Genomic DNA, 72,089 nt, shown 5'->3' with positions numbered 1-72,089 from the left:
AAAATAGGTGATGGAAAGGGCAGCTGGTGATAACCTCACCCCCTCTCCATTTCTCTCTTACACTCATTCCCTGAAGGGCCATCCCCCATGTTCTAACTAATCCTGCCCTTTCTTTTCCCTCTCTCCCACCTATTTCCCCCGCCCCTTCCCTTTTTTTGCTTTTTATATACCCCCAAAAGAAATGCCCTGCATCCAGCATGCTTTCTGAATGGGCATTCAATGCTGCCGTAGGTTTTGTGACAGATAAAAGAGAGCGTCTGTCCATAGATTCCGTGGATCAGATGACATTTATCAAAATGAATCAGTCCTTTATTAGCAGTAGCTATGAAGCCCCTGATGCCGAGGTCACTTATTAAGTGCTTTCTGGAGCTCAAATCTCTGAAAGACTGTCTAGGCTACCTAGCTTTGTGGGTATTGACTTCATGTGGAAGAAATTGTTTGGTGTAGGTTTCATGGGCACAATTAACACCCAAAAAAACTATTTTTTCTGACAGACTCCATGGCAGCAATGTGTGGGTTAAGTCCCACCTCCACTACCCTATAGGACACTACTCCCATAAATCTTTGCTCCCTGCCCCTGGCCGTGTACTTTTTTTGTCCTCCTCCAAAGGACCCAGAGGTGGTCTTTCTACCCGAAGATCTGTCATTGCCCACGATCGAGGTCGGCCGGTCTGCAACTCTGTGTCTGAAAAATCGCATTACTCCGCTAAGCCCTAGCTATTAGCGGGGTATGGAGTGGACAGTGGAAGAGGCGCTGAGAAGAAGCCCATGTCCTGGCCACTGGTAGGCAGGCTGCGGATTGGTCGGATAGCCAGCTATTAGCAGATGACCTGTTTTGCCCCCTGGAAAATCCGGTGTCATCTTACCTTATTTTCGGCCTGGTGATCGATCGTGGTGGGAGTGGTGAAAGGTTCTATTGTTCATCATGGCAGCAGTTTGTGTTATTTTCTTATCTGTCCTGGTTTTTCTGTTTGTTTTTTGTGTGCAGGCATGGCGGCTGGTTCCAGCCGCCGTTTTACTTCTGGGTTTGCATTCTTGGCCGTACTGCGCATGCACAAGTACAGTACAAGATCAAGGCTTGGTTTTGAGCATGCGTAATAGTGGCAAAATGACGCTATTCGCACATGCGCACAGGCACGGCGATGACATCACAGGGGCGAGCTATTTAAACTGGGAATTAGTCTGCAGGCTTTGGGAATGCCTTCGGGCTATTGCGGTGACTTCCCCCTGCCTCTGTGTTGCATCTATTGGTAAGTGGCATTCTGGGACAGGGTAGTTATCCCTTCCTTGTCCCTTGCACTGAACCCTTGTCATCTTTTCAGCGTGTATGGATATCGCTGAGGACATGAATTCTCTGCCGCCTGTCTGTGGCCAGCCCTCTCATTAAAAGGTATTTTGAATGTTGTCTTTCCACCTGAGGGTCCATTGGTTAGGGGGGTTTGTATCTGATGTCTTGTTTCTTGTGGTTTCTTGTCTTGTCCCTATTTCAGCCCTTCCAGGTCAGAACAGCACCGCAGCTCTCACAGAGGGAGCGACTCTTCCAAGTCGCATCACCGGCACTCCTCTTCCAAATCAAAGCATTACGGTTCCTCCTCAAGATCAGGACACCATAGTGAGGAACGATCGCATTCCTCGAAGGCTCACTCCAGTCACTCAGCTAGTGCCTGCTGGGGGTGTAGAGCTCAGGCCCCGGAAGGGAAATCTTTGTGTAATCTCTACTACACCAAGACTTCTAGAGAAAGGGGTGATGCAGATCAACAACTTAAAACCCTGGTGGAAAAGGTTGTTAAGGTGTCTCTCAGAAATATTGATGACCAGTCCTATGTTTCTCCTGCAGAGCCTTCACGTTCTCCAGGGAGGGAGACTCAGTTGCAGGATACTTGGGAATCCTCTGTGCATAGCCACCCTTCAGTTGCCATATCTGACAGGGACTCTGATGAAAGTGACCCCTGTGTGGGTTTTGATTTCGCTCTACTTCCTCCTCTGGTTAGAGCCGTTAGAGACACTGAATTGGGAAGACCCGGTGGTTGCCCCCTCCAAACAGAGAAAGTTCTTTAAACAATTAAAGAAGGAGCGGCTTAATTTTCCTTTTATCTCTGAACTTGGTGAAATCATCACAGATGAATGGGGCAAGGTGGAGAAGAAAAATTCCATGTTGTCTAAAGCCGCGTACACACGTAGCGGTATGTCCGACGCACTTAGTCTGGCGGACTTTCCGCCAGACTGTCCATCGGACTTTCTGAACGGGCTACTTGCCCACACACGGTGCTTTTTGAGTGGACTAATACGGCGTACTAAGACCGCCGTACTATCCGCCCTACTTTTGAAATGAACGGACTCGCCCACACACGCAGAGGAAAGTCCGCTCATTTCGAGCGCGTCTCCAGGTAGGCGGGGCCCGCGAAGGAGACGTTGCTGGCCCCGCCGCCTGGTATGGACTTAAAGGGGAACCCCAACGCCGAAAAAAATCGGCGTGGGTGTCCCCCCAAAGTCCACAAAAGACCCTTGTCCGAGCACGCTACCCGGGCGGCCAGGAAAGGGGGGCGAGCGAGCGCCCCCCCCCCCTCCTAAGCCGTACCAGGCTGCTTGCCCTCAACATGGGGGTGCCTTGGGGAAGGGGGGCCGCGCGGCCCCCCCACCCCAAAGCACCTTATCCCCGTGTTGATGAGGACAAGGGCCTCTTCCCGACAACCCTGGCCGTTGGTTGTCGGAATCCGGGAGCCCCCTTTAATAAGGGGGCCCCCGGATACCGGCCCCCCACCCTATGTGAATGAGTATGGGGTACAATGTACCCCTACCCATTCACCTGTAAAATAAAAGTACAAAAAAAAACACAACACACGAGATAAAATACTTAATTGCACAGCTCCGGGGGTCTTCCGTCTTCGAGGGGGTCTTCTCGCCGGACTCCACCGCTATCTTCTTGTAGCTCTTTTGCTAGCGGAGGAGTCCGGCTTTCTTCCTCGCCGCCGGCCTCTTCTTCTGACTTCGGGGGTCTTGTCCCCCTCTTCGGTTCTTCTGCCGGGCCACCGCGCCTTCTTATAGCTCTTTTACAGGCGGTGGCCCAGTCTTCTGTCGCCGCCGCCGCCGCCTTCCGTTCTTCTTCTTCTTCTTCTCCAGGAGATGTTGACTCGACGATCTCTCCGGCCGCAATGCCAGGGACGCGCTGCGCGGCCACTTATATAGGGACAAGGGGCGGTGTCACATGGCTTTATGTCACATGGGTTGGTCACATGGGTTGATGTCACATGGGGACTGTGACATCGTAAGGGGGCGGGGTCACCATGTGACACCAACCCATGTGACATAAAGCCATGTGACACCGCCCCTTGTCCCTATATAAGTGGCCGCGCAGCGCGTCCCTGGCATTGCGGCCAGAGAGATCGTCGAGTCAACATCTCCTGGAGAAGAAGAAGAAGAAGAAGAAGAACGGAAGGCGGCGGTGACAGAAGACCGGGCCACCGCCTGTAAAAGAGCTATAAGAAGGCGCGGTGGCCCGGCAGAAGAACCGAAGAGGGGGACAAGACCCCCGAAGTCGGAAGAAGAGGCTGGCGGCGAGGAAGAAAGCCGGACTCCTCCGCTAGTAAAAGAGCTACAAGAAGATAGTGTAGGAGTCCGGCGAGAAGACCCCCGAAGACAGAAGACCCCCGGAGCTGTGCAATAAAGTATATTATCTTGTGTGTTGTGTTTTTTTTGTACTTTTATTTTACAGGTGAATGGGTAGGGGTACATTGTACCCCATACTCATTCACATAGGGTGGGGGGCCGGTATCCGGGGGCCCCCTTATTAACGGGGGCTCCCGGATTCCGATAAGCCCCCCGCCCGCAGACCCCGACAACCAACGGCCCAACATGGGGATAAGGTGCTTTGGGGTGGGGGGGCCGCGCGGCCCCCCTTCCCCAAGGCACCCCCATGTTGAGGGCACGCGGCCTCGTACGGCTCAGGAGGGCGGGGGGGGGCGCTCGCTCGCCCCCCTTTCCTGGCCGGCCGGGTAGCGTGCTCGGAAAAGGGTCTGTTGTGGACTTTGGGGGGACCCCCACGGCGTTGGGGTTCCCCTTTAAGTCCATACCAGGCGGCGGGGCCAGCAACGTCTCCTTCGCGGGCCCCGCCTACCTGGAGACCCGCTCGAAATGAGCGGACTTTTCTCCGGGCGGGAAAAGTCCGCTCATTTCAAAAGTACGGCGGACTGGCATACACACGGCCGGATTGCCGAAATGCGAGTCCGGCGGGAAGATTGGTGTGCAACACGGCATTCTAAGTCCGCCATACTTTCGGGTCAAAAAAGTATGCCGGAGGCTACACACGGGGGGATTGTCCGGCGGACTTGAGTTTGCCGGACTTTTCCACCGGATTGTTTGATCGTGTGTACGCGGCATTAGATTTCAAAACTCTATCCTTTCAAGGAGGAAGAGGTGAAGCATTTGGAGTCAGCACCGTTGGTAGACACAGCAGTCATGAGGCTGGTGAAACATGTGACACTTCCCTTAGAGGATACTGTTTCTTTTAAGGATGTTCTGGACAGGCGGATTGATGCTGATTTGAAGAGAGTGTATCTTACAGCAGGAATGGCCTGTAAGCCAGTGTTAGCTCTGGCCGCTTTGTCCAAAGCAATGGAGGTATGGATGGATAATGTAGACGAGACGCTCAGGAATATCTCGGAAGATACGGCTAAGAGCTCACCTATCCAAGAGCTTAGGCTGGCCTCTGCCTTTCTTGGGGAGGCCTCTATCGACATCATACACCTGGTGGCTCAGGGGATGCTTTCTTCTGTTACGGCCAAGCGGGCTCTGTGGCTCCATCCTTGGCTGGCGGACCCAGCTTCAAAACAAGTATGGTGCCGTATCCCCTTTGAGAGGTCCTCCCTTTTCGGCAATAAGTTAGATGAGGCTATTACCCGAGCCACTGGTGGGAAGTCGGGTTCCTTCCCCAAGACCGGCGTTTGCAAGGCCAGAGAAGGTCTTTTCCAAAGAGACAGTACCAGGAACGAGCTAGGGAAGCTCGCAGTTACAGACCGGGCAGTGAATTCTCCAGGTCCTGGAAGTCAAGACAATCATCTTTTAAAAAATCTGCAAAAATTGATTCAAAAGGAGAGAGGGAGCCGACCAAATCCTTTTGAGGTGGGCCCACTCAGACAGGTCAGGTGGGGGCTCGTCTGCTCCAATTTTGCCATGTCTGGGCGGCCTCGATTCAAGACTTCTGGACCGTCAAGACAGTCTCCTCAGGACATGTTTGGACCTTAAAGGAATCTCCCAGGCTCAGATGGGTCCCCACCTCTCTTCCGGCTACAGAAGAAAAAAGGCTAATTCTTCTAGCCTACATGGAATCTTTGTTGGCTCAAGGCGCCGTTATCCATGTTCCAGTCAACCAGCGAGGCATGGAAATCTACTCTCCTCTGTGTATGGCCCAGAAAAAGAGCGGGGCCTGGAGGCCAGTTATAGATCAAACTCATTTGAACGGTTTTATCAAAAAAGAAAAGTTCAAGATGGAGACATTATCCACAATTCAACAATCTGTTCAACCAAGCAGGGGACTGGATGGTCTCAATAGACCTCAAAGACGCCTATTTTCATGTTCCTGTTGCAGAAAATTTCCAGCAGTTTCTCCGCTTCTCTGGGGCTCTATTTTCAATTCACATGCCTTCCCTTTGGGCTATCAACTTCTCCGTGTGTGTTTTCAAAAGTACTGTTGGCAGTGGTGGCTCTTCTGAGGACTAAAGAGATTCATCTACATCACTACCTAGACGACCTTCTGCTGTTGGCTCAAGACAAGGATCAACTTCTAGTACACAGAGAGCAGGTAATCTCAAGCCTACATGAGTTTGGGTGGATCTTGAACTTGGAGAAGAGTCGCCTAAACCTGTCTTAGTCCCTGGTGTTCTTAGGGGCCCTATTCAACACTGTCAGAGGCACCATCTCCTTACCAGAAGAGTAGATGTCAGTGGTCAGGGACAGAATCCGTCCAGCCCTCTCTGCCTCTCATCTCCGGGCTCTCCAGTGTTTGAAAATTATAGGCACTATGGTAGCAAAAATTCCAATGGTGAATTGGGCACAGTGGAGGATGAGGCCCTTTCAGAAGGGTTTCCTTCATCAATGGTCAGGCAGCAAAACCCAGCTGAATCGGATCACCTCATCCATGAGGAATTCCCTTCCGTGGTGGCTCCAACGGGAAAGTCTCTGCAACTGCTATTCCATTCTCCCCATCTCATGGGTAACTATAATGACGGATGCCAGTAACAGAGCCTGGGGCACCCACTGCCTGGCGGAAGTGGGTCAGGGCACTTGGGTTCTTTCCTCCAGAAGAAACAAACATCTTGGAGTTAAGAGCAGCCTTTCAAGCTCTGCTAGCCTTTCGGCATCTGATTTCAGGAGCCTCGGTCTTACTCAGGCTAGACAATACCACAGCAGTAGCGTACATAAGAAGGCAAGGGGGTACCCGAAGTCTATCCCTCCTCCAGGAGGTGGAACCGATCATGACCTGGGCTTAGAGGAACCTGAAGGATCTGACAGCAACATATGTTTCGGGGATTCAGAATGTCCAGGCAGACTTCCTTTCCCGCATACTTCTAGACAACAACGAGTGGTCTCTTCACGAGGAAGTGTTCAATTGGATACTGACGTTGGGGCTCTCCCTGGAAGTCGACCTGTTTGCCTCCCCCTGCAACAAAAAAACGGACAGGTACTATTCGAGGTACAGGGATCCTCAAGTCTACAAGGTGGACGCCTTGACGGAGAAATGGTGGTTCCACAGGGCGTATGCCTTCCCACCAACTCCTATCATTCTTCAGTTCCTGAGGAGACTCAGGTCAGAGACAGCAGAAGTGATAGCCATAATCCCTTATTGGCCCAACAGGCCTTGGTTTCCGCTTCTGATGCTCCTCAGTGTCAGGGATCCAATTCTTTTACCATCCAGACCAAACCTTCTGTCTCAGGGGTCGAGATTACATCCTTGCCCGGATCACCTGCTAAAGGCTTGGTTTTTGAAAGGGGACGGTTGGAGGCGTTAGGCTGTCCTGAAGAGGTAAATCCCACTCTTCTTAGTGCACGAAGAAGTAGTACCAATCGGGTATATGAGAGAATTTGGGCGAAGTTTACAAGTCACTTGTCTTCAAGGTCCAGTTCCTGTAATACCCTGACATTCCGGGATGTTTTAAGCTTCTTACAGTCAGGATTGGATATCTCTCTTGGTTAGTTCTCTCTGTGTCCAGGTATCAGCAATTTCAGCTTTTTCTGGAGTCGCATGGGCCAATCATCCTTTGGTCCAACAATTTTTCAAAGGAGCAGTCAGGCTTAGGCCACAGAGGAAGCCTAGATTTCCCAAATGGGACCTTCCATTGGTTCTGGATTTCTTCTCTCAACTAGGCAAAACTGTCTCAGTCAGGGAAATAACCCTTAAAACCTCTTTCCTGGTAGCCATAACTTCGGCGAAGAGAATCTCAGAAATTCAGTTTCTAGGTGCAAAGGAACCCTTTCTCACCTTCTTTGCAGATAGGGTGGGCCTAATTCCGATGTTGGGAACAAATCCCAAGGTTACCTCTGTTTTCCATGAAAACAAGGAAATCACACTTCCTACCTTCAATTCTGCTGGGAGTCCGGATCCACATCCACTTGATTTGGGAGTTACTCTAAGGCAATATCTGGATGTTACAGCCTCCTTTCGTCAAACTGACTTTCTCTTTGTGTTGTTTAACGGGAAAAATAGTGGCTCTAAGGCCTCCGTCAGATCCATCGCTGCATGGGTGGTCCAGGCAATCCAATGGGCTTATAGAGAGAAGGGCTTGGCTCCTCCTGAGGCAGTTACAGCTCACTCTACCATAAGTCTCTCAACCTCATGGGCAGCCTCTCATCATGTTGCGCCTGAAGTAATCTGCAGAGCGGCCTCCTGGTCTTCAATTCATACTTCATGTCTCACTATTGTGTTGAGCCAGCATCCTTATCCTCTGTTGATTTTGGTTTGAAAGTTCTGTCGGCTGACAGCGTTAAATAAATCTTTTTGTTCAGCATTTTGCCCACCCAGGTGTTTTTGGGGAGTTATTTCCCACACGTTGCTGCCATGGAGTCTGTCAGGAAAATTTACAAATTCCTATCAAAATACTTACCGTAATTTTCCTTTCCTGATGGACTCCATGGCAGCAGGAGTTCCCTCCCAAATGGCTGGAGTAGGCTAGTTACCGAACACGGCCAGGGGCAGGGAGCAAAGATTTATGGGAGTAGTGTCCTATAGGGTAGTGGAGGAGGGACTTAACCCACATGTTGCTGCCATGGAGTCCATCAGGAGAGGAAAATTACGGTAAGTATTTTGATAGGAATTTTCCATTTTATGCACCTGTTTGACAGGTGCACAGCATTGCAATTTCTGACAGCAAGACCAATTCTTGCTTTCATTAAGAGTACCACTATAGGGTTACAGTGTAAAGGCACCACCCACACCCAAAGACCAATTTTTCCGCACCTGTTTGACAGGTGCATATCATTGTAATTTTTAACAGCAAGGCCAATTTTTGCTTTCATAAAGAGTACCTCTAAAGGGCTACAATGAGAAGGTACCATCGACACCCAAAGACCAATTTTTACACAACTGTTTGAGCTGGGCACCAAATTTAAAGTTTTGACAGAAAAGCCAATTTTTGCTTTCATCAAGAGTACCTCTATAGGTTTAAAGTGTGAAGGCACCACCAACACCCAAAGCCCACTTTTTCCGTCCCTTTACTTCTATCCAAAGTCTGCAAAAGAGACACCAGACTTTATCCAAAAAATCTCTTGACTTGTTCCGGGTGCACTAAATTGTGGCCTCATCATCAGTATTGCCAACCGTCAGTATTTTTACTGCCAGCCAGTAAAAAACATGCACTTTTCTACTGCTAGTAAATGCCAGTGACAGGAAAAGGTTGTCAGTAAAATAATATGGCTGTGGCACTCAGCTCTGAACTTTGTATGTCTGGAAGAACCGAGTGTCTACTACAGTGTGTTTGGGACGGGGGGGGGGTGTTCTGGCAAAAGCAGTGCCTGAGCGTGTGTCATGTGATGCCATGGTACAAGGGAGCCGAGCAGGTGGAGCTTCATATGCAGGTCTGCAGGACAGGAGCAAGACTGTCTCATGGGTCTGTCAGTGCTGTTTGGACTGGAGTGTACTTAAAGGATCACCTGGCGTGGAGAGAGACTATCACTGTGACTCAGGAGGGGGCATGTCGTGGAGGTGTCATTATCATCTGTGCTGCTGTACAATGCTGTCAGTGTCACTGTGAGAGTCAATTTCATGTGTGTGTGCCTGTGCATTCTAATTTCTTTCCCTCCTGTGTCCTGTCCCTGAGCTGCTTACTTACTATATCAAAAAATAAAATAACCAATATGTTTTTTGCCTTAATATCTACCTTAAATCACATTACTAATTGCATATTGTTCTTGTTTGTAACCTGAATAAAAAAAATTGTCAGTTATCACCATTAAATTGTATGGTGGGCTCTTTAGCTGTACAAGCTGAACAAGTAGGGGCATATTTATAAAGCAGTAAATGTGAAATTGAGCAATCATTCACTGTAGGTATATTTTTTTGGTGCATGTATTTTAAAATATTGTATAGTAACTGATTCAACAGCAGTAAATGCGATAAATAAAATTAATGTGATACTGCTTTCTAAAATGTGCCCAAATACTGTAATAAGTCTATTGATGGCACTACTTGCTACTTCCATCTGATTTGGGAAAGCTAGGATTCCATTCCCTATTCCCTTAAAAGTGACAGTGCTTCCAACTGCAAGGTACATGGTTTCCTTGTGTCTTTGGTTCTGTGAAGAAGCTTCTTTCATTTGTCATGAAACTTTTAGCACCTGAATTAATGCACCAGCCTTGGGATAGATGGTTATGGCTTTATTGTCACTGCCATACAGGGGACATGCAGTGTGTAGAGCCTGCATAATCACTCTCTCCCCGTACCTGCAGCTGCTACGTACAGCTGCCTATTGAGGTGAATGCACCAGGTATATTTTTTTTGTCACAGGTTTCCTTTAAATATTTAAAAAATAATAAATATTTCATGCCCCTTTTAAGTTTAGGTTTCCTTTGTATTCTAGAATAATTACCCATAAAACAATGTGCAGAAAATAGTGTAAAAATCACAGGCTTAAATAGTTCCGGAGTTGTGAGATCTTCCAGGCTGTATGTATAGATAACCTTATTTAATCTAATAATGGAACTCTGTGATGCAATAAAAAAGGGTAATGTTTCATTGGAAAATGCTTTGGAGGCTATAGCGGGGTATCTCATTTCAACAAATAGGCAGACGTCTGTCCTGGTCTAATTTACTTAAATGTAATGTATATCCTAGGACATATGAAGCAAGCTGTAGCATTAAAGTGGTTCTAAAACTCTGAAATGAAAAGTGACCAAAGCATATCCCTCTATAGTCTGTGTTTGCCTCAATCCAAAGCACTTCATGTGATTTCTGTCTACTGTCTATTTCCTCTGTTATCTGAGTCACTTCTGACAGAAAATGCAGACAACTCCGAATCCCAGGGGATGGCGCTGCTCCCCTAGCACACAGCAGATGATCAGCAGCCTCATCTGTGCATTTTGCCCTATAATACTGTGTAGAGGGGTGTATCCTTTACCTCCACTCAGGTCTCAGATAACACTCAGCTTCCTGCTCTATATTCGGCAGTTTGTGACGTCAGATGCTCTCCCTCTGCCTGGTAGAGCTGAGAGATTCTGGGTAAAATGTGTGCTGTAGGCCCCTTTCACATCGACATTCCATCTGTCTGTTTTTCATCCATCCATTGACTGATGAAAAACAGATAGCAATGTATTTCTATGGGCAGAAGGAAAATCATCAGTTTACAATCATTTACATCCACGTCCATTCGGATCCATTTTTTTCTCTGTTCTCACTATCATTCTGTTTAAATGGACTAATGACATCCATTTTTGCATCCATTTTTGCATCCAATTTTGCATTGGTTGTTAGGACGCTGGGGGTGCCAGCTCCTAACAGCCAGTGACTAATTCCTGCTATCAGCAGGGATGAGTCATTGGTTGTTAAGAAACCAGTACTTATTGGCATCCTGACTGATTGACAACAATGATTGTGCTACTGCTGTCAGCGGGGGGATTCCCCTTTGGTTCCAGTAAAGATTGGGGGGACCTCATTCCAAAAAACAAGCCAGGAAAAGGGAGTACAAGCATGTGGCCCCCCTCCTGAATCATACCAGGCTACATGCCGGAGGAAATTACCTTGTCCCCCTTGTCCCCATGTTGATGAGAACAAGAGCCTCTTCTCCACAACTTGGTAATTGTGGGACTGCAAGGGTGGTTTATCAGCTCATGGAAGCCCTTCCAGATCATGGCCGCCATCATGTAAATGAGTATGGGGTACATAGTAACCTAACACATTCACCAAAAAAAAAACTGTAAATAAAAAAAACTGTTTTTGACAAGTCCTTAATAAAGTAAAAAAATGTCCTCCAGTGTACATCCATCATCAATCACATTGTCCAGCACTGTAGATCCACATCAGTCACGATGAACGATGGCCGCTCATCTACATGAAAAAAAAAAAGCTGTGACCCACTTTCACCCCATCATGCCCAGTACCAAATGACAAACTGGTGCCCTGCCGCTTAAGTAAACAAGGGGGTGGGGTCAATGATGTCATAAGGGCCAGGGTCATCCATTGATTATACATAGACATGTCCTTATATGGTCAATGATGTCATAAAGGCCAGGGAGACCCAGTGACTTAAGATGCGGGGAGGAAGCAGTGTGTCATTAGGTGCTGGGCAAGTGAAAGGTGTGGTTGGAGGATGGCAGGCAGTGGGGTTTTTTTTGTGAGTTGGCTGGCATCCTTGGGCAATGCTATTGATTATGGATGTACATTGTGGGACATTTTTTTTAAAATATAGGACTTGCTAAAACTGTGTGGTGTTTACTCATGGGGGACTAGGAGCTGGGGGTCTCCTTGTTAAAGGGGGCTTCCAGATTATGATGCCCCCCCATACGACCACAACCACCAGGCCAAGGTTGGTACCCCCCCAAACTTTAGCAGACACTTAAAAAAGTTTAATATCTGCTCTTTTGTAAAAATTCTGCTGTCAGCAGGGAATCTCCTCGCTGACATCAGGGATGAGCCATGGTTGTTAAGGATTCCGGCAGGCGGATGAAAAAAAATTGATCAAATTTAAGATTCCCCTGGCCTGTTTATGGGAATGCAGAGTTTGTAAGACCATTGGGGTCTCTGTAGCAAGGGGGTAATCCAACAATGAGAGCATCTTACTGTATGGCAACAGAGAATCTACGAGCATATAGCTGGTGCTCTCCAGACAATCTTCCGTCGGTGGTTCCAGGATCAGTGGAGATGGCAGTTCATCTAAAAAAGAGCTCATTGGAACCCCAATCTTATTCCAGAGGAGGCGTAGATTTTGCAGAAGCAGTGCAGAGCGGCAGCTCAATCCCAGAAACAGCGGGGGAGGCCATCCTGGAGAGCAGGCCACTGCTTGGCTTCAGGATCTTCACTGGAGATTCAGATGGGGTGGCATCTCTGACATCGGTGGTATCCTTAGGCAGGTCATCGAAGGCCAAGCTCATTGGAGGGTTCCACCTTGCAGACACACTGGAACAACGGCATGTTGCACATGTGGCAGTGAGCCAGAGGGGTCAGGGTAGACAGGCACCTCTTACAGGTGGGATAGATGACTCTGAATTCTTCTCGGTGTGTCCAAATGACAGAGGGGCAACCCGTATACCAGTTGGTATCATTCTCCAGTGTCACAGACTTAAGGGATCAGTTTCCACATCAGCGGGTGACTGGCCATTGTGGTTAGTAGCATCACACGTGGAGCATCTGATTATCTTTTCTGGGTCTGGTTGCTATATACTCCCCTTATCTGTTCTTCTGCCAATCCAGTGACATCTCAGATCAGTGTACATATTTGCAAGCACACCACGGGTCTTCAATCATCATCCAAAAGTTTTATTGAAGAATGATAACAGTTGTAGCATCCTTGTCCTAAAATTGGCTACATGTAAATTTAGTTGTGCTGGGTGCTAGCTAGCCTGGCTAATTTGTAGTTTTTAGTGGTCAAATGGCTTTCTTCCTAATCCTGTTTCAGCTTGTGGTTTCTCCCCCTCTTTGTCAGTAGGTTGTGCTGTTGCTTTTGACATTAGTATGATGAGCTACAGTGAATTCAGGCTATGAATAAACATACTTTTCTCAGCCAATCAGACTAGCCTCTTGCATGCTGGGGAAAGGAACTTATTTGGAGAAAGTAAGGTGATCTAGGTCTTCTCCGGCCCAGACTGAGCTCTGGGTGGGTGTGTGTGGAACATCTCCTGGCTACTAGGCCTGAAGCCTGAAGCCTATCCAGGAATCCTACTAGTTGCTAGATATGTTTGAGGCCTAACCAGGTGTTCAAGGTTTCACGGAGAAAAGCCTGCTTAATGTCCGGAAACAATCCTGAGAGGGATGGAGTTCTAGAGAAGTACCAGAGGTGACTCTTCATGGACCAGGGACCCATGAGGTGGTTGGGAGTGCTTCAAGAGAGAACTCATCCAAGAGAATTCTGTATGATGCTGTGAGTAAAGTTCAGTTAATACAGGTGATACTCAAAAAATGTGAATATCGTGCAAAAGTTTAAACTAACTTAACCTTTAACTTAAAAGGTGTAACTAATATATGAGATAGACTCATTACATGCAAAGCAAGATAGTTCAAGCCCTGATTTGTCATAATTGTGATGATTATAGTTTACAGCTCATGAAAACCCCAAATCCACAATCTCAGAATATTAGAATATTACATGCAATCAATAAAACAAGGATTGTACATAGAATAATATCGGACATCTGAAAAGTATAAGCATGCTGCATGCATATGTACTCAGTACTTGGTTTGGGCCCCTTTTGCAGAAAAAACTGCCTCAATGCGGCATGGCATGGAAACTATCAGTCTGTGGCACTGCTGAGGTGTTATGGAAGATCAGGATGCTTCAATAGCCTTTAGCTCTTCTGTATTGTTCGGTCTGATGTCTCTCATCTTTCTCTTGGCAATGCCCCATAGATTCTCTATGGGGTTTGCTAGCCAATCAAGCACAGTAATGCCACAGTCACTGAACCAGGTTTTGGTGCTTTTGGCAGTGTGGGCAGGTGCCAGGTCCTGCTGGAAAATTAAGTCAGCATTTTAGTGCCCTAAAATCTCCTGGTAGACGGCTGCGTTGACCCTGGACTTAATGAAGCACAGTGGATCAACACCAGCAGATGACATGGCTTCCCAAATCAACACAGACTGTGGAAACTTCACACTGGACTTCAAGCATCTTGCAGTGTGTGCTTCTCCATTCTTCCGCCATACTCTGGGTCCTTGGTTTCCAAATGAGATGCAAAATTTGCTCTCATCAGAAAAGAGAACTTTGGACCACTGAGCAACAGACCAGGTCTGTTTTTCTTTAGCCCAGCCCAGCTTCTGACCTTGTTTGTTGTTCAGGAGTGGCTTGACAAGTGGAATACGACATTTGAAGCCAATGTCCAGGATCCGTCTCAGGGTGGTGGCTCTTGATTCACCCCTGCTGCTTGTGTGCCCTTTTCTTTCACACTTTTCCCTTCCACATAACTTTCTATTAATGTGCTTTGATACAGCACTTTGGGAACATCCAACTTCTTTTTCAATTACCTTTTGAGGTTTTTCCTCCTTATGGAGGGTGTCAATCAGTGGCGGCCCGTCCGGCTGTCTGACCGGCCGGGCGAGTGCATAGATTCATTGAGAAGCACTCGTCTGCTCAGGTAAGTGGTAGCTCCTGCTGTTGATGTTCGGCAGACTTTTAGTTTCTTGGTAGTTAGATGGCAGCAGCCCCCCCCCCCCCCACTTTAATTATCTTCATGTTTTATTCCTTAGTTGTAAACTACATGTATTTTTTCCTTTTATTCTTAGTCTGGGCAGCACCTCCCTCCCCCCCGGTTCTAAACTACATATTAGTATTTATTTATTTATTTTTGTGGACGGCAGAACCCCCCGCCTCTCAAGTACATGTTTTATTTTCTTAGTCTGGACGGCAGTACCCCCCCACTTCTGAACTACATAGATTTTTTTTATGATTTTGGACAGTAGCAGCAGCCCCCTCCCCCCTCTTATCAACTTCATAGATTTTTATCCTGTATTTTTACTGCAGCAGACTCCCCTCCCTCCCCCTCCCCCCCCCCGCTTGTCAACTTCATGGATTTTTATTCTGAATTTGGACTGCAGCATACCCCCGCTTGTCAACTTCATGATTCATGATTGATGCCTGGTATATGATGTGCAGAGCCCAGTGTATAATGTGCAGCCTGGCATATGATGTGCAGAGCCCTGTGTATAATGTGCAGCCTGGCATATGATGTGCAGAGCCCAGTGTATAATGTGCAGCCTGGCATATGATGTGCAGAGCCCTGTGTATAATGTGCAGCCTGGTATATGATGTGCAGAGCCCTGTGTATATGATGTGCAGAGCTTGGTGTATAATGTGCAGCCTGGTATATGATGTGCAGAGCCCTGTGTATAATGTGCAGTCTGGTATATGATGTGCAGAGCCCAGTGTATAATATGCAGCCTGGTATATGATGTGCAGAGCTCTGTGTATAATGTGTATAATGTGTAGCCTGGTATATGATGTGCAGAGCTCTGTGTATAATGTGTAGCCTGGTATATGATGTGCAGAGCCTTGTGTATATGATGTGCAGAGCCTGGTGTATAATGTGCAGCCTGGTAGATGATGTGCAGAGCACTGTGTATAATGTGCAGCCTGGTATATGATGTGCAGAGCCTGGTGTATAATGTGCAGCCTGGTATATGATGTGCAGAGCCCTGTGTATAATGTGCAGCCTGGTATATGATGTGCAGAGCCCAGTGTATAATGTGCAGCCTGGTATATGATGTGGATTCTATAAGGGGTGTGGCTTATAAGAAGTGGGAGGGAGGGACCAAATGTGGAGGGGCGTGGTCTTGCGCCCCCCCCATCCTAAAACTTCACCAGCCGCCACTGGTGTCAATGATAATTTTCTGCACAACTGTCAGGTCAGCAGTCTTTCCCATGATTGTGATTCCTACCGAACCAGACTGAGAGACCATTTAAAGCAGGGATATGCAATTTACGAACCTCCAGCTGTTGCAAAACTACAAGTCCCATCATGCCTCTGCCTCCGGGTGTCATGCTTGTGTCTTGTTATGCCTCATGGGACTTGTAGTTCTGCAACAGCTGGAGGTCCACTAATTGCATATCCCTGATTTAAAGGCTCAGGAACCCTATGCAGGTGTTATGGCTTAATTAGCTGAGTGGGACACTTTGAGCCTAGAATATTACACCTTTTCACAATATTAAAATTTTCGGAGATTGTGGATTTGGGGTTTTCATGAGCTGTAAACCATAATCATCACAATTATGACAAATCACGGCTTTAACTATCTTGCTTTGCATGTAATGAGTCTATCTCATTTATTAGTCTTTTAAGTTGCATTAGTGAAATAAATTAACTTTTGCATGATATTCTAATTTTTCGAGTATCACCTGTATAGGGGACAGCCTATTCTACAAAGTATAGATGTGCTGGTTATGCTTAAAGGCTCTTTTCCTGTACTGCTGTCTACCTTATCTCACCTTTTTGTCTAAGGAGTCTGCCTGTCTGCCGATCGTTACTATTTTTGACTTAGGGTGTCCTGTGCCCTATCCCCTATCTCCCACATTTTTCCTGTTGTAAGAAATTAACTTCTCTTTGTTCAAGTATAAAGTGACTGGTGTCCAATCTTTTTATCTTGTCCCTGAGGATTTATTTCGACCCTTCCTGCCTCTGGGGGTCACCACCAGGCCCTTGGAAATGTGGGGTAGTCGCTACACAGCGTAAAAAGGTGCATCGTTATGCCAATAAAGGAGTTTATATATATACAGGGTTATTTGCAGTGTGTATAGTTTCTTCATGTCTTTATTGATATACCATAGTATGTATTTTTTTAGACAGTGGTATAAATTTTGACATCTTTGTAATTTGCCAGTAAATTATTATATTTTGTCAGTCTCATAGTCCTAAAGAAATTTGGACACTTACTACAGCATGCCAAAAAAATATTCATTATATACTGTATATATTTTTTGTATAAAATTGCTGTGCAACCATAGACAAAAACCTCTCAAGAAAGAGTTTATTGTGGGGTATTAAGCAATACAAAATTGGGTGCTGGCAAAAATTTTAGATAAGACTAAAGCCCCATACACATGATCAGATTTTCTGATGGGAAATGTTGGATGTTAGGCTGTTGGTGGAAAACCCAACAGTGTGTATGCTCCATCAGACATTTGTTGTCGGACCTTCCGCCAACAAACGTTGGCTAGCATGTCTTGAAATTTTCCACCAACAAATGTGCGTTGTCTGATTTTCCGAATGTGTGTACACAATTCCAAAGTACAAACACGCATGCTCGGAAGCAGAAGCCATCTGTCTTGTAAACTAGCATTCGTAATGGAGAATTAACATTTGTGACGTGGTAAATTATAAAATTGAAAAATTGAAAAATGCAGTGCACAATTCTCTTCTTCTTTAATGTGATAATAATGAAGCTGCTTTGATGGTGATATTGATGGAGATATTGCAAACAAATTTTAAAAGACTTTTTTTTTGCTAGTGATATCAAGAATAATAATATTATGTTTTTTTTTTTTTTATTTGTGCAAGTTACTGTCATTTGAAGTAAAACACATAGCCAAGTATTATTCTCTACAATTTTTTTAATGTACATTAAAAAAAATAAAAATAAAATTAGACATGCTATCTGCCAATAGAACTTAACCAAAAAGTGCATTCTATGCATCCAAAAATATAGAAAATATACCAAATCAAATCATTATTCAACCAAAAACAAAAAGGCAAAGCAGTAACTCCAAGGCCAATAATAAATAACACACTACGTAAAATGTCTGGTTGACGAACGGCCATTCAGAGACGAACTGAAAAGCATGAAATTAAAAGTGCAAACTGAAAAGCGCTAAATGAAAAACGCGAAAAGAAAAGTGCGAATCAATGCTCACCAAACTTCTACTAACACGAAAAGCAGAAGGAGCCCAAAAGGTGGCACTAAAAAGCTGAAAAAACATGTAGTACCTCAGTATGTCACTACTTTCATAATTGTTGGCCAACATTTGTGTGACCATGTGTATGCAAGACAAGTTTGAGCCAACATCCTTCAAACCGAAATTCCACGGTTTTGTTGTCGGAAAGTCCGAACGTGTGTGATAAGCATAACCAAGAATGGTCTAACAGTTGTGATTCATCTACTATGGACACAATAACAGTTAATTTGTGGGAAATGTTTTTCAATCATAACAATTTAGCCAGTCTTACACTATGCTTAACCCATTCAAACCTGAAGAATTTCTATCTGTAATGCTACCTAAAACCAGTTTGTAGGCAGCTACCTACTAAGGTAAATTTGGGTATTGAAAATAAAGTGTTCATAGCTGGTGCTGTAGGGGTTAAATACTTAGAGCTGTGATGTGTCTTCACCTGCATGAATCACTTGCTACAGGAGGAGAACGGACCTTATGGCATGTGTAGGATACAGTGAGGAAAACCTGTGTCACGATGTGAATGCAGTAGAGGAGGAGTTTCCTTTTAGCGGAATCCCAGAATGGATTCTGTGTATCAGACTCATACCGCCACTTTATGAGAATAGACTTAAGACTTCTTAAGCAGCCCATAAATGAGTCTTTTTTTTTTTTTCATTCAACCAGCTGGTTGGAAAAGTCTCCAGATCTCCAGATCAGGGACTAGTCCCTTAGGCTAATCACCTAGGCCCAGAACAAAGAGTGATGACAGGGCCTGAGAAGAGATTGGAAGATCCATAATCGTCTTTGATCGCCTAAGCCCAAGTCTCCTCCTGTCGAGGAGCAGCAAAGTTCCCTTTCACTCAGATGTGCCCAGTAGCTGTCCCCTATTTTCAAACATCTGACTTATAAACGACTCCTACTTACAAACTGAGGGAGATGACAGAAAGTGAAAGGAAATCTACCCCTAGGAAGGGAAATTCTCTCCTGTAAGACTTAATATGGGAAAAAGATCCTTGTTTCCCTAATAACCCCAAATTTTCTAAATCCAATTGTCATTGGGACAGAAAGGTGAGGTGAAATCTTCTGAACAGGGGCACAGACAGCAAAACAAATGTTATAGGGGCGATAACCCTTCCCTATGTTATCCAAAAAGCTTAAAAATATTTTTTTGTGGCTGGAGCTACACTTAAAAAAATTACCTGTTCCAAATTACAAACAGATTCAACTTAAGAACAAACCTACAGTCCCTATCTTGTTTATGACTCGGGGACTGCCTATATACTGCTGTTCAAAGTATATAGGGCCTTGGGGCCCCACGCCTTTTTTTTTTATTTTTTTATTTGGGTGCAGGGTTCCCCTTAATATCCAAAGGGCCTGGTAATGGACTGGGGACCGACAATACATTACAGCCGCAAGCAGTTTTAAATGACTTTTATTCCTTTAGAAATGTAATTTTGTGTGGTGACTGTTCTAAACACTTTACAGGCATACTATAGACACCCCCCAGGCACAATATTTAAAGGACTATTTCAATCTTATTGTCTCACTTTAAGCATTATTAAAATCACTGGCTGGGCAGGACCTGGGTCCCCAAACACTTTTTATGGCAATAACTTGCATATTAGCCTTCAAAATTAGCACTTTTGATTTTTCATGTTCGGGTCCCATAGACTTTAATGGTGTTCGCATGTTCACACAAACTTTTTGTCAGTTCACATGTTCTGCTGCAAGCCGAACCGGGGGGTGTACAGCTCATCTCTAACGTCGGGTAAGTATAAAATTTTCCATTTTAGAGGCTTTGTAGACTTTTATTACTACCATGAACACCTTCTTCATTATAAGAACATATTTTATTACAAAAATTAATTGTTAAAAAAAGTTTCCATATACAAACACTTGCCAACTAATGGGCGCTATAAAAAAAAAAAAAATTGTGTTTTACCATGTTGTAACATTTCAAAACAAAACCAGCAAAAAGAATGAAATCTGATTATGCATTCCCTGTCTGGATTTGGGAATCAAGAAAAAAGTGAGAAAAGATTAAAGGAAAAGAAAGGGGGAAAGGAAAAGGAGGGTAGGGTTAAAGGAAACGTGGAAGTGTTGTTTGTTTGAAATACATCCAATTATTGCTGTTTTCTTTTGCCTGCTTAGGTTGTATAACTTTCAGCGTGCTTCCCTACATAATTGCTCCTGTCCAATCTTCTTTCACGCTGTTATGAATTTACAAAAGATAGGTCACTGATAAGAAAGTAATAATTTTAATGCAGCACAAAAAAGAGTCATGCAGAGGCGTGCAGTTGATATATAAAGTAGGTCTGCCATTAGGTTTGTACCATTTGACTTTGCACTGCCAGGACAAAACACCAGGTATGAGATATTTTAATTTTGCTTTGTTTTCCCTTCCCTCTTCACGCGTACATAAAACTGCTTTTGCTGCAAGAAACAATATTTTCCAATGCATTTTTCAATGATATGTCAATTCTAAGAAATATTATTCAATACTTGTATTAGGAATTATGTTGTGAAGATTGTTTTGCAGAAAATACCAAGTATGTTTGCATGCAGAGTAAAAGGGTAAAGCTTCACATGTGTATCTCTGTGAACCAGCGCTTGAAATAATCTGAATGGAAAATGTAAATACTGGTGTAGATATCATAGGGCGCATAGATGGTAACTCACAATGCAGTTAGTGTACATCTACATTACACCGTCCATGAGCACCAGCATCTATGGTCTTTTTGAGACAGGTGATAAACCAGGCTTGTTGACAGCATTTGCAAATGCATTGGCACATTTGAATGGACAAATCCCTCATTGGAATGAATTTAAACCACACGAAGATGAAGTGCAATATTTTCACTCAGCTTAACAAAGGGTCAAACTGTCTTCATTTAAACACCCAATCATGCATTAACGAAAACCCTCTTTTTTTTACTTTACTTCGCCTCATTTACTAAATGTGCGCAAGTTCGCCACAATGTAAGTAGATATATTTGTGAGTAAAGTGTTGCAAGCCTGCATAGAGCATAACTAGCAATGAAAACTTATGAAACCTACTACATTCGGCGTACGTGCCAGTGCTTAATCAAGCATATTTGGTTTATGTCGCAGCCAAGCACATTACATCTTAGGCATTTCTGACATTGAAGTAGGTCCTATGGCCTGTCATATAAAAAATCATAGTAGTTGGCACATACCTTTCAAGTGTCCCAAGGTGATCGTTTACACTCACTTTAATGCAGAAAGTTGTAAAAAAAATTTTACCCTAATGCAGGGAATGCATTAAGATAACAAAAAACCTTTTAGCTTTAGAACCATTTTAATTTACAGAGACAGCAAGTGTCTCTTTTTTGGTGTAGGCGAACTTACTCCAAAGGAATTAGAAGCATTGCAAGCATTCTCATGTGCAGATATTTTACTCTGGTAGGTTCTACATAGCTCATAAAAATAGGTCAGGGTGCATCTTTCCGTGTACTGCGTTCGCTTTAGACCCCAAACACACTATACAACTTTTGTTGTTTGATTTCCTTTTGGATTTACCAAAACCATGTAGTGCAAGGGCCTGTCTGATTGCATACAAATTGAAAACTCTTAAGGTTTTGCCCTCCATATTATATGGTTTTCGTAAATCTGAAGGAAAAAAATCTACAGAAAATTGTATAGTGTGTATCCAGCTTTAGTAAGGTAACTACATAGTTGCATTTGCTCTAGCATTGGTGTATAATAGCCATAAGCACTGAACTGTCGAAGCTTGTTTAATAAAGGATGATGGTGTATAAACAGTGATGGTGTGCACAGTGCAATAACCTTTAGTTTCAATTATTTATTTATTTATTTAGCAATTGGAGCAATGACACACAACTAGGTCAAAGCCACATACTAAAAGTGAGATATAAAAGAAACATTGCAGAATACAGCCATGTAAACAGGAAGTTGTTGCTGGCAGAGGCATTTTCAAGGCTGCAGTGAAGACAGCTTGATGAGGGTGCACCAAGTCGCACGGCCAGTTGGGATGGGCAAAGTGATTTCAATGTTAATTATTGAATGAAAAATTTCAGTTTAGCTCATTGAACTGCTTAGATACAATTTGCTTAAAGTATAACTAAATGCAAACCATTTTTTATCTTAGTTTTCTATAGGTTATAGAGGGATTAAAACACCTTCCAGGTTTTTATTGGCGTCTATTCCCCCATTAGAGAGAATCATCCTTTTTAAGTGTGGAAAAAAGAAAGGTGTAACTGCGCTGGCAAAAAAAAAGGGAAAGAAAACAACACAGAAAATACAAAAAAATATCAAAATTAAACCTTTTTAAGTATCCTGTTCACTGTTATCATCTAAATTGAAAGTAAAATAAGATTCCTAAATTTTGGGTTGCCTCCCAAAACAGTAATAGATGGGAAACTTTCCAACAGGGACACTAGAGTCAGTTAACCTGGTGACAACCAAGTATTCCCTCACTTTGGAGGGATTTCCAGTAAACTGCAGTTTTTGCTCTGGGAAAGGCAGTGAAGGGAAATATCCACTAATGGAAACAAAACCTTACAGGGGTTATAACCCTCACTTACTCAACTTTTTGTCTTTAGTACAAACTTTAAGAAAATTACACTTTTTTTGGTCATAGGAGTACTTTTTGATGTATTTAGAGTATATTAGCTTATATATTTAATATACTATATTTGTGGGGGGGTTTTTTTTGTTTTTGTTTAACAATGAGAAAATCTGCTCAGGTTCCATTCGCAGAGGGTTTATCAAATTTTTCTTGAAATCTATAAAACTTAGCCTCAAACCCCATTGAAGTCTATTTGGGGAGAATTTTGATACTAAAGTTGTTCATAGATGGATAGAATTGCGAAGAAAATTTGTATGAAAATTCTCAAAACATTCAAATGCCATTCAAAAGATTGTGTGTTCTTAACACTTAATTTTGAAATGAATGAGGCAAATGAAAACCACATATACTATTAGAAATTTGTTTTCTGTTTAAGACAAATTTTCCATCTTACCCCCCCCCCCCCCCCCCCGCTTTGAATTTTCTTGTCACAGTGGTCAAACAAATGTCGATTTAACCCACTAATGATTAGAAAAACTAACAAACTTTCTTAGAACATTCTTTTCCTAAGAATTTTCATTGAAACGCCTTCCAATTTATAGCCAGGTTAAGTTCTAGCTAGTTTCAAAGCTAATAGGTAAGCTATTTTCGAAAAGAGCTAGGCACTGCCATAGGGGACATTTAACAAGCAAAATAAAAAACAACAAAAAACTGTACAGCAGGGAGAGGGTCCCTTTGATGTAACTTTAATGGCAATATGGGAGCTAAAAAAAAAATCTATATATTTGCTTGGGAGATGCCTATAGGACTCTTGCACACAGTTGTACATTAGGGCAAACAGCCTTTGTTGTGGCACCCAGGATCCACATTGGCAGCATAGTTCAGCCCTTTGACATGTATTGCACCATATGTCATGTGTGGCTATAGTATACTTGCATAATCGCAACACTCACCTTTTTAAAGATAACAATTTATGTGTGAGTGCCTGCTGTTATGCATATATAGCTGAGCACTGTACATTCTGTAATAAATATGACTAAATTATGCCACAGCTGTTGCTCCTTCACTCCACAAAAGCCCTTAAGATGAGTGTGGTGTTATTGCAAAATACAGTAGCATAATTTAGATGTTTAATTGATTTTTATTTTTTTTAACTCTTACATTTAGCTTGCCTTAAATACAGTCGCAGCACCCCAATCTGATTAATTTCACCATGAAAAAAGCTTTTTGTGGTAGTTTTGGCTGTTTTTTTTTCATCATGTGGCAATAAGCCTAATTTAACCATGGACGTAGCAGCCACAACAGATATAAAACATACTGGAAAGTTTCCCATCAATAAAGCTAAGGTCCTCAATTCTGTACAAATTAGCCAGTGGCACAGTAGTTTAGTAGCATGATTCATGTGTTTCTTTTTTTTTTTTGCACTACTACACTGCGTGTCCTAAAAGTTCAATAAATTGTTAAAACAAAGTGTGCAAAAACACATCAAAAGCCATAACTCTACATTCCCTACACCTCTTCCCATCCCAATATCTGCAATTATTCCCAAAATATTAAAAATATAGACTTCTATCGCTGTATGTATGCGGATGATGTGCTATTATGTTTGAGTGATCAGCATTCCTCATTGTCTGCGACTTTCTCACTTATTCATAAATTTGAGGATTACTTGGCATTCAGAATAAATTGAAAAATATATATACTAAATATACAAACTCTCGCTGATAGTGTGACAAAAAAGTAAATCAGTAAAGTGAAAAAATTGCAGCTGCTATACACAAAGTGCTAATCACTTGTAAAACATAAAACATATAAATACAGCGTTCGCAAACATACTAAATAAAAATAAAATATGATGAACCAACACAAAGTCCAAAAACAAGTAACTCAAGGTGCTCCAATTTAAAGTGAACAAAAGAAAGATGCTTGAAAAACTTCAGGTGCACAACACCCCCTTATGTGTCCCTACTCACCAGATCCACATGACCCCAGCTTTTCAGTCTGGTGGGTCAATTTAGGCTTGGTATGGATGTCTTTAGGATGGTATGTGGAAAGTCAGGTCAGCAGATCCAGGATTCCCTGGTGAAGAGTTTGAGCCAAATAGACATGTACTCAGAAGTAAAAAATTTAACTAATAGCGAAGTACCATCAAAAATTGATTTATTTAAACAAAAGATGGGTACTTACAAAAAGAGGGATTATAACAAGCATTAAGCATGGAACAGATCGTATGAAACCACCATTGGTGGCGTGCGTTCCAAACGTATATGGAACTGACATCAGTATTCCCGGAAACAGCGTCTTTTTTCCAGAATAAATTGGGCAAAATCGATATGGTTTCCCCTGGATAGGCAGCCATACCTCCCTCTTCATGCCCTATTTAGATATCAGATAATTTCAAATATCTTGGAGTTCACATACAGCTCCCTTCGGGATCGTTCACGGACAACAACCTCTGGCCAGTTGTTCAAGCATTTAGGGAAAAGTCTCAGAAATGGATAGACCTCCTATTGACGTTGTCAGGCAGAATTAAGATAATTTTGTTGCCAGAGTTTCCCTGTATCCTTTCTAATAACCCAATATACATCCCTAAACAACTTTTTCAGGATTTAACACTTCAATAATGAGGATCTAAGGTACCTAGGGTGTGCTTTGAAATTATATAATTGCCTGTTTGTAGGAGTGGCTTGGTGTTACCCTATATTCACTCATATTATTTTGCTTGTTAATTAATACAGATTACACTTATTCATAATACATATTAATGCATATTTACTGGCCCAACTGAACAATGAGGAAATTACTCTAGAAGCTGCAGTAGAGACATCATTTGGGGCCCTGGTAAACTCTCTTTTATAGAAGAGAGATTCTCACATCTGAGAGTATGCTTATATTGCAACCATAAAAAAGGATTTTCACTATTTGCTCTAAACAAATTTGAAACCCCTCTATATCTCACCAAATATACTTCTTTGGTATAACACTAATTTGGGGGAATTCCTTAAAATAGAAGTGGGTCATAGGTGGGCACAGTATGATATTAAATATGTACACTACCTTTATGAGGATGGAGTGTTCAAATCCATTGAATGATTGCAGGCTGAATGTGGGATAGCTAGTTCATGGTGTTTTAATTATATTCCACTCAATGTGGTCCGGGACAGGTGTCCTTCTACAACACTAAATTGGAAGCTTTATTGCTACAGCCAGATCATAACAAATTGGTTTCAAGTTATTATTCATGTCTCACTAGGATTGATAATACACATTGTCACCGCACTAGTAAGACATGGTTTGCAATTCTACCAGATCTGACAGAGGAGCTGTAGTTTGAAGTCCTTACCACATACTGTACATGACCACAGTCAAAAGATAGCGTAACTGTATCATTCTATCTACTCCAAATATATTACACACCACAGCACCTTTACAAAATGGGGAAGTATGACAGTACCATTTGTCACAAGGGTCAGACTACTAAGAGGTCCTTTTTGCATATAATGGACTAATGAACTGCACTAATGTTAGGCCATTTATGGTCACAGGTTACTAAGTTTATAGCTGACACTTTTGATCTCCTGGATGTGTGTAATCCTCTATTGGGCCTCTTGGGGGTAATCAATGACATAATAATGGACAACGATACCAAAACTTTTGTGCGCATTCTATTCTTTTACATTAGGAATCTGATAGCATTTAACTGACTTTGCACGGATATTCTTAGCTGGGACTTGGAATAAACTTGTCAATGCAGATATCCCCATATATAGAATGAAATTTGAGGCTCGAGGGTGCTCAAAAAATGTTATAAAAATTTGTTCTTGCTGGGTAGATTCTTCTGAAATGGAGGCAGGGAGAGCCCCTAGAGGTAGAAAATAGAGGTGCCTAGTTTAGTCTTTCTTTTTTTTTTTAGATATAGGTTGAGGTGGGCAGGGTGGAGCATTGGTGAGGCGACTGGATCAGGGAATGGAACAGACATCCATACACTCCAGATTGATATTGAGGTTTGGATTCTCTTGGGAAGAATTTTGATAATGTGCATTGTGTGCTGTATATTGCTGTTTTGTACTACTTATGATGTCACAATCTAGATGTATTAATGCATGCCAAGTATGTTTTTTTTTCCTGAAAATTATCCGCATATGGCAATAAACACTGTGTGTTTGTGCGTGTGTCTAGACAGAGAGATATTATATATTTATATGATATCTATCTCACTTCAGATATGTGTTTTGGTAGAATACGGCTAGCATCAGAACAGTATGCAAGTACTACCATGCTGGTAGTACGGGGTCCTGCCTAAATTGTCCCTAATATATGCATGTATGAATGTGAGTTAGGGACCTTACATTGTAATTGCTCCTTAAGGGCAGGGAATGATGTGAATGTACAATATATATAGATGAGAACTTTAAGTTAGTCTGTTACATCAGCAGCAGGGGTTAGTCATTGGTAATCCTTGACTGATTCATTTTAATGAATGTGAGCCAGCTTACACTGTCAGGGGACAGTCCCTCGCTATTTCTTTTTCAGTAACAAAACCTCCTGCTGAGCTGAAGCTACAGTTCATACAGTACAAGTTCCAGCCTGGACACTCAATAGTCCATGGGATCCTCAGCCCTGGACCCAATATAGTCAGCAATTAAATGGTTCAGGTGCTGCCAGTGAGTGCTGCCAGGTTGCAGGGAATTAAACAATTCTTAAAAGGGGGACTGAGGCAGCAGTGCTATTGCTCTTCCTTTCAAGGACCAGAGAATTGGAGGCACATTGGCCATCACAGGGGATCCTGCCACCATCAGCAAATGTGACAGACAGGTTCTCAAGCAGAACCTCCTCAAAGTGTCACATTTTGAGTTTTTGGGATAGTTATTGCCCATTTTACAATTGTATCAGGGATTTAATAGGGTGGCCACCTACTGTTGGTCCCTCTCTTTAATGATCCAAAACGTAGGGTCCTTTCACAGGCATTTGAGCATAAAGACCACATTTGCCACAAATTGCCTTTAACAGAGAAGCCCAGGTCCTTTAGACTGATCAGGACCACATTGTTCCTAACAATCTAACCCCACCCACGTGCAACTCTCCATGATTTGGGAGGGAGTGAAACACCCCCCTTAAAGCCTTCCCTATTGTCTCCTTCTCACCTTAAAGCCTAGTACACATGGGCTAAATGTTGGCAGCATCGGCTGTTTCAATAGAAACTGGCCAACATTTGGCATGTGTGTACTGCAGCTGATTTGACAAACGGGCCAGGCGGCATGGGGCCATGACCAAAAAAGGTCTGCCGATCGGAAGTGTCTGAGAGCGCTGGCTGGAGTGTTCTGGCAGGAGGGAGAAGCAACCCCCCTTGTCTAAACACAATAGCATAGCAGGGAAGATTTCTGTACTAATGTCACATAGTACAGTAGCTCCTCCTGAGCTGTCAGGTTTTCTTTTCTTCAGCCCTGCTGGGTTGAACAAAAATAAGTGGTAGTGTGTACCAGGCTTAACTCCTTTTCCACTAAGGTGAGTTTATAAATTGTATGGTATACAGGGCGTTAAAGAGAGCTCACAGCTGCTGCTGCAGCCTTGAGCTTGTTATTTATTTTTACGGATGGCAAAGGGCTTTAAGATGAAAGTTATCTGAGTATCTCTAGAGATGCCTGTTCATTTTTAAGGTGTAAGACCCCCTATGTCTCCATACAGAGGACATGTCACCTGCTAAAGCTTGTTAGCCCCTTTGTGATAGCAACAACGTGTGAGTTAATGTCATAATGTGTTAGTATGCACCGAAGGTTTTACCCCCTTCATGTCCCGGACATTTTTTGCTATTCCTTGTTCTAGTTTACATGGCAATTGTGCGGTCATGTAACACTGTACACAAATTAAATTTCTATAATTTTTTTCACACAATTAGCGCTTTCTTTTCATATTTGATCACCACTGTTTTTTTTTTATTATGTAAACTAAAAGTTAGCAAATGTTGAGAAAAGCATTTTCTACTTTCTATTATAAAACCTAGCCAATAAAAACATCAATAAGAAAATCAAAAAGACTAACTTCTTCATGAATTAGGCCAAAATGCATTGTGATGTCTTGGATTAAAAAAAAGAAATACCAACAAGTGTATATTAATTGGTTTGTGCAAAAGCTATAGCATCTACAATCTATGGTGTGTATATATACTAGAATTTATGCAGCTATAGACAGTGTACTGTAATGGCGATGATCAGGGACTCATAGTGGTGGCCAATCTGGCACGAACAGACACTGAGAAGGTCACACACTGACATTGCTAGTGACACAATACTGTACACTGACAATTATTTAATGACACTGGCTGGGAAAGAGTCAACATCTAGGGGCAATCAAGGGGTTAACTGCGTGCCTAACAATGTGTTATGTGTGCTACTTTTACTTTCTGATCTGGATGCTTTTTTTTCTCCCTGCTTTTCAGGGAGAATAAATAGCCAGATTGCTGTTCCCTGTAAACACAACTCTGTGTGATTGGACAAAGTCAATCAGCGGGTTTCAGCCAAAATCATTGGCTGAAATCTGCTGCCAAACTCGTACTGTGTCCAATCACAGCACAGGTCGGCATGAGGCGTGTGCGCATGTGCCCCCCAAACCTGGAAGAAGGTACATGTATTTGACTGTGCCTGTACCTGCCGCCCACTCGTAGTATATTTACTGTGTATGGGAAGTAGGTGGTTAAGGTTGGACATGTTTGGTAGTGTATATATTTACTCGAGGCAACCCCATCTTTTATATTTTAAGAAAAAATTGGGTTGTGTTTGCACAGAAGTTCATTTGGTGTATTTTTCTGAAAATATGCATTTAATAAATAGCTCTGCAAATATCATGCAATATACAAATTTGCAACTACCATCATTTTATTCTCCAGAAAAATGCAATTTAATTGTTTGGGAGTTTAAAGTAATTTCTAGCAAAAAATAAAGATACAAATGTGCAAAAAAAAAATTAAAATAGCCCCATTAGATAAGTTAATGAATGTGAGCTGGTCCACGTTGTCAGAGGGCAGGTAAATTCACTTTCCGTAAAAAAAAATATGCTGCTCTGAAGGCTCTCCATACACACTAGTAGCTGTTTTTCTTTCAGTCACCCCAGTGGGTTGATTAAAAAAAATACACCTTAGGTCGGAGCCTATATACTAACAATATGATGTTAGTACAGCAATCACCCCTGCTGTGCTATTGTGTTCTGACAAGGAGAATGCACAACCCCCCCCCCCCTCCCCCCAAACACTCTGGTCAGCGCTCTCAGACATTGGCTAAGAGCACTGATCGAGAGCCAGCCGGCACACCTTCTTTGGTCCTGACCCTTTGAGAAATGTCATAGGTACATTATGCCTATCTAGCAATACAGTATGTTCACTAACTCTTCTGATCTCAATGTTAATCTCAATGTTAATCCATTAATAGATCAGAATCACAACCATAAACTGAAGTTGCATCAATTCGGAAACCTTTTCTGCTGAAAAAAAGCCTAGACAACAATACATTGTACAGGTAATTGTTTTAAATGTTTTAGTTGTAATGTTTAATTTACAGTGTAATACATTTTTCTCATAGCAGTCATTTAACAAGAATGGTGAATGCAGTCACTAAAAGAAGCACTATAAAATGAGTATGATGTTGCAGCTGTGACATGGACAGATTATGTACTCCTCTTTAACCACTTGACCTCTGGAAGTTTTTACTCCCTTCATAAAGGCATTTTTGCTATTCGGCACTGATTTCTTTAACTGGCAATTGCTATGTAATGCAACACTGTACGCAAATGAAATTGATATCATTTTATTTATAATAGAGCTTTCTTTTGGTGCTATTTAATCACCACAGGTTTCTTTATTTTTTTCTATATAAACGAAAAGTTCCCCAAAATTTTTGAAAAAACCCAGACATATTCTACTATCTGTTATAAAAACATATTCAATAAATCAAATTTCTTCAACTGTTTTGTTTACATTGGTCATAGCGATCACATGATTACAATCATAGAAATCTCATGATACCCCGGCCGCTCACAGCAGCTGGGTAATGAGCCCCAGGGGACACGCTAGAGCCCAGCGATATATGGTACATCGCTGAGACTGCAGCTTCTACCCTGCCACAGTAAGTGTACTGTGGCAAGTGGTTAAAGTGGTAGTAAACCCAGCCAGCCATGAATAAAAAAAAACATATGGGCAATAGTTCAAATCATGACAATGCACATCACTATATTTCCCAGAAAAGCTTGTATTATGAGTATTTGTTTCCTTCCTTTTATAATTCCTGGTTGAAGCTCACGCCATCTTGGGTATTCCTTTCTGCATCCAGCGCAATACCATACACCAGCGATCTCACCCCCCCCCCCCCCACGGGGGGAGGGAAGGCAGGGATAACCCCCTCCTTGTGGGAGAGAGATGGGAAGGCGTCGATCAGAGGCCTTCTTACCTTAGCAGGCAGATGACAAGGATCCGGGGTAGGGCTGCTGCTCCTCGCTCTAGCTACTCCTCGCTCCAGGGCCATTGATTCTCCTCCTGGCTGAACAGGAAATGGGTCCTGAGACCCAATTGGCCGGGAGTACTAAGACTGGGTCTCAGGACCAGCTTCCTGATTGGCCGGGAGGAGAATCAGGAAGACAGTAGCAAATATTATTTCGCTAGACATGCCAAATCCAAAGACATGCAGGTAGGTTAATTGGCTTCTGTCCAAAAAATTGGCACTAGTATATGAATGGAGACCTTGGATTGTGGGCTCCTTGAGGGTAGGGACCGATGTGAGTGTGCAATGTACAGGGATAGGGACAATTGTAGATACGCACTCAGGTTGAACTGGATGGACTGGTGTCTTTATTCAACCTTACTAACTATGTAACTAATGTCACACAGCTGGGTGGGCTCAGGGCACAGTGCTTTGTGCCCCAAGCCCACCCTTTTTTTAAGCCAATTAGAGCCTCAGGCTTTAATCATATGCTTAAAAAAAAAACATTTATATCCATGCCTCCGGCACCCTACATGTGGACGTCTGGCCGGGAACTGTGGGCATGGATCCACAAGGGCCCAGCAGGACAAACAGAACACGATGTGATTCCAAACTAACATATATAACATCCATGGTGGTGGTTGTGAAAAATACATCTATGTGCCAACTAACTCATGTATGTACTCCCCCAGCACATTTCTGCAACATCTCCTTCACAACACACTTCTGAACTCTGCTGCACATCTTCGTACCCTCTAGCACATTTCTGACCCCCTTCCAAACCTCTGTACCTTCCAGCATCTTATGTAAACCCCCCTCCCCCCCCCACACACACACATCTTTGCAAGCCGTTTAATACCCTATGGCCACATACAGTTCCATTCAATTTCTCAGGCTACTGTGGCTTCACTGGTGGTGGTGGGAGTACACCTCGTGTAGCTGCATTAGGGTCACTAGTGTTGATGATATTTATGGGCAGCTGAGCTGCCCTGAACCTCTTTCTTCACCTCTGTCAGCCTATGCCTTACAGTGGAGTAGGGACTTGGGAGGGATATCTGCGCTTGGAAGGCACCGGCTTCATTACACTTACTGGGCTTGTGTACTAGAGTCAGTGATTGCCTGGCACAGAAACACCTTTCTACTCCACTGTGTAGGGTAAGCTGCCGAAGGGGAAGAGAGAGGTTTGGGCAGCACAGCTGCCCATCATATCATCAACACTAGGGACCCTAATGCAGAATTTACTCCTGCTGCCACCAGAAATGCAACAGAGCGGCTGTCTGAAGGTGCTGAGGAAGGGTTTGGGAACCACAGCTGCCCATCAGATCACAGAACACTAGTGCGCCCAAAGCTGTGATCCTGATATTTGCAGGCAGTTGGGGGTCAAGAGGCAGCTGCTGTGGACCCCACAACAATGACTGGGCCTGGGACAGCTGCCCCCCCCTTCTGCCCTGCATTAAAGATGGCCCTGTATATTAATGTAAAAAATAAACAGTAAGTTATATGAAACCTTTGCTTTTTTTATTGCTGCACAAATACTCAATTTTGGGTTGAACCTGGGGGGGGGGGGGGGGGCTTGTAAAGAATTGGGAAGTCACTTTGAGGTGAAACATATGTAACTACCATAGGATAAGCAAATGTCAGCGTTCCCTGCTGCACAGCCAATCACAATTCCTTCTTGCATTCAGACACAGAAAACAGTCCTTGAGCTTGTTTTTGTTGTTTTTTAGGTGATAATAACTTGGATGGGGATGGGAATTATGGGATGCCCAACTTGACAATCACAAAAACGAACCAGGAACAACTTCCTCCCTTTTTTACAGCTCTCACATGATCCTTCTGCACAATAATGTGATCCTTTGTGCAACTCCGCTTAGTTCACTCCTTTAGGAACTAACAGTCTTTTGTTAGCTTAACAGCCCCTAAAGGCTAGGAACTCTCAGTCCCTTGGAAAAGTAACACATGTGGAGTGAACTGCATTCTTGCAACACCTTCTGCTTCCCTTTAGACACTGATCCCAGCTCTACCTCTGACAGAAATGCTAGCCCACCTGGCTGCTGCTTCACCAGCCCACTTGGCTGCTTCTTCTTCCCAGACTACCTGACGGACACTCTGTACCAGTCCACCCGAATGACACTCTGGAGATCTCTCAGGGCAAGGCTGAAGACTTAAGCATACAAGTGCCTGTGGCAGTCTCTCCCCTTGTTTTCCCGGCACCGTGCTGATCTACTCAGACTCTCTCATCTCGCTCCTGCTTCCTCTATGGAAAGCTTCCTCCAACTTGTTTTCTGGTAGGATCCTGCCACCTGAGCCTCGGCCTGAGGTAGAGCCCCTAACTGATGGGGGTCCCTCGAGGGCCACTTCCAGGGGAGAGGCTCAGGGACCCTAAATATGCAAGATAACCCTCCCAGGTTCTACCCATTCATTTCTAGAATATTCGGCAACATTCCAGAACCAGAGGGAGGTTCAGGCTTAGCACTGAGGCAGATTTTAATTTACCTGCACTACCACTAGTAGCACACTATAGGGTGCTACACACAGAGTAGGCTTATTTACTCAGTCAATGGAAGAGAGGGCAAGGGTTTCATATGCTCCAAAATTAAAGCACATATTACTGCACAGGAAAGGGACTTTTAATTTGAGACTAACACTCCTGAGTTCAGCAGGGTGGCTACATTCACCCACCGCCAACTTAGAATATGTCCCAAAGTCTACTATACTCTCAACTTGGGAGCGAGTATTTAGAATGAAATTGGATGGGAAGGGGAAAAGGGGAAGACACATTTTTACAATATCAAGAAACATAAAAAAAAAACAAAAAAAAAACATGAGCAATACAGTAGTATACAAACATACCACACTGTTACTTTAATGTTCTAACTAATACTGCACTACCAAGCAAGTACCACACTCCTTGCTTAAAGATCTCTCCACCTGCAGAGGTTATAAGAGACAGCAGCAGCAAAACAAATACAACTTTTGTGTGTAGATTATTCCCCCCCCGTAGAGGGAACAGAGCCAAGACAGCAGTATAATCATTTAAGAATGAAGGCCTCACATTTCCTAGAGAGTGATGCATTCTCCCAGACACAAACACATTACTTCACATTATGGCAATTGTGATGGTAAACACTATTTTTTCTTTTTGTGTGTTTTTAAAAACACAAACGAGTTAATACTTACCTGCTCTGTGCAATGGTCTTGCACAGAGAAGCCCCAATCTTCCTCTTCTTGGGTCAATTGCCGGTGCTCTTGGCTCCTCTTCTTGGTATGCTTCCTATGGTGGCACACCTGTGGGCCTAGCCCCGCCCCTGCCCACTCGTCACAGGACTTGACTGAGAGCAGCAGGAGCCAACGTCTCCTGCTACTCAGTCAAGCCTGTGAGAGTAGGGGGAGAGAGAAGAGTGGCACTACAGATGGGCACAGTGCTGGATCAAGTGAGGGCTCAGGTAGGTATAATGAGGGGGCATACTGCTACCTAAACATTTTGCACCTTACTGCAAGGAATTGATGAAAGGGGTTATAAAGGAAAATGTTTTTTATCCTAATGCAGCAGCCTCCGTCAGCCCCTCTAATACTTACCTGAAGTCCATCTAGATCCAGCGATGTTACCCGAGAGACTCAGCTGTCCGGGGCTCCCTTCCTGTTTGGCTGAGACAGTAGCGTCATTGGCTCCCATTGCTGTCAATCAGTCAGTGAGCCAATAAGAAGAGAAAGGGGCGGGCCAGCAGTGGCTCCATCTCAATGGAATGGACACACAGCTCAGCTCGGGTGCCCCCATAGCAAGCTGCTTGCTGTGGGGGGGGGGGGGGGGTTAATAGGATGGAGGGATCAGGAGCACCGAAGAAGGACTCAAGAAGAGAGAGATCTGGTAGGCTGCTCTGTGCAAAACCATTTTTAACAAAACAAAAAACAAAAACCACAAGACTTTAGTATCACTTTAAGGTAAAACATGTTTAGGCTTTAGAACCAGAACTCAAGGTTCAAGGTAGAGTGGCACACACACACCATCTAGTGGCAAAATAACAAATGAATCCTTGTGCAAAGAAACCTTTTTCATAGTAACTTTCCAGCAGATAGCAAAGACTTGCCCATGCAGAAATCCTCCTATGGTTCAGCCTAACTGACTAGCTAACTAATGCCGCGTACACACGGGCGGACTGTATGGCCTACTTAGTCTGTCGAAACACATTTCAGCGGACAGTCCGCTCGTGTGTGGGCTTCAGCGGACTTTTTCAGCGTGCAGTCTGGCGTACTAAGTATTTCGGATTTTTCGAAATTCTGTCCGTCATACTTTGGTTTAAGCGGACAATCCGCTCGTCAGTAGGCTAGTTCGATGGACTAAGAATGGCGCATGCTCAGAAAGGATTTACACGGCGGAAGGGTGCATTGCTGTGTATTGGACTTCCTATTTCTAGTCCCGTCGTACGTGCTGTACACGTCATCGCGCAAGCTTTCGACGGACTGTTTGTGCATCCGTGTGTGGTCAAGTCCGTTCATTCGAAAGTATGACGGACTGTCCGTTGGATTGTATGACGGACTAAGTAGGCCATACAGTCCGCCCGTGTGTACACGGCTTAACAAACATCACACAGAAACATTTTTAGAGCGTCCAATTCTTTTGTATTAAGTTTTTCTATGCCACAGAGTTGGCACTGCTAAATTTCACAAAGTAACGTATTGTTTCTGTAGCACCAATAGGCACATATTTGATTTTTTTTCTCTTTTAACCACTTCAAGACCAGGCTACAAACTATAGTATATACACTAATTCATCCCAAAGGTGTTCTATTGGGTTAAGGTCAGGTGCAGGCCAATCAAGTTCCTCCACCTCAAACTTGCTCATCCTTGTCTTTACAGACCTTGTTTGTGCACTGGTGCACAGTCATGTTGGAACAGAAAGGGGCCATCCCCAAACTGTTCCCACAAAGTTGGGAGCATGGAATTGTCCAAAATGTCTTGGTATTCTGGTACCTTAAAGCGGTTGTAAACCCGGTATTTTTTTTTTCTTCTTGTCTTACCTGCAAGGCAAAGGCATAATATGCTATTATGCATTGCATACTAGCACATTATGTGAAACCTACCTGAAAACTAAGCCTTCCAGTGATGCAATGTCATTGCTGGAGATGGTGTCCATCTATACCCGGTCTTCCTTCTGGGTTTGTGGCTCCAGCCAGTCACAGAGCATGCACGCAGGAGCCGCCAGTCACGCCACACTGCTCAGAAGAAACGGCACAAGCAGCCATTGCTTCAGAACGCATGTGCCAGTGATATAACTGGCTGCTAGGACAGTAAATAGCTCCTAAACTGTTTAGGAGATATTTTACACTACCTATAGGTAAGCCTTAATATAGGCTTACCTGTAGGTAAAATTTAAAGGTGGAAGTTTACTTCCTCTTTAAGAGTTCTCTTCACTGGAACTAAGGGGCCCAGCCCAACCCCTGAATAACAACCCCACACCATAACCCCCCTCCACCAAATGATTCGGACCAGTGAACAAAGCAAGGTCCATCAAGACATGGATGAGCAAGTTTGGGGTGGGAGAACTTGATTGGTCTGCACAGAGTCCTGGCCTCAACCTGATAGAACACCTCTGGGATAAGTTAGAGCGAGGCTGCGAGCCTGGTCTTCTCCACATCAGTGCCTGACCTCACAAATGCTCTTCTGGAAGAATGGTCAAACATTCCCATAGACACACTCCTAAACCTTGTGGACAGAATTCCCAGAAGAGTTGAAGCTGTTATAGCTGCAAAGGGTGGACCAACGCAAAATTTAACCCTACGGACTAAGCCCCTGTACACATGGTCGGACTTTCCGACCACTAAATCCATTGGATTTTTTCCGAAACTGGTGTTGCATAACATGATGACGTTAGTTCGTTACGACGGGACTACGTTCAAGCTAGTAGCCAATAGCTTTGGTCTCGTAATTTGATCTGAGCATGAGTGCCACTTTGTCTGATCGGAATTCTCTACAAACGATCGGACAAAGTCCGATCGGATCATGTTGTCGGAAAATTTTATATCCAGCTCTCAAACTTTGTTGGTCGGACATTCCGATGGAAAAAAAGTCTGATGGAGCCCACACATGGTCGGATTATCCGACAACGCGATCCGATCGAACACTTTCCATCGGAATGTCCGACCGTGTGCATGGGGGCTAAGATTGGGATGCCATTAAAGTTCATGTGCGTGTAAAGGCATGCGCTCCAATACGTTTGGTAATATAGTGTGTCTTTGAAAATGTATTAAACCTGATGTACTGACTGCCTATCTAATTTCTGTACAAATATCTCTCAAATTACCCTTTTTTGGAAAGTAATTCAGTCCAGGGTATTTAGTAAGGAGCAAGTTGAGTTTTTTAAAGTAATTTTTTTGTAATTTTTGGGGGAAAATTAAATAAAATTTGTTTATTTGTTCACAAAGTTGTAATTTTAATAAGTTATTTCTCACACACAGCATAGACATCTCCAGGCTTTCTAGGGGCATAAATTACTCGTCTAATTTCCTGACCTATCACCTATCTATCACATTTTTGGAGGCCCTGGAGCGCCAAGTCAGTGGAAACAGACAAAAAATTACCGTACCACAATTTGGAGAGCAAACACCCCAAGGTATTTTCTAAGACGCATGGTGAGTCTTTTGAAGACTTAATTTTTTGCCATTAGTTTTTGGAAAATGCAGAAAAAAAATGAAAATGAATTATGTTGCAAACAACATAGGCTTACCTGGAATTTCACCCAAAAACACAAGCTGCTATTCCTCCTGAGTATTATAATACCACATATTTGATATTTTCACTTTTTAGACTGATTATGTACCAGACATTGCATCCTATGTATCTCACAAATCAACCAATTGTATTAAATGGTTGCCTCTCTACGAGTAGTCAGGGAATATAGCTTAGTGTAGTGTCTCCAATAGCAGTCCCTGTTAAGCCAAGCAAGTATAGCCTACTGGTATGTGGGTGCCCCAAAGAATGATTACTGGCCAGGAAGTACAGGAGGCTAAAGAAAGGAAAAGAGTTCCTGTGGTTGCAGGATTGTCGTTGTTCTCAGGAGACAGTTGGCACTAGTGTCTCACAGAAACATAGCCAGTCAGACGTGCAGATGGGTCAGTTCAGGCAGCAGGCAGACACATGGGTATCAAGCAGGCAAAGGGTTGGACCAGGCAGCAGGCAGAAATGTAGAGGCAACACTGCACTGGTATGGTGGTGATCAGGAACACTGTTGGTGGCTGCAGTGGTCTGGTGACACTGGTAGACTTGCATAGAGGTGAGCAGGAATACCGCTGCTAGTTTACGCTGGTCTGGTGACATTGGGGGCTAGTATGGCAGCAATCAGGAACTTTGCTGATTAAAGCTGATTACACACTATGGGAAAATCTGAAGAAAATCAAGTTGTACACAACTTTTGACATCCTATTAGGACTTTCCAAACAAAAATCTCCAAAGGGACAAACTCCAAAATATTTCTTGTGTGTGAACAGATTTTCATGTAATATTTTTCTACGAGAAAAATCAGATACTACAAGACTGTGCATGATCAGAAACAATAAACAAACAAAAAAAAGCTTTAGTTGTCTGAGAATTTTTGTACATTCCATCCACGGATTCGACTATCGTTTGCCCAATTTTCTTATAGTGCGTACCCACTACCCAGCTTTACACTGAACTGGTGTGGTGGGGATGGGAGACACTGTGCTTGGTTGCACTATTTATTAGGAATTGTTCACACGTGGAGTTGGGGGAACACTAAAACCTTGCGGATGAGCTTCAGTAAAGGCTATCCACTTTAGCAGAGGCAGCATCTGCGGTGTATGTGTGCCACAGCTGCGATGCTTTGCAGCTGTGGCAGGAATGATATCCCTGCACCTCTGCCGATTGTAACCCATTCAGGTGAATGGCGGTGCTTGTGCGGGGTCAAAGCAGGTAGTGAGGAGGCAATACAACTCTTTCTAACGGGGGCACAGAGAGCAATAAAAATGGACAGGGATTCTAATCCCCCTCCACTCTTTCCAAAAATTTTTAAAAAAGTTTTGTTTTTAGTTATACTTTAACTAAGTTCATATAAATAAATACAGTAAAACCACTAGGGATCTAAACTCTAAAAGAGTACCATTGGGTGGACATGAATCTGATGCAACAGAATGTTAGCAATAGGGAACTGTATGCTAAATAGAATGGAAGGATAATGTCCTATACAGGCAGTCAACGAGGCAGTCAACGAGTTACAAACGGTTCCTACTTACGAACAGCCTCAAATACCGGGCACTTGTGCGCCACGCTGGTCCTGATACCTCCAAGCACCTCCGGACACATCCCACACTGCAGTACTACATGTACTGCATAGCCAGAATAGCCACAGATAACATAACAAGCTCCTGGAACATCCCACATCCATGCACAGGTGGAAATTACACTTACAAATGCAGTGTTCTGACTTGAGCAAATTCCATTTATTAACAAACCTACAGTCCTTATTGTGTTTGTAACTTGGGGAATGCCTGTACCTTGCCAGTGACACCTATACTGACACTGACTACAGATTCACATTGAGAGGGGCAGCGTTGAGCACTGATTTCCCTTTACCAGCTCTTCACCACATAGAGTACTTCTTCACCATTTCAGCCCGAAGGCAAGGAGGAGAGCCACTGCACATCCTCTGCGAGGACTCTCACACTATGGTTCCAAGCCATGTCCCTAGGAGGGTTTTGTTCTTCAGCTGACCCTAAGACAAGGCCTCACTGCTCAGTGGGGTGTATCACGTACCAGACCACCTTACCTATAGTACCTACCATCACTGGCCACCGCCGATTCCTCTCTTGAGCTGGCTGCCCTGCTTTCCCTTTCACTTTTTTACTCTTCACCACCCAGAGGATTAACGTTAAAGATTTACACTTTGTCCACAGATTATATTAACTGTAAAAGCACACATTCTCCCTCTTTATCAAAAATCAGACCAGATGATGTTACTTAACCTGAACTTATTTTACTGAAGTGGTTGTCCATATAGTTCTTTGTTGCTTTCAATAAAAGTACATACAACAGTGCAATATCCAGAAAACATAACATTTTCAATTTCTCTTAATGTTGTACTCTTCTCCAATAAGTGGATAATAGAGATTCAGTCCTTAGTCCCATTGCAGGGGTACCCCTGCTCCTGGAGCAAATATTACATCTCTGCATGTATAGTATGAATAAGAGTCTCCTCCTCCTGTGCATGTCCCCTAAGAACAGGAAATTAAACATGCAGAGGGAAGGCACACCAGAGCACACCATTATTTCCTGAGTAACTATGCTTTAACCCTTAGTGCAAAATACAAATAACATTTTAGGCACCTGCCTACAAGTAACCTGTGCTAGAATTAAAGGCACCTTCAGGCAGGTATTAATATAGTGCATAAGTAGTCAGCAGGGTTGCACTAAAACAGGGATCGGCAACTTGTCAATTGTGATCTACCCGTCAATCGTAGGCAGGTGACAGGTAGATCCCATCCATTCCATGCTGACCCCCCAAATTGGATAGAAGCGGGATGTGTTTACAGGAACCGATCTCCTGTATTTTCCTCCTGCAGCACCTAACATCCAGCTTCTCCTCCCATCAGCATTCAGCTACTGCAGGGGAAAAATACAGTGGATAGGTTGCTGTAAACTGTTGCTTCTGCTGCTCTGGTCCCCCTCTTCCTTACAGCACTGCCTGTTTCCTCTCCTCTCTCTTGCTCCAGCTGCTAAGGTAGATTGTTTCAGGATAGATAACGAGGGAAGGGGATGGTAAATTTGTAATTTACCATCCCCTTCCTTTTCTGAATGAACACAGTGGGGGGATTTACTAAAAATGGAGCATGCAAAATCTGGTGCAGCTCTGTATAGAAACCAATCCACTTCCAGGTTGTTTTTTTTGTCAAAACTTATTTAAACAAGCTGAAATTAGAAGCTGATAGGCTACCATGCACACTTGCACCAAATTCTGAGTGTTTCAGTTTTAGTAAATCTTCCCCAGTGAGTGAGGGGTATCACTCACTCTGTTCATTCATAACTGAAGTATGCTAAACTGTGTATACTATGCTTCAGTTTGGGAATGATTAGGAATACTGTGCAGAGCTCTTTTTGTTTCTGTGCAGCTGCTGAGGCTGTAGACATGGGGACTGAGTCCTCAATTTCCTTTTTTCTGTCTCAAAAGTGAGACATCAGGGATCTGTTTAAACCCCTAAAATGACACCAGGTTAACTTTAGATTTTTACAGTGGCATTAGTATAATTTTCTAAGTTGTCCTTACTGTTTAGTTAATGCAAATTTTTATTAAAAAAAGGGTGTTGAACCTGATGATCTTTGATGTTGTTCAGGTAGATCTCCACCTTTCAAAGTTTGCCTACCGCTGCATTAAAAGCAATGTTGAGTGACTATTGATCTTATTGCTTACATTATCATATCCTTATGAAATTATTTCAACTACACTTTTGTCTTATCTCTAGGATGACCTCTATATTCATGGTGTCCTTTCTCCTTTGCTTTGCTTATGGGCATGCTGCTTTTCTATGTATGCTGACTGAATATACCATGTACGTGGAGATGGAAGAATGTAGTCACTGCATTGCAATCAACACAACAATATGCTCTGGATACTGCTCAACTAAGGTACTGTCTGTAGTATGTTAGACTAACCATTTTAATATCTGTATGTATGGCAAAAAAACCTCCAACTGCAAACCAGAGGGAGATTAAATCTACTGGATGCCAAATGCTTGGGGATGTAGTTTTAGTGTGCTAAAAATCATGATCTATCGTTCTCATCCTCGCTCTGGTTGGTAGCAGGGATGAGCAAATCTGCCAGAACAGTTGTACAAATCTTGCTCAAAATTCAAAGTTGCTATCTTTCCAGAGAACTCCATTGAGATCTAGGGGGTAAATCTTGTTGTTCAATTCTTGTCATTTGTGGGGCTAATAAGCAAACTATTGTCAAACAAAACACATAGAGGCAGGCACTGCATTGTACGAGTGGCATAAAAAAAGAAAATAAAAATGCAGTGGCAAGAGGATTTTTTTTTAGATGCAGTTTTGAGGGTGCCATTGAAAAAAACACCACCTTTTAAAACTCTTTACAGGCTTGGGACATACCATCGAGGCTATTTTTCAGTGGAATTGACTTCCTATACAATAAGCTTGGCTTAAATACCGCAGCAACACCCCAATCTGAATAAATTCAGATTTAAAAAAAAACGCACTACTAAACTTGCTTTGACCAACAGAAAATATCAGTCACAGCAGACATAAAAATCCATAGGAAGGTGTTTTCTTAACAAGTCACAACTAAAGCAGGTATAGTTTGGTAAAAATTGCCCAGTGGCACAACAGTCTTGTGTACTAGGCTTTACTCACATCCATACACATACTAGGGCCAAATTATCCAGGAGCCAATTAACCTACCAGCATGTCTTTGGAGTGTGGGAGGAAACCCAAGCAGGCACAAGGAGAACATGAAAACTCTGTGCAGGTAGTGCCCTGAGATTTGAACCAATAACTCCACTGCTGCTAGGTGTAAGTACTAGCCACTTAGCCACGATGCTGCCCCATATTACAGTTCAAACTCATTTTTATTGCAGCACCATGCTGCATCATCTTAAAAATGCCTTTCATTTTTAGGAATAAAAAAAAAATTGCAGCATTCTCCCTAACAAATACGTCCTCAGTGCAAAAGTCCATATAAATGTTATGTTGCTCCTTCAGAAGTATTGATCAGGAGAAGTGGAAACTCACCAAATGCAGGTGCTAAGTGTTACTAAACCCAGGACTCTGGTCACCCACAGTACACAGAACATGGCAATTATTTTAGTACATATAAACTGCTAAATACATTTTCTCATCAGCAGTATATAGCAGTCTTGTGCCTTGTATCAGTACCTAGTAAAGCTTGTAGGAGGAGTTTTCATTCTCCCCTGATCCTCTGTCTGGACAATGCTGATTGGCCCTGTGCTGATCACATACACCCTCCCAAGGAAAACAAATTCTAGCAAAAAACACCAAACTGAGCATGTTGTCAGAAACCATGAATCAGACTGAGACAGAAGTACAATTAAATCATAATTGTTTATTAAGAAAAATAAAAAGGTATATAGAAAAAGTGTAGTCAAGTCCAGTCCAGTAACCAGATCGGGTAGTCAGCCAGGCCACAAGTCAGGGATCCAAGTAGAGCAACAGCAAGCAGGATAAGGAGACAGAAGGGATGTCAGCAAGCCAGTCTTTAAACAAACCGCAGGAGATGGTTTCTTGTGATATGACCAAGGCGAAGGCAGAGGTGAAGTGAGCTGGAAGGCTTTAAGTAGGCAGGTCAGACGAGCATCATCAGGAACAGCTGGTAACTGTGGAGAGAGATGAGAGCTGGCAGTTAGCCAACAGCTGAGCAGCCAGCCCAGAGAAGGAAGGGCTAAGCCAGCCCTGACAGTACCTCCTCCTCAAATACCCCTCTCCCTCGGAGGGCCACCGGGCTTGAGGGGAAACCTATGGAACTCACGGAGGAGGACAAGGGCATGTACGTCAGAGGATGAGACCCAGGAGTGTTCCTCCGGACCGTACCCCTTCTAATGCACCAGGTACTGTATGTGCCCACGGAACCTACGGGAGTCAACAATGGATTGTACCTCATACTTCTCATGGTTCCCAACCTGAATAGGGTGAGGACGTGGCAACGAGGTGGTAAATCGGTTGCAAACCAACAGTTTCAATAAGGAGACATGAAACACATTTGAGTTGCGCATACTAGGAGGAAGATCCAACGCGTAAGCCACTGGGTTAATCCTGTGAAGGATACGGAAAGGCCCAATAAACTGAAGTGCAAACTTCAATGAGGGAACATGAAGCTGGAGGTTGCGAGATGAACGCCAGACCCTGTCCCCAACCTGGTAGGAAGGCGCAGGCAGGCGTCTGCAGTCAGCATGAAGTCTGTACCTATCATTAGCATGACGCAAAGCCTCCTGGACTTGTACCCAAGTGGAACGAAGACAATGGAGATGCTCCTCTAGTGCAGGAATACTCTGCGGAACAAACGAGTCAGGCAACATGGAAGGTTGGAAACCATAATTCGCCATAAATGGAGACAATCGGGAGGCAGAATTCAAGGCACTGTTGTGAGCAAACTCTGCCCAAGGTAATAGGTCAGACCAGTTATTATGATGGTCAGAAATATAGCAACGTAGGAATTGCTCTAAGGACTGATTGGCTCGTTCTGTGGCCCCATTAGACTGCAGGTGATACGCAGAAGAGAACGCAAGCTGGATTCCCAACTGTGCGCAAAAGGCCCGCCAGAACCGGTAGACAAACTGACTGCCCCTGTCCGAGACAATCACCTTGGGTAGCCCATGTAAGCGAAAGATCTCCCGAGCAAAAATGGAAGCCAGTTCCTTAGAGGTGGGCAACTTCTTAAGTGGAATACAATGACACATCTTTGAGAACCGGTCAACCACCAAAAGGATAACAGTGTTGCCTTGGGAGTTGGGCAACTCCACAATGAAATCCATAGACAGGTGAGTCCAGAGCCTCTCTCCATTGGGTATGGGTTGTAGCAGGCCCACTGGAAGGTGTCATGGAGTCTTACTCTGAGCACACACTGGACAGGCAGCTACGAAGGCAGTAACGGCCCCGTAAACTAGGCCACCAGAATTGTTGGGAAATGGCCCCAAATTAGTTGATTCTTCCCAGGATGGCCAGCTGCCTTGGGAGAATAGTAAGTCTGGAGCACAGAAGTACGGAGACTCTCTGGGACAAAGCAGCGGTCGCAAGGTTTATCAGGCAGAGCATGTACCTGAGCAGCAAGAATTTTGTCACCCAACGGAGAAGTAAAACTGGTGCGAACTGTAGCCAAGATACGATCAGGAGGAATCATAGGAACCGGAACCGACTCCGACTTGGAAGTGGAGGAAAATTGACGTGACAAGGTATCAGCCTTTATATTCTTAGTACTGGGTAAGAATGAGACAATGTAATTAAAGCTCAACAAGAAAAGAGCCCATCGCGCCCTTCTGAGAGAGAGTCCCTTATCCTCAGCCAAGAATGTAAGATTCTTATGATCAGTAAGAATAAGAACAGGGACAGTGGTACCTTCAAGGAGATGTCTCCATTCTTTCAGGGCTAAAATGATCACCAACAGCTCTCTGTCACCAATCTCATAATTGCACACAGCAGGTGAAAATTTCTTGGAAAAGTAGCCACATGGATGCATAGCTCTCTCAGAGTTAGGACGTTGAGACAGAAGGCCGCCAACTCCAGTCTCAGAAGCATCAACTTCTAGAATAAAAGGCAACATAGAATCAGGATGTGCCAACACAGGAGCAGAAACAAAGGCAGCTTTGAGAGTCTCAAAGGCCTTAATGGACTCCGGAGACCAACTCTGTGGGTTACCGTCCTTTCTGGTCATATCAGTCAGGGGCTTGACCAGAGACGAGAAGTTACGAATAGCAGTTGGCAAAGCCCAGGAAACGCTGCAGAGGATGTAAACCCATGGGTCGAGGCCACTGTAGGAATGCCAAAAGTTTCTCTGGGTCCATCGAAAAACCAGCAGTGGAAATGACATAGCCCAGGAATGTAACCTGTTCACGATGGAACTCGCACTTCTCCAGTTTGCAATAGAGATTGTTCTCTCTTAGTTTCTGAAGCACATGACAGACATCTGTGTGGTGGCTCTCCAGGGACTTGGAAAATATGAGGATATCATCAAGATAAACCACCACACACAACTGCAACAAATCTCAGAGGACATTGTTAATAAATTCCTGGAAAACTGCCATGGCGTACAAAGGCCAAAAGGCATTACCAGGTATTCATAATGGCCTGTTCTGGTATTAAACGCAGTTTTCCACTCGTCGCCCTCCTTAATGCGCATGAGATTGTATGCCCCTCTCAAGTCAAGCTTTGTGAAAACCGTTGATCCCTTGAGGCGGTCAAATAACTCTGTAATCAATGGAATCGGGTAGGCATTCTTAATCGTGACATGATTGAAAGCCCTATAATCTATACAAGGTCTCAGCTCACCGCTCTTCTTCTTCACAAAGAAGAAACCAGCACCAGCAGGAGACGAGTATTTGCAGATGAAACCTCAAAAATGCGTCAGCAACATACTCCTCCATGGCCTTATCCTCCAATACCGACAAAGGGTAAACACGGCCACAAATACGTATGGCACCAGGTTGAAGGTCAATTGCGCAATCATAAGACCGGTGTGGAAGCAAACTACCGGCTTGACCTTTATCAAAGACATCGCTAAAGCAGGGAGGAGAGTGAAGAGGTGCACAGGACCTTGGATACGTTCAGGAAGCATGTCTCACTGCATTGTGGTGACCAGGAGAGAACCTCAGCATGGAGCCAATCAAAAGATGGGTTGTGCCGCTGTAACCAAGGATAACCAATAACCAGCGGAAACCTGAGTGAGGAAATAGCTTGGAATTGGATTATCTCATGGTGAAGAGTCCCTATGACCATGGACAACGGGACCGTCTCATGAGTCACATGGGCAGGCTGTAAAGGTCTCCCGTCAAGAGCCTCAATGGCAAGTGGAGTGTCATGCAGCTGCAGTGGAATTGAGTGCTGCAAAACAAATGCATCAATGAACAGGCCTGCAGCCCCAGAGTCAATTAGAGCTTGTATCTCCATGGACGACTCAGCCCAAGAAAGAGTGACCAAAACCAGGGGCTTATCCTTCTGGATAACTGGGGACAAAACAACGCCACCTAAGGTCTGTCCATGACAGGACCTCAAGGTTCGGGCATTCCCTGGACGGTTAGGACAAGACTTCAAAAAGTGACCTGCCTGGCCACAATAAAGGCACAATCTCTCCCTCCTCCTAAAGGCTCTCTCATCTGCAGAGACACACATGAAGCCCAGGTGCATGGGTTCATCTTCACTGACCGACTCGGTACCAGGAGGCATGGGAGGTGAGGGAGGCATGGGTGGGACTATAAAGCTCGGAGGCAAATGTACAGGAGGCTTCCGCAATCGCTCCTTAAGAGAAAGTCTTTCCCTGAGGCTGGAGTCAATGAGGATAGCAAAAGAGATCAAGCTCTCCAGCTCAGTGGGTATATCTCGGGCTGCTATCTCATTCTTGATGGAATCCGAGAGACTATGAGAAAAAGCAGCCACGAGGGCCTCATTGTTCCAAGCAACCTCTGCTGCCAGAGTATGGAATTCAATGGCGTAGTCGGCAACAGTTCTCGTACTCTGTTTGATGGACATGAGGCACTTGGCAGCAGAAGCGGAGCATGCGGGGATGTCAAATACCCTTTTAAAGGAGACCACAAACTCAGGGTAACTCAAGACAACAGGTTTTTGCATCTTCCATAGAGGGTTAGACCAGGCAAGGGCTCTCTCAGAAAGCAAAGGTATCACAAAACCTACTTTGCTTCTGTCCGTGCGAAACGCCTGAGGCAGGATCTCGAAGTATATCTCAACCTGATTGAGAAACCCTCTGCATTGAACTGGATCGCCCCCAAATGGCTGGGGAAGTGGAGTGGAACTAGACATACCTCTTATAGAGGTAGTACTCGAGGCGGGTGCCTGCACAGAGACTGGCGCAGCAGCAGGGATGGCCTGCGACTCAGGTTGTACCAGAGCAGCCCCAGTGGGGGATTCCAGGTGAGCTGTACGATTCAGGAATGTTTGTAACGCCAAGGCAAACTGATCCATGCGGTGATCTTGCTCATCCAATCTGGAAAAAATATTACCAACAAGTGGATTGACTGTATATTCTGAATTCATGGCTTTCGCCTACTATCAGAAACCATTAATCAGACCGAGACAGAAGTACAATTAAATCACACTTGTTTATTAATAAAAATATAAAGGTAAATAGAGCAAGCGTATTCAAAGCATAGCCAGAGTCCAGTAACCGGATCGAGTAGTCAGCCAGTCCAGAGTTCAATAACCAGATCGGGTAATCAGCCAGGCCAGAAGTCAGGAATCCAAGTGGAGCAACAGCAAGCAGGATAAGGAGCCAGAAGGGATGTCAGCAATCCAGTCTTTAAACAGAACCACAGGAGATGGTTTCTTGTGATGTGACCAAGGCAAAGGCAGATCTGAAGTGAGCTGGACAGCTTTAAGTAGGCAGGTCAGACGAGCTGGATAAGGAACAGCTGGAGACTGAGGAGAGAGATGAGAGCTGGCAATTAGCCGACAGCTGAGCAGCCAGCCCAGAGAAGGAAGGGCTAAGCCAGCCCTGACAAAAAGCAAGGATTCTACCTATGACATACTTTCTGGGATCCCAACCCCTGGATCTACACCAGGAAACATATGCCTTCCAGACTCTATAATAAATGACTCTGGAGGCTTGAATTAATCAAGGTAGATTTCGCTGAGCCTGAAAGCTCGCGATTCCTCAGAATGTGGGTTTCAATAGCCAAACCATTAAATTTAGCATTTGTAAGGTAGGATGGAACACTGGTCCCTGCGATAGCAGCTCTGGACATGGTGGTAGGGTCCATGGGGGCCCTACCGCCATCTTTACTATTTCTGCATACCAAGATCTTCTGGGCCACGCTGGGGCTACCAGAAGCACCGATTTTTCTTTTCCTGCTTGAACCTGCGAAGAAGCCGTAGTAGCAGCAGAATAGGTAGAAATGCATAAATCAGTGAGAACTGATCCCACGGGGTCACCAACGCATCTGTTCCGCATGCAAGTGGATCCCTTGTTCTTGACACAAAGTTTTCAATCTTGTTGTTGAACCTGGATGCAAACAGATCTACATCCGGGATCTAGCCAGAAAGATGTCGGGGTGAAGAGACCATTCCCCTGTGAACAACTGCTGGAGACTTAAGTAGTCCACCTGACAGTTCTCTACCCCTGCAATGAAGATTGCTGATATGTACGGCACATGCTTTTCTGCCCAGGATAGGATCTGGTTTACTTCTTTCTGGGCTGCAGGACTTCTGGTGCCCCCTTGGTGACTGATAGAAGCCACTGCTGTGGCATTGTCAGATTGGATCCTGACAGGACAACCCTGCAACCTGAATGTCCAGGCCTTTAGGGATAGGTATGCTGCCCAAATCTCTAGAATGTTCATGGGTAAGGTCCTCTCGGTTCTGGACCATTTCCCTTGGACAGTCGTCTCTTATAGAACTGCTCCCCAACCTGAAAGGCTGGCATCTGTTGTTACCACTTTCCAGGCAACTGGTAAGAAAGATTTCCCTTTCCGCATATTCTCGGGTATCAACCACCAACTGAGATTCTGATGCACTATTGGCGATAAACACATTGGAAAATCTAGCGCCTGGACTTACTTGTTCCAGACAGACAAGGGACTGTTTTGCAGCAGTCTCAAATGAAACTGAGCACAGGGAACCGCTTTGAATGAAGCCAACATATTTCCCAACAACCTCATACAAAGGGCAATAAAAGGACCCTTCTTCGCCCTGACTACCTGAACCAGCTCCTTTATGGTGCTGATTTTTGCCTGGGGTAAAAACACCCTCTTCTGGGTTATATCTATAACCAGACCCAAGTGCTCTAGTCTTCTTACTGGTTTTGAAGAAGAATTCTCTAGGTTGAGGACCCAACCTAGGTATTCCAGGTAGTTGAATGTGGTGATCAAGCTCTGGTCTAAGCAGGCTACCGATCGGTCTATTAAGAGCAGGTCATCTAGGAAAGCTATAATTGTTATACCCTGGGCCCTTAATCTGATCTTCCTGCCAGACCTTTGAGAACTGTAGCAGTCTTCCCCCCATGTGAATGAGCGGGGGAGCGCCCCTTTCCTTCATAAAGAGGCTTTAGCGTTCTGTCTTGTAGGTTTCCTCCCCCAGGACTTCTCTTGTCCCTGGGTTGACTCTGAGTTTTACCTCTTGAACCTGACGGTGGAGGCCATCGCGATTGCCTGGAGGCTGATGCCCCTGGCACTGGAGAAAGAGCCCATTTAAATGAGGGACGTTTACTCCTTTTCTTAACTGGCAAAAGGGTACTTTTCCCACTTGAAATCTTTTGGATATAATTTTCCAAATCTTCCCCAAACAGCCTTAGACCGTGAAAGGGAAAACCAGCCAGGAGCTTTTTGCACGGTGGTTTGGCTGACCAATTTTTAAACCATAAGATTCTACACATATGCACCAACTCAAGCGTAAGGCGAGAGGTCTGAAGGATAGAATCTCTGATTGCATAAACTGCAAAACACAAAGCCACTGGCAGCTCAGCTAACTCCTGGGCCTGCTGTTCAGGGAAAAATCTTGAGCACCTGTTTGAAGTGGTCTCCCAAGGACTGACATATTGCCGCCACTGCTGGTAGAGCTACTGAACCTGCCAAGGAAAAAATGTTTTTAACAGGAATTCCAACTTTTTATCTGTTGGATCCCTAAGCATTTGAGCGTTGCCAACAGGACAAGTCAAACTTTTATTTACAGAGGATATAGCAGCGGTCAATAGCTTATATACCCCACATCTTTGTAAATTTTTCCTCCATAGGATAAAGTGTTAAACATTTTTTCCCTCCTAAAAAGTTTTCATCTAGGTGATCCCACTCAGAATAAATAAGCTTTTCCAGCAAAGAATGAACAGGAAAAGCATGCACAGCTTGAAGAGGCTTCAGTGAACCCAAACAAGAAGTGGGCTTTTCAACTGACTCAGTTATGGGTAATTTAGATGTGGAGTGTTTCAGTAAGAGAATGCACCAGCAATTTCTGAGCCTGCAAAGCTGAAGAGGGTCCTTCCTCACTTGATTCCCCAGAAGAGGAGTCATCAGTCTCTTCCCGGTCTCCTGAGGGGGATTTGTCACCCCTTTCCCAGAGTTCCCCTGTTTGAGGGTCCTGGGTGGTAGAAGGGGACCTAATGCGTTTTCTTCCACTTTGTGAAGATGCGATTAAGGCACTAAACTTTCCTCCAATCCACTCACAGCTGAGGAAAAAAAATCTCCTGTGTAGTATATACAGGGGCTAAAATGGCAGAAGCAGTAGCAGCCCCTAACCCCGATGGCTCACTCTGACCAGCCTCCCTAGGTTTTTCAGCGGGAGATGGCATTGCAGAGGGAGGGTCCTCAGAGCCTGAGGGATATCCATTTGAGCCCCTATTTTTTGGGGTATGTGTATGTCCTCTTCTGCCCATAGTGCTAAGCATGAATGCAGAGGTAATACCAGAAATGCACCCACTGCTGAGAAAAATTGTTCAGCAACTGCTGCTGCTATCAAGGCTTAGTCTGATGCTAAGTAAACATGCCTGGGAATGCCTTTGTCACTGGGAGCATTGTGACATACTGCAGACTGACCCATGGCCTCTAGCCTGGAAAGAAGCTGTGGGGGGACATTTGTGATAAGAGAAAACCCCCCCTTCCCACATCCTACCTGGAGCTTGGGCATGGAGGAAGCTGGCAGCTTGTGACACAGAGCAAGACTGACAAGCATGAAACAGGTACGTGCTCTTGACAGCCCCCGGTGGCAACTTTAGGCATATCAACATTTACTCAAAGGAGAAGACCCACAAGAATTAGAAAAATAGCTTAGGAATCTCCCTTACCTTATCCGGCTGCAGGGTTCTGTGGTAAACCAAACAGACCCAATCTTCACCACTTACGATGGGCTCCGTTAAAAAACCTCCAGGAACCAGGGCCTCTTGTTATCACACTCCTGGGCCTGTAAAGCACCCCATCAGGAAAATATGGCTGAATAAACCAAAAACTGCATCCCGGGGTCCAGCTCTTTAAAAAGAGAAGTGTTACAGGCAGAATCTTGTTTTATTCCGACACAATGCCCGGGTACCATTCAATTCAGCCTGGAAAAGACACTTTGAATGGATCCAGTTGCCTGGCTTGCCCCAGAAAAGGTTTCTCCATCGGAACTCACTCAGCACAGCACATCTTTACTTGTGACCAACACCTAAGACACTGGCGAAAAAACTGAATTACTCCTACCAATGGGAGGGGTTATATAGGGAGTGAACTTCCTGTTTTAGGGTGTGCCAGTGTCCATCATCTAAAGGTGCCTATATATAATCCACATAGTAACTACTATGGCTCTGTGTCCCATGATGTACAATAAAGAAAAAAGTATTTGATATTAGTGCTCCGTCTCCCCACATGCAGTGCAAATTCAACACAGAGTATGTACTGCCATATAATACGCTGCCAAACACGCTAAGTGGGAATGAATAGATGAATCCTTTTATCATTGAATACATCTGTAGGGAACTCCAGCTCTGACTTTTTGTAGGGGACAAAGCCACTCTTCTCACCACCAAATGATACCATCAAACTAAGAAATAAAGTATCATAGTGTAGTAGTTTATTCAACAAGGCAGCTTTTATATAGTATTGCAGCGATAAAATTAAAATAGCAATATAAAGTAAAATGCTGATTGTTAACATCCAGTAGACTGAATGAAAAACAGATTCCTCTATTCATACAAGTGAGGTACATGGTGGAATCCTGCCCCCCCCCCCCCCCCACAGCTGTCAGAATACACCGATTTGATTGGCTGCAGCCCCAAATTGACAACATGTCCTTGGAAGCCATCCCTGCTGGAAGAAGACAGCGATTATTGCTAGTGGCTATAGCAGCTGCTAGCGATAATCATAAGTTATCGACCTTTTGAACCAGCCGAGATTCGAACTGCGTATGGCCAGACTTAGTGCTCTTAACTGAGACAAGTACACACTATAGAAAGCTATGCTTTGTTCATATGTTTGAGTTTACAACCACTTCAACTTGCATAAGCATATATCTATAGTTATACATTTGTGGTCATTTTTCTTTTGAGAAATTATCCTTTCCATTGAGAACTGTAGTAAGCTGCCTGGCCCAATTTAAAAAAAACAAATATTTAATTTGCTAATATAATTCTTATAGAAGAACAATCAAGAACTAAGCTCAATGCACCTTTTTGCTAGTAATACTTGCTTTAATTTCCTTCACAGGATCCTAATATGAAGGGAAATTTACCGGAGGCCAAACTGAATCAGAACATCTGTACATACAATGACTACATTCTCAAGACGGTTTCAATTCCTAGTTGTCCAGTGCATGTCAATCCACACTATACCTACCCTGTAGCACTGAGTTGTAGGTGTGACAAATGTAACACAGGCTATATTGACTGTGTACAGGATAGTATTGAGTCTAATTACTGTACAAAGCCAAGGAAGCCGAAGGATTTCTTCTACAATTATGCCAAAAAATTCATTGGGCATAAATTTAAGTAGACCTGTTGTAATGGAACACTGCATAATCCAGCATGTCTCTGCAACAGCAGATGCCATGAAGTGCCTTAACATACCCTCTGCTTGCCAAATGTAGCTCCAGGAAGTCACCAAATCTGGGCCATATACAGAGACCCATCTTTACAAGCTGTATTCCAGCAATTTCAGCATCTGCATTTTGGAGCACCTTAGGTTCTTCAAGAACTTCAGGTTGTGTCAACAGCTAATGGTTCCTGCCATTGCATATTCTTGCTGGTTTATACAGGTTTACTTTAACAGATTTCAAAAAAATATATCCAAGTTTGCATTTGTTTAGAGAAGAAGATAAGTGTTAAATATATTTTAATTAGTTATACAGTTTCACTGTTTAAAAACATTAGATACAATATACTGTTTTAATATTCCATTTACTGCAGATAATTGAACTAAAATCAATATCTATAATCAAACTGCATGTCTCCAAATGTGTTTTTACAATTTCAGGAATATATGCATATTTTCATGAGCTTTCTCTGACTACTGACCACAAATCCAGCCTTAAAGCGGTATTAAACCCCAAACCAAAAGTGTAATATATTGCAGCTTACCAAACATTAAATGTGGTGGATGTATGCGTTTCATTTTGTAGGCTTTTTCCCTCGGTTTTCACCCGGTGATCTGGCCAGTAACACATCTCCAGTATTAGAGCCCTCCCCACTGTAGATGAAGGTGCATAGGGTGCACCTTTGGACAGCAGCAGTGTGAGTCTGGAGGTGAGGGTAGTGTTAGATGGACTAACTGATTTAGATACACCAACTCATTTAACCCTTTAAAGTCCAAGTTTTTCAATGAGTCAAAATGTGCTCTACCAAACGGTGGAGCAGAACGTCAAACGGTTAAGCAAGACTCCAGCTAACACTTTATAAATAAATTTGATAAATAAAAGCTGATTATGGTAAGCAGTGGTAAATGGTCTGTCTCATCCCCGTAACTGCTACATTTGCAAGAGAGTGGGCTAACAGACTGGCTGGATCACCAGGTGAAAAAAGGAGAGGGAAAGCCTAAAAAACATTACTAATGCAGCCATCACATTTTAGATTAGGTAAGTTAATAAATGTTTCTTTGTGGGTTTGTTATTGCTTTAAGGTTTTGTACATGATCCAGCAAAGCATTATACATATATCATGGCCAAATACAAATGCAGATAACTACATGTATTTTTTCTGTTAATAGTAGCCATACCTGTTCTCTCTCTGCCCTTGGTTGTTCCCTTCAGTGAAGTATGTTAACTTTGCCACCTTTTGGCTTTGGGTTTTAGAGCAGTGAGTGATGCCCTACATATATCCTCTCACACAAATGTCTTTCCCTGTAACCCTAAGGCCCATGTTACGATAGTGATTTACTGGCTACAACACACCAGCAACAAAATGATAATCATCCTCCCCAATGAAATCACTCTCTAAGGCTGGGTTAACATATATGCGAATTGGATGTGTTTCACACCGCATCCATTTCACATAACATGTGAGTGTGACCGTCTTTCAATGGAGCCAGTTCACACAAGTCCACGGTTGCTGCTGTGCGAATTTGAAAAGGGTCCTGTGTGTTTTTTGGTCCGGGTCAGGTGCAAATTCAGGGAAAAATGCGCACCTGGATCAGTGAACACAAACGCACAGGACACCGCACTGCAAACCACAGCTGTGGTTTGAACCCAGCCACACTGGTGGAACCATAAACCTGTCACTCTGTTGTTGCTCCGTTGTTCGCAATCAAGATCCTGTAGCACTTGGGCCAGCAAGGGAGAAACTTTCAAGGGGAAGAGTGACTACTGCACCTCAGTATTTCAGAGTCATCAGTGTAATACGTGCCTAAACCAGACATTAAACCTCGACCAACTCTTCACAGTAGCGTAACATTTACCCTCCCTGTTAGGGATGAGCTCTGGCGTGTTCGCACACTCCAACATGCAGAGCACGCCAGGGATTTGGTGCAGCACTGCTCTAATCACAGGCAGTGAGACATTGCCCGCAGCCGGGCATCGGGACAATGTCTCACTGCCTGTGAGTAGTGCAGCGCTGCGCCGACTTCCTGGTGGGCTCTGCACGTTGAAGTCTGCAAACACGCCGGAGCTCATCCTTACTCCCTGTGTAAGCATAACCCCGTTCTTGTATACATAGCTTTTCTCTACTGGGATCCTCTTTGCCCTTTGCTGTAAAAGAGTTCAAGCCTTTAATTTCAGAGTCAAACCATAGCTTATCTAAGTTTGGCAATGGTTACTGCAAAGATTTTTAGCCAGCAAATGTGAAATTGTTAATGTGAAACAGTTCTGATAAATGCCTGAAAAAGTCTACTTGCAGTGTTATAGGCAGGTCTCGTCTAGACAGGTTTTCCCTGTGTAAATCAAGATGAAAAAAGGAAATCTAACATCATCTTTTTATGCTGTATGTCTCTCTGCTGAGGTGGTAAAACCCTTTGTAAAGTGATACGAAAGCCAAAATGTGGCAGTTGTCATCTGAACAGAAAATATTCCACTGGGGACATCCGTTCTGGTGACTGGTGTCTGAGAAAGAATTTCACCTCACTTTGTAGAAATTTTCACTTCCTGTTGTGTCTCCATGACAGGAAGTTTAGGGAAAATATTCCAAACGGGACACAGGCAGTAAAAAAAAAGATGGTTTTAAAAAACTTGGTGAATTACTTAAAGACTAAGTTCACTGTTAGGAACATCTTACACTTGTATTTAGGTTATAACATGTATCTAAGCATCCATATCCCACCCCAGAGCCTTCTCCCAACAATAGCGTGTAAGGGTTCCTCTCCCTCACATGTCATTCATTCAAAGAGATCTGTAAATGAACAAAATACAAGTTCTGTCTGCCCTCATGGCACACAGACTTATCAATGAACCACAAGTTTGGTAATCAGTGCACTTGTAGTCCACTGACATTTCCTTCAGTAAATGAAAGCTTGTACAGGCAGAGAGCTAGAGTAAGTGTCCCCAGAAGTTTGAGATTGCACCCATGATCCACTGATCATGGGTGTAATGCTTTGAAGGTTCCTACAGAAAAAAAATAATAAATGCATAATTTTTTTGCACTACCCCTCAAATCATACCAGCAGACAACTTATGTTTAAAGCAAAATAGAAGAAATATAAAAAAAACCTTTAAAAACAATACACATCATGAACACAAATCTGAACAAAACCCTTATGTATTTTGCCGCATCTGCTGAAGACATATCAGTTACTTTGCACTTCTCCGGAAATGGCTGTATAAATACCCCCCACCGAATATATACCATATTTGTAGCATGGGACAAAAAATATGAGGGCTTTTGACTGTTTCACGTCCTTCCTGCCCAGTCCATTTTTCAATTTTCAGCGCTGTCACAATTTGAACGGAAATTTCTCAGTAATGAAACGCTGTACTGAAATTACATTTGGATAATTTTTTTTTAAGACAGGTAGAGCTTAAAACGCCACACGTTCTTTTTCTTATTCTTTTGCTATATAAAAGGAAAAAAGACTGAACATTTAAATAAAAAACATGTTTTTCTGTTATAAAACTTTGCAAATAAATAATTTGGGCCAAAATGTATTCTGCTACAGTACTTTGGTGAAAAAAAAGTGTATATTTTTTAGTCTGTGTGAAATATAATTTACAAACTATTATACACTGTATATATTTGAAAAATGATCCATCCTGATGTACTGACTGCCTATGTCATTTCTCGAGGCCCTAAAATGTCAGGACAGCAAACAGCATCCCCCAAAATGACCCTTTTTTGGATAATAGACAGTCCAAGGTATATAGGAAAGGCATGATGAGTTTTTTGAAGTTGTAATGTTTTTCCTACAATTCTTTGGAAAATTATGAAAGTAAATAAAAATGTATTTTGTTTTCACAGCATTGTCATTTTAACAAGTTATTTTTCACACACAGCATAGGCATATTTGAAATTACACCCCAAAATACATTCTGCTACTCCTCCCGAGTATGGTGATACCACATGTGGGCCACATAGAGGGGTCCAAAATTCAAGCAGCTTCTTCAGGCATTCTAGGGGCATAAATTACACATCTAACACGCCTGTTTTTTCTGAAAAAGCTGTATTTTTTATTACACAACATTATTATTATGATACAGTATTTCTAACACACAGCATGTACATACTTAGAATCACACCTCAAAACACATTTTGCTACTGGGGATACCACATGTGTAAGACTTTTTCCTGGTGCCTCCATGGCAGCATACCAATGGTTGATGGCTCCGCCCTCTATCAACCCACAGGACCACGTAACTCTATAAAAAAAAGAGTTACTCCCCCCTCGGGTATTCTTTGTAACTAGTCTTCAGAACATTAAGGATTATTGAAGGGAGGGTGTATGCTGCCATGGGTAGGCACCAGGAAAGGAAAATTTTGGAAAGGTGAGTATTAAATTTTCTGTTTTCCTGGTGCCTCCATGGCAGCATACCAATGGTAAATAACTTGCTTACAGCGAGGGTACTGCAATAATGAATTTAATGATTTTACAGAGCTGATAATTCTAAGGTTTTTTTCCCCAAAATTTTGGGAGGTGAGGACTTCCGGATCTAGGCTATAGTGCGACATGAAGGTGTTGAAGGATGACCAACCAGCCGCTCTGCAAATTGTCTCAGGGGAGACCCACGCCAAGGCTGCCCAGGAAGAGGCCATTCCCCGCGTCCAATGAGCATTCACTGCAACTGGGATCGGGAGCCCACTAGCCCGATATGCCCTCTGAATTAGTTTTGCAATCCAGCTTTTTCCTGTCCTCATCCCTGCAGGATTAAAGTCCAGCCCTACCTCACCATGCGACCATGGTAGGTTCATGCTCTCCAGCAGTATGGAGTCTCATTACTTGGGTTGCTAAATGCCCCAGATAAGTATGGGAGTCCGTTTTTCTGTGGATCTTTTTGGGGCAGAGAGATCCAGGAGCATGTCTTCTCCTCAGTCTCCCAGCTGCCTATCACAGAGTTCCCCCGACGGGGGAGCCTTTAGCACAAGATACCTGTTTATAATCAGCCAGGCCGATATGCTGCTTTTTCCTCCTTATGGCTTGCTCCCTGGGATGGCCAGCACCCGTCACAGTGCTCTTCCTGTCCCCCCCCCCCCCCCCCCCAGGGGGGCAGGGCTACAGTGGAACGCTCGGAGCAGGTTTGTGGGAAGGTATCTCTGAGTGTCTTATCCACCTTCTCTCTCTAGATGGAGCCTGGCCAAGGTAGAGTTCTGATGTGTATGTGTGTGTATATATATTTATATATATATATATATATGCGCATGCATATATTTATTTTTTATTATTATTTTATCTTCCCATTCCTAGCTGCCCCAGAAATCATCATGCTGCATAATAAAAAAAGATCCTCAACATCCCACTAGGTAAGGGTTGCAACATTTAGGTAAGTCTCAAAAAAAAAAAAAAAAAAAAGAGCTTTCTCGGGGCATTTGGAAATATCTTGTTGTTCTTTTAGTTCCACAGCCCGCACCGAGAATCGTCTCGCAGATCTTCCCACAGAGATTCTGCCAATAGATCAAGAGGTCACAGAAGCTCTGGACATTCACACTCATCTTCTGTGCATGCTTCCCGCAGCAGTCGGAGATCGCCCCAACATGTCTCAAGCAGGCATAATTCCCAGGGCAGGTTGGCACATCCAGGGAAGGCCTGCTGGGTCTGTGGGAAGCAAGCTCTCCCGGATAAATTGCCATGCAGTCAGTTCCTTTTGGAAGCCACAACAGATAAGCAGGGATCCATGGATTCAATTAAAGATTTAATCAAAGAGTCCATCCGGGAATTAGCCCCTTTTCAAGATCAATTAATTCCACCTGTGGAAGAAAGAGCGGGGAAGGGGCCCTCTCACCAACCCAGTTCGGAGGCTAACTCAGAGGACGAATCAGGTACAGCTGAGGAAAGTTCATTAGCACTTAGTGAATCCATTTATTACTGCAGTTAAGGATGTGATTCAGTGGGAAGAAGACTCAGAGCCTCCGTCCAAAACTAAAAAATACTTTCCTCACCTGACCAAAAAGGTTGCAAATTTCCCTCTAATGAATGAAATTAAGGAAGTGGTGATAGAGGAATGGTGGACAAGACGCCTACAACCAGTTTCTCAAGCTTTACCCACTGGCAGAGGCAGACGCCCAGCTCTTTGACTCTGTACCAACTGTGGACGCAACGGTCATGCGATTAGCCAGGAACACAACGCTGCCTTTAGAGGATGCAGTCTCTTTCAAGTACCCCCTGGATCGCAGGATCGACCCAGATCTTAAAAAAGTTGATCAGGCGGCAAGGGGAGCTTGCAAACCAGCAGTGGCACTGTCTTCGGTCTCCAGAGCTACAACAATATGGGCGGACAATATGGAGACAGCCCTCAGGCGAGGCCTGGATCCAAACTAAATCATCAAAGCTGTTGATGAATTAAAACTGGCCTCTGATTTTATGGCAGAAGCGGTCATCGATATCCTGAGGTGCTCCTCTAGGAATATGCTTTACTCTATCACAGCCAGAAGAGCATTATGGCTAAAGCCATGGTTGGCAGACCCATCTTCAAAGCAGTCATGGTGTCGCATCCCATACGATGGTAAGACCCTGTTCAGCGAAAAGATGGATACAGCCATTACCCGAGTCACAGGCGACAAAAGTGGCCTTATCCCTCAGGATAGGAATAGGAAAAGAAGGTTCACTTTGCGACCAGCCACCCAGCAAAGATCTAGGCATGCCAGATCATACCGTCCCGGTAAGGAATACAAAAGAGGTTGGAAGGGCTCACAAGCCACTTTCCTTAAGTTGGGAAAGCCTAAGGCTTCAACGGTTGAGAGCCAGAAGTCTTTTTGACTCCTTACCCACCCAAACTGGTCCAGTAGGAGCAAGACTCAGGTTTTTTGCCCAGGTTTGGGTGGAAAGTTGCCATGGATCCATGGGCAGTCTCCACGGTCCGGCAAGGACATTTCTGGAGATTCAAAAGCCGTCCTCCACCTTTTTCATTCCAAGCCACCAAGATTCTGACCTCCAGAGAAAAGAGACAAGTTCTCTTTCAATATATCCAATTACTCCTTCACCAACGAGCGGTTAGGCCAGTTCCTGACTCGGAAGTTCACTTGGGGTTCTATTCCCCAATCTTTTTAGTTCCCAAGAAATCAGGAGGTTGGAGGCCTGTTCTGGACCTAAAGAGGCTAAACCGTTACATATGGGTAGAGCATTTCAAGATAGAATCCCTGAATACAGTAATTCTGTCGGTACAGCCAGGGGATTGCATGGTCTCTATAGATCTTCAGGATGCGTACCTCCACATCTCCATCCACCATCATGTTCAGGCTTTTCTCCATTTCAAATTGGGCAATCTGCACCTCCAGTTCCAATGTCTCCCATTTGGAATCTCAACAGCTCTCAGGACTTTCACCAAAGTTTTAGTGGCCATCCTGGCTCCCCTCCGGGAAAAAGGGGTCAGGGTCCTGCACTACCTAGATGACATACTAATCCTGTCTCAACACAGAGAATCTCTGGAGGTGCAGGTGCCGCTAGTCCTGAACACTTTGACCAGATTCGGGTGGCTTATCAACTATGCAAAGAGTCAATTGACACCTACTCAGAAAATGACATACCTGGGAGCTTTATTCAACACCCCAGAGAAAGCAGTGTCACTCCCACCAGAAAAGATCCCGATATTGATCCAGAAGGTGAAGCAGGCATTAGGGAGCCACTCCATGCCAGCATCAGGTTGTCTGAGCCTCCTAGGGTCCCTTTCATCCTGTATACCAATGGTGAAGTGGGCCAGGTGGCATCTGTGAGACTTCCAGTCAGGCTTTCTGGCGCAGTGGAGAAGGAAGCACCTCACCGTTCCCTGGGACCCATCTCATGGTCTGTCCTTACTTCGGATGCAAGCCAGCTAGGATGGGGGGCACACTTCCAAAACCAACTAGTGCAAGGGAGGTGGCGATTCAATGCAGAAGGGATGATTTCCAACATACTAGAGCTAAGGGCAGCATGGATGGCAATCTTACATCTGGCTCCACTGCTCAGGCCAAGGCCATATTGCTCCAGATGGACAACAGAGCGGCAGTGGTCTATGTTCGAAACCAAGGGGGGGCACGCAGCAGGTCCCTAGCCAGCGATGTAGCCCCAATTATATCTTAGGCCGAGAACAACTTTTTCGACCTTCGGGCCACTTACATCCCAGCCCCCGAGAATCAACTAGCCGATTGCCTCTCGAGGTCTTTCAACAACAACATTCAGTGGTCACTGAATCCACAAGTTTTCCGCTGGATATGCCAACAGTGGGGTACTCCCCAGATAGATATTTTTGCCTCCACACTCAATGCCAAAACTCCCATCTCAGAGGTCAGCCGGGGTGGATGCCCTAATCCAGCCCTGGAATTTACAGAAAGTGTATGTATTTCCTCCGGTTCACTGATACTGAGGTTCCTCCAGCGGCTGACATCGGAGAAGGCTACTATCCTGGCGGTCATCCCATACTGGCCGAGGAGACCATGGTTTTCTGCTTCTAATCAAGATGGGTTTGTGCAATCCACTTCGGCTTCCCCACTCGGACAACCTCCTATTGCAAGGCAACTTCTTCCACCCGCATCCGGAGATCCTGGGCTTGAGGGCCTGGAAATTGAGCGGAAGAGACTGGGCAGCCTAGGGTGCTCACATGAAGTTATACAAACATTATTGCAAGCAAGGAAGTCATCTACCAATGCCACCTACTACAGGGTATGGAAAAAATTCATCCAGTTGGCAGAATCCAGCCATTTCAATCCGCTGGATCCTGGAGTTCATAATGTTCTACTCTTCTTGCAGTCAAGCCTGGACTTAGGCTTAGGTCTTAACACGCTGGAAGTTCAGGTTTCAGCCTTATCAGCCTTAATAGACACATGCTGGGCACTGAAGCCCCTCGTAGACCGCGTCCTAAAAGCAGTATTAAGGTTGCGTCCTCCTAGGAAAACTCTTTACCCCAAGTGGGATCTGACAGTTGTCCTCAACGTCTTAGCCAGTCCACCCTGTGCACCCATTGAAGAGTGTACATTGGAAGATATTACCTGGGAAACGACATTTCTGATCGCCATCACATCAGGGCGCAGGGTTTTAGAAATTCAATCTTTGGGAGCTAGAGAACCCTACATCACGTTTTATTCAGATAGGGTGGTTTTGCAGCCTATTCTCCAGTTTGTGCCGAAGGTACCATAAGTTTACCACCTTAATCAAGAATGGGTTCTCCCGGCTTTCGAAGAAGATCCAACCTCTTCAAAACTACATGAATTGGATGTGGCCAGGTCCCTGAGGCATTACTTAGAGTTGGCAAAGCAATTACGCAAGGATCAATGTCTGTTTATCATTCCCAAGGGTGCAAGGAAAGGAATGGCGGCCTCCAAGACGACCTTAGCCAGCTGGATCGCAAAACGAATTCAGGGGGCATATCGGGCTAGTGGGCTCCCAGTCGCGGCGAATGCTCATTCGATGCGGGGAATGGCCTCTTCCTGCGCAGCCTTGGCGTGGGTCTCCCCTGAGACAATTTGCAGAGTGGCTAGTGGGTCATCCTTCAACACCTTCATGTGGCACTATAGCCTATAGTATACTATAGTATGCCTACCCATGGCAGCATACACCCTCCCTTCAATAATCCTTAATGTTCTGAAGACTAGTTACAAAGAATACCTGAGGGGGGAGTAACTCTTTTTTTTATAGCGTAACGTGGTCCTGTGGGTTGATCGAGGGTGGAGCCATCAACCATTGGTATGCTGCCATGGGTAGGCACCAGGAAATGAAAATTACGGAAAGGTGAGTATTCAATTTTCCGTTTTCAATGTTTGGACTTACTATGTACCTCACATTGCCACATGTGTATCACAAAAATCAACCAGCATTGAATAGAAAACAATGTACTGTTATGCCTGGTACACACGACGAGATTATTGGAGGAATGATCATTTTATTTATTTTTTTGCATGCTAATCTCAGATCGAACCTGAAGGGTTTACTAAAGTCACAAAAATTCTCGTATGACAGAATTGATGTGATATGTTGTAATGTATTTGTATTGCATTTTTGAGCGACAACTGATTAAACTAATCTGGCATTGTACGAAAAAAAAATGTTGTGCATGTCCGATCGGATAATATCAGATAAATGGTCATGATTGGCTCTGTTCTAACAATCTGATTATTGTACAATTGCTTTGAAAAGGGTATTTTCAGATTGTGTGTAAGGGGCTTAATGGTCATGTCTGTTCCAGTGGTCAGTGAATAATAGCATAGTGTAGCTTCACCTAGAGCAGTCCCTTTCCCAAAAGCCACGCAAGCCTAACCCGATGGTACATGGCTGCCTCATGGCACAATTCATTGGCCAGGTAGTACAGTAGGCTGAACAAAGGGAAAACACAAGAGTTTCTGTGGTTTCAGTAGTGCAGTTGTCTGCAGAAGATGCGTGGGATTAGTGTCTTGCAGGAATGAAGCCAGTGGGACATTCAGATGGGTTAGTACTAGTGCCAGACAGATGTGGTCAACAAACAGGCTAAGGATTGGTCCAGGCAGAAGGCAGGAACATACTCGATAAACAGGCCAGTGTCAGTACAGGCAGTAGACAGAGACATGGTCAACAAATAGCCAAATGATTGGTTCAGGCAGCAGGCAGAAACAGTTCAGAGTTAGTTCAGGCAGAGGCAAACGATAATCAGCCCCCTGGCTCATCCCAGCACTGTTGTTCAGACCTCAGGAATGGCCCCACAGCCCACCTCATAGCACCCCTGCACTTTTGTACACCAAAAGCTCCCTGCTTCTCTGGCCCTGCGGATGAGGATCTCAGTCAGATAAGATCTGGACACAGGGGGGTTGATGCTTCTTCTCACCCAATACTCTTCAAAGCCTCTGCACTCCAGACCCTGATTTGGGAATCCCAGAGAAAACCAAAAGCTTTGTTTTCTCCATTCTGAAACAATATTCTGGAGCCCATCACTCTGCATATGCAAGACCTTAATGTTGTCTTCAATCCCACTACTACAGTGGCAGTGTCTTGCACTGTCACAACAGGCAAAAGATCAGTCCAAACGGCAGGCAAAAAACATGGTCTATTACCAGGCCAAGGTCAGTTCTGGTGGCAGGCAGAGCCGTTGGCAATAAAGCATCCAAAAGATCTGTGACAGGCAAGACCAGATGGCTGGCCAAAATACAGTTGATTACCAGGCTGAGATCAGTTCAGGCAGAAGGCAGAAATGTGGTTGCTAAACAGTAAACAGGCCAGGGCCAGTTCGGGAGAAAGGCAGAGGCATGGCCAGTAGGCAGGCAAATGGTTGGTCCAGGCAGCAGGCAGAAATATGATTGAGAAAACAGGCAAAGGGTCAGTACACAAGACATCAGGTACAGGGTAATGGCAGGTAGTCAGACACATGAGAAATATCTTCACCATGCCTTCACTAATATCATAGTGAGGTATGGTAACAACAAAAGCAATTTCCTATGGAGAGGCAAGGTTGTAAGGGGCATTGGGGACAATAGTAATGGTGTCACACGTTGAGTTGTACATGACCAACTGGAACAGGTATATGCAGGGTTTTTTTTTCTCAGAGAATAGGTGCAGAAACTTCCTCCCCACCCAACTCTTCTTTAGAGGAGAGAAGAAAGTGGAGTCAAATAATGGCAATAAATTAATGCAACACACAAAGTACAGGAGTACATAACACATGGGGCTCAGGAATGGGTATTGTGCAGTTGTGAGAAATGTGTATTACACATGGCACAGAAAAAGGGACAATACTTACATTTAACCACTTGCGGACCACCTGCTGTCATTATAGGGCGGCTGTTTGAAGTGGAATATTGTTGTTATGGCAGCAGAAAGCTGCCACATCCTCAGGTAAAAGTGGTTTTCATGATGGATTCGCTACAAGATCACTTTTATCGAGGGAGGGAGAGAGATCCCCCTCCCGCTGCGCTCTGGTTGTGTCTGCCGCTTACTGGAGCAGTCGGTTGCGGCAGAGAAGATTGCGTCCTTTCTCCTCCAAGGATGGATGCCGAATGAGGGAAAGCTTGGCTCCATACCATTGGATGATGGAAGTGACGTCAAACATCACTTCCACCCAATGGTCTTAAAGGGGAAAGACATTTTTTTTATTGCATTTAATTGTAAATGTGAGATCTGGGGTCTTTTTGAGGTGAGAGGCTGGGGGAAATAAGGGGAGCACCCCGGATCACATTGAGCACAGAGCATCAGTGGATTTGCACTGTTTGAAGTGGATTGCACCACAGTTTTTTGAACTTTCTTATGAAGATTATTTATTATATTATGAGACTAGATATACAATTTGTTTGATGGTCACATTGCTGAAGTATTTAATCAGTGTGGAACACAGATACACTTTGGAAAGTATCTGGCACTTCACTAGCATATTGCACTTTATTAAGCTGTTTTTTGCACATTATTTTGGTATATGTTTGCACTTTTTTAAGCTGTTTTGCACGTTTGCACATTTATCACTATTTGCACTTTATTATTAACGTTATGTACTGTATCTTATGTGATGATTAATACTATCACTATATAATTTTCCATTTATTGGTATTTTATTTAAAGGTTATTAGAGCTGAGGTAGTGCCACATATCATTAATTAATTAATATTCCTAAAACTGTGCAGAGATCACTTTTATATGTTGACAATTTTTAGATATTGGTCTTTTTTTAGGTAGTAGACATTTGGTTGTGCGCGCTAGTACTTTTTATATTTTTGAACGCATACGTAGGTCGTGCCCGCACTTGAAAACGACGTGTTCAAACCACACGTGTGTTATTGCCACGATCGTTAGAGTGAGAGCAATAAGTCTAGCGCTGGACCTCCTCTGTAACTCAAAACTGGCAACTGGTAAAAAATTTAAACGTCACCTATGGAGATTTTTAAGGGTCAAAGTTTGTCGCCATTCCACAAGCGGCCGCAATTTTTAAGCGTGACATGTTGGGTATCAATTTACGTTGTGTAACATTATCTTTCACATTATAAAAACAAAATTGGGCTAACTTTACTGTTGTCTTATTTTTTTATTTAAAAAAAGTGAATTTTTTCCCAAAAAATTGCGATTGTAAGACCACTGTGCAAATAAGTGTGACAAATTATTGCAACGACCGCCATTTTACTCTCTAGGGGCTTCTGTGTTAAATGACAGGTTGGAGAGGAGAAGGCTGCCAGAGGTGCTGGAAATCTACTCCCCACACTTTCCTAGTTAATTCCCCCCTCCCCACACTTTCTCAGTTCTCTCTGCATAACCCCCTCCCCAAAACCATTATTTCCCAGTTCTCCTCTCTACACAAACCCCCCCCCCAGCTCAAACTTTCTCAATTCTGCTCTCAGGACAAATCCCCCACTCCCACAGTTCTTTCTGCACAAATTCACTCTCCCGAAAAGCTCTCCCCCACCCAATCCTTTTTATTCACAGCTCTCTCCTCTTCAGGAAAGCCACACCTGTTCTACATATATGGTATGCACAGGCCCTTTTTTTCAGGACAGTACAACCTGATTATCAGACAATTTTGGACTGGACCATGCTTTCCTTGGATTTCCTCTGAGGTGTCTTGGTGGATGGAAGAAAGGACATACATCCCAAATATCCCTCCATTTAGGGGCCAACATTTCTTCATTCTGCAAGCTGGCTGACTCCCCAATTTTCAGCTTTGTGGCGACTAGTCTTTATGGTAAGCCCTTGCGATTTGGTTACACTCCACCACGAGCTACAGTTTGCTGCAAATAAAGGTGGCAGAAAAGTGTCAGGCTGGTATGAGAATTGTTCACATAAAGGAGGTATTCCTGATGAAATAGGGGTAATATAAAAGGTCCCAAACAATTTTTTTCATTGCTCCCCATATAAGTTTGGCATCCAGGGAGCTCCAGCTGGCTACCTTTCCCTTCATAAACCTGGTAGTCATACGTATACTCGGTGACCCCTCCAATAAAGTTTGTATAACTTCACATCATAGCTGTCACGTTTACTGGAGATATACTGTTTGATGCCCAGCCTCCCTGTAAAATGGATGAGTGACTTATCAACATAGATATGTTTACCAGGAGTATATATTTGAAAACAAAATTAAGAACAAAAAATTGTTAAGTGGCCGATTTAAAAAAAAAAGTTTGTGATATGTAGAATGATTTCGGGGAGGGCACAGGCAATTGTCATTGAAGTATATAACTCTCATAATTATTGCATAGCATGCCCTAGACATAACAAATTAATACAGCGGCCTATGGTAAATAGGGTTTGTGGGTCAATACGAGTGCACTTTAATTTAATTTTTGGGCAAGTCCCAGCTTTAGGATATAAAGGAGTAGGATATATAAAATTCTTTATTTGATAGGTTTCCACTCAAATGGATGGGCAGTAGATGAATTTGGATTATTTCCAATGTATTGCTGGGCATGCAGATTACATAGGTCCACAATTAAATTGAATAACTCAATTGAGAAAAAACTAATAAAGCTGAATGGGTGCAAAAATAGGATTTTTGTACTTACCGTAAAATCCTTTTCTCTGAAGTTCATTGACATCCTTAAATCTTGACTTTAGGATTATATCGCCACCTGCAGGAGAGGACTAGGCAGAACACATAAAACATGTAAAAACATGTAAAAAAAACAGCAAAACTGCATAGTACCCCCCAGGGGCAGCCCCACTGGCTATAACCCCTCACTCTGCTTCCTGCTGCTCAGTTCATCAAAAGCAGAACAAACATAAATAGGAGAGGTGGGTGCTGTGTCCGTCAATAAACTTCAGGGAAAAGGATTTTCCAAAAATCCTATTTTCTCTTTTGTTCATTGACGGACTCAGCTCCTTAAACCTTGACCTTAGGGACATGCCCAAGCAGTGTAAAAAAAAATGAGGGGTGGAAACAGCAAGAAAGAACTTCAGTCACAAAGAGGAACTCCTCAACAGAGGAGTTGCCACCTTAAACGGCCGCCAGCCAAACCTGCGGCTGAAGTATGCATCAAAAAATGGGCTCACAACAACCTTGCAACCTAAAAGAAAGTGTGAGTTGCAACCTTACACAGCTGCCTGCAAAACCTTGCGGCCAAAGCAAGCATCCGAAGATGCACTCACGCCAACTTTGTAAAATTTTGTGAAAGTGTGAATGGATGACCAAGTCGCCACCTTACACACCTGGGAGACAAGTGCTTGATGTCGAAACGCCCAGGCTCCACTTGCCCTGGTGGAATGGGCCGTGACAGGAAAGGGGGGCACCTGTTCCTTTAAGGCATAAAGCTGAACCATGATCTGTCTGATCCACCGAGAGATGGTGGTCGACGAGACCTTCAGCCCTTTTTTTGGACCAGCCACCGATACAGAGAGTCTGACCTCCGGAAAGGAGCCGTAGCAGATAGATACACCCGTAGAGCCCGGACCACGTCCAGGAATGCAACGCAACCTCTTTTGGGTGTGACGGCCGAGCACATAGGGACGGAAGTACGATGTTCTCATTCATATGTTAGGCCGAAAACACCTTTGGAAGGAAGGCTGCACCACCTTATCCTTGTGGAGGACCAAGTAGGGAGACTTGCATGACAAGGCTGCCAACTCAAACACCCTCCTGGCTGATGTAATCGCCACTAGGAAGACTACTTTCTGAGAAAGAGTCAACAAGGGAATCTCCCTAATATTTTTAAACGGCGGTTTCTGAAGAACCGATAGCACCAGATTCAGATCCCATGGGGGCAGCGGTAGTCGAACCGGAGGAGCCACATGTAGAGCCCCTTGCACAAACGTACTCACCAATAAATGAGTCGGCAAAGGTTGCTGAAAGAAGACAGCCAAAGCTGATATCTGCCCCTTAATGGTGCTTAATGCAAGTTTCTGATCCACTCCTCGCTGTAAAAACAGCTGGATCCTGGAAACTGAGTATGTGCGCGGACACCACCACATCTCCTCACACATAGAGATGTAGGCCTTCCACGTACGATGATAAATCTTCCAAGAAGGTGACTTCCGTGCCCTCAGCATAGTGGAAATGACCAAGTCCAATGGATCTCTGTCCCTTAGCACTTGGCTTTCAACAGCCATGGCGTTAAAACTAGCAATGGTAAAGCAGGATGAAGTATTGGACCTTGCGACAGAAGGTCCTCCCGAATCAGCAGCTGCCAAGGAACATCCACTACCATTCATACTATGTCAGCATACCAAGGATGACAAGGCCAATCTGGGGCAATCAGAATCACCGGAATCCCCTTGGCCTCCACTCTGCGTATCAGGTGTGGTAGACGTTTTAGTGGGGGGAAGGCATAAATCAGTGGAAAATGCCCCCATGGAGCCATCAACACGTCTGACACGTCTGCCCAGGGGTCGCTTGTCCTGGCCACAAACCTCTGTACCTTCTGATTGACCCAAGAGATCCACATCTGGTGTGCCTAATCTTAGGCAAATGAGCCGGAATACTTCCGGATGCAACGACCATTCCCCTTGGTCCAGCATCTGGCTACTTAGTTAGTCCCCCTGCCAGTTTTCTACGCCCGGAATCTATACGGTCGACAAGGCCGGCATGCGCCACTCTGCACACTGCAGGATGTGAGCGACCTCCCGTGCTGCAGCCAAGCTCCTTGTTCCTCCTTGATGGTTAACATATGCCACCGCAGTGGTGTTGTCCAACTGGATCCTGACCATGTGGAGAGGCACTGCTTGATCGCCCGAAGCTCTAGCACATTGATCGGCAGGCAGGATTCTTCCTGCGTCCAGCGACCCTGGGCCAACTGTACTCCCAAAACGCCCCCCAACCGGCAGGGCCGCTGATAGGCCAGTACAACTGGCCCTGTTGTACTGGGCCCGGCCAGCAGGGGGGCCCGGGCAACCTAAACAGAGACCTAATTAATGTTAAAAAAAAAAAAATCCCCCAGCCACCTTGACTGACTCTCTCCCCACCCCTTGCCGTTCTTTTTACATTTTTTTTAGGCCAATAGCTCAATAGGCAGGGGGAGGGACTATTTTCTCTATTTCGGACACGGAAGAATGTCCTCTCTGCGCCCGCTCCTCATGCTGGCTCAAGTTCCGGCCAGCGCGTCCTCTATATTGCCTTCCCTGGCGCGGAGTGATTCCTCCCCTTCTGCTATGTTCTTCGCTCGGCTAGAGAAAAAGCAGAGACGAGCGCCGGTACCGGAAGAAAAAAAGTAGCAGATCGATCTGGCATCTGACTGGAAACTTTTGTGGACACTCGTACTCCAGTCCAGACAGCCATCAGCAACAGGATCAAGGAAGAAGTGATTCCTGGGGCCCGGCTAACACAGAACACAGGTGTGTGCTTGCTTGGGGGGGGGGGGGGGGGGTGGATTCAAGATCTACTACTACTGCAGCAGCATCTTTACATTATGCCATTGGCGGCATGGGTGGCACTGTCTGCAGGTAGCACATGCGTTATGGGCAATAAAGCATGCGGCATGGGTGGCACTGTTACAGCAGAATATGGCATTGGCATCATGGGTGGCACGGTCTCTGCAGGCAGCACATGCATTATGGGCCATAACGCATGTGCTGCCTGCAGAGACCGTGCCCCCCATGCCGCCAATGCCGTAATGTGCTGCAGACAGTGTCACCCATGCCGCCAATGACATATTGTGCTGCAGACAGTGACACCCATGACGCTAATGTCATAACGCATGTGATTCCTGCAGAGACAGTGCCATCCATGCTGCCAATGGCATTATGTCAGCAAGTAACACATGCGTTATGCCATTAGCGTCACGGCTGGCACTGTTTACAGCACGTTACAGCATTGGCGGCACTGTCTGCTGGTAGCACATGCTTTATGGCCCATAACGCATGTGCTGCCTGCAGAGACAGTGCCACCTGTGCCGCCAATGCCATAATGTGCTACAGACAGTGTCACCCATGCCGCCAATGCCGTAATGTGCTACAGACAGTGCCAGCCATGCCTATCGCTTGTAGACAAACCTGCACTTAGTTTCAAGGCGGGGTCTGGGGAGGGGCTGGGACGGGGAGGGGCTGAAGGAGGGACCATGGGCGGGGCCAGGGGTGGAGCTGAAGGGGGCCCCGTCAGGTAGGCTGTACGGGGCCCCATGATTTCTATCAGCAGCCCTGCCAACCGGTCAGGCTGGCATCCGTTGTGATCACCGTCCAATGGAGAGGAAGGAACGATTTCCCAGACTGAAGGGCCGGAGACCTCAGCCACCAGAGAAAGGATTCTCTGACTAGCTGGCTCACCCGAATTTGACAATCCAGGGATAACCGAGATTTGTTCCATTTGGACAGGATCCCTTTCTGCAAGACTCAAGTGTGGAATTGAGCATACGGTACCGACTCAAGAGTGGCTACCATGAGACCCAGGACTCATAAGTAAAAATGCAGTGACGACCACCTGCAGGTCACCAACAACTTCACCACAGCTTGAGTCTGCAGCTTGTCTGAAGGGAGAAAGGCTCTCGCTTCTGAGGAGTCCAGTAGTAAGCCCAGGTAATCCAGACGCTGAGTCGGCACCAACACCGACTTCTGGAGGTTCAGTACTCCACCAAACTCTCGAAGTGTCTGTATGGTGATCGTCATATCCTCCCTTAATTCTGAGGCAGAAGCTGCTTTTAGAAGGAGGTCATCCAGGTAACCCACGATTGTGATCCTATGTTGATAACAGCTGCTGTAGGGTATAACAAGTTCATTTGAGAGCTGGGATCAGAAATACGGAGTATTTTCTAAATTTGTGTATATAGTTGAAATTGTAGGTACCCATAGCGAACATGGATTCTGTACATTTTTTGAACAGTCGTGAGATAGATTTAGATACCCTGTTCTCCCCAGAAGGGAAATGTTAGGTAAATGAGGATTTTAATGTTATTTTAAATTCTCTGGCAAATGTATTGGAGAAACAAATACGTACCTTGTTGGATGTAAACACCTTTGAGCA

At 44.3% G+C, this 72,089-nt stretch overlaps 1 protein-coding gene across 2 annotated transcripts; it reads left to right on the top strand.

Moving 5' to 3' along the window:
- The first annotated feature begins 20,321 nt into the window (after positions 1-20,321).
- TSHB (thyroid stimulating hormone subunit beta) lies at positions 20,322-57,096 on the top strand. 2 transcript variants are annotated; one of them, XM_077481642.1, is made up of 5 exons: positions 20,322-20,417; positions 30,021-30,107; positions 37,520-37,674; positions 41,534-41,696; positions 52,931-57,096. In XM_077481642.1, the coding sequence occupies exons 4-5, from the start codon at positions 41,535-41,537 to the stop codon at positions 53,213-53,215; spliced, it is 447 nt and encodes a 148-aa protein (XP_077337768.1). In that variant the 5' UTR covers positions 20,322-20,417; positions 30,021-30,107; positions 37,520-37,674; position 41,534; the 3' UTR covers positions 53,216-57,096. The 2 variants fall into 2 exon arrangements, with proteins under 2 accessions (XP_077337768.1, XP_077337767.1); XM_077481641.1 differs by lacking the exon at positions 37,520-37,674.
- The last annotated feature ends 14,993 nt before the right edge of the window (positions 57,097-72,089 follow it).

This window comes from Lithobates pipiens, unplaced genomic scaffold (genome assembly GCF_037356315.1).
Source record: "Lithobates pipiens isolate NorthernLeopardFrog02 unplaced genomic scaffold, aLitPip1_a1.2 Scaffold_16, whole genome shotgun sequence".
Taxonomy (NCBI): domain Eukaryota; kingdom Metazoa; phylum Chordata; class Amphibia; order Anura; family Ranidae; genus Lithobates; species Lithobates pipiens.
Note: the sequence above shows the minus strand (reverse complement) of the source record. Positions and strands in the feature narration are given on the sequence as shown.

What these genes read in the sequence shown, in the direction of transcription:
- TSHB (XM_077481641.1), top strand. Translation starts at nt 41,535, where the DNA reads ATGACCTCTATATTCATGGTGTCCTTTCTCCTTTGCTTTGCTTATGGG. An exon ending in CTGGATACTGCTCAACTAAG is followed by an intron (nt 41,697 to 52,930) that starts GTACTGTCTGTA and finishes TTTCCTTCACAG; the next exon opens with GATCCTAATATGAAGGGAAA.